This window comes from Capra hircus, chromosome 12 (genome assembly GCF_001704415.2).
Source record: "Capra hircus breed San Clemente chromosome 12, ASM170441v1, whole genome shotgun sequence".
In the NCBI taxonomy this organism is placed as follows: Eukaryota; Metazoa; Chordata; class Mammalia; order Artiodactyla; family Bovidae; genus Capra; species Capra hircus.
This window is the reverse complement of record NC_030819.1, coordinates 20,372,098-20,444,186: the sequence shown is the minus strand read 5'-3', so window position 1 is coordinate 20,444,186 and position 72,089 is coordinate 20,372,098. Positions and strand designations below refer to the sequence as shown.

The window sequence follows — 72,089 nt, the reverse complement described above, 5'->3', positions numbered from 1 at the left end:
AATGGTGCTTACAATATATCAAACACTGTTCCAATGTATTCAGTTCAGTTCAGTTCAGTTCAGTTGCTCAGTTGTGTCTGATTCTTTGTGACCCCATGAATCGCAGCACACCAGGCCTCCCTGTCCATCACCAACTCAAGGACTTTACTCAAACTCACGTCCATTGAGTCGGTGATGCCATCCAACCATCTCATCCTCTGTCATCCCCTTCTCCTCCCACCTCCAATATTTCCCAGCATCAAGGTCTTTTCAAATGAGTTAGCTCTTCGCATCGGGTGGCCAAAGTATTGGAGTTTCGGCTTCAACATCAGTACTTCCAATGAATATTCAGGACTGATTTCCTTTAGGATTGACTGGTTGGATCTCCTTTCAATCCAAGGGACTCTCAAAAGTCTTCTCCGAAATCATAGTTCAAAAGCATCAATTCTTCGGCAGTCAGCTTTCTTTACAGTCCAACTCTCACATCCATACATGACTACTGGAAAAACCATAGCCTTGACTAGACGGAACTTTGTTGACAAAGTAACATCTCTGCTTTTTAATATGCTGTCTAGGTTCGTCATAACTTTTTTCCCAAGGAATAAGCGTCTTTTAATTTCATTGTGTACCTTTACTCAAATTTCATAGTTATCCATGGTAAATATTTATTTCAGTATTAAAAATATGTGTACTTTTATCACATATGGACATAGATTCAGAAAGTTTTTGTTTTTTACTGTAATAAGTCCACTTGACTAATTAAATAACCCTGGGAAAAATAGGAAATAATATCATCAAAATGAATTTATTAGAGTTCCCATATGATACACTATTCCCTGCTTATAGAAATTTTCCAGAGGGAAATTGAGTTTTCTATCGTGATTTCCTAGGTATTCGGAGAAATATCTGCTTTGCAATCTAGTGAATAAAATATTTCTATTTAGAATTCTTTGTACTAATATCCTATTAAAGAACACTATTTTTAATATCACCCCCAATATACATTTTAGCATTAAAATTACAAGCTAATTATAAGCCAAAAATGAGAGACAGAGGCATGAAATAGCATAGTGTTTCTAATTTTATAGGACATGAATCTGTGGGGAAAAGAAAGAGCATCAGCTTTTTTAGCCTTCTCTGCCTTCTCATCATTGTGCTGTGCCATGTATTTTCCTACATCAGATTGTAAATGTTCCTTAGAACATTCATTCACTCGTCCATTCTTTTATTTAACACCTTCTATGCATCATGCAATATTTCAGACACTTTGGGGACTCAGTTACAAAAATCCTGTGTCCCAACAGAAGAACACCCCAGTGCAATCATAAAGACAATAACACATACAAATATGGACTTCAATGCCAAGTTTTCATAAAGTACACTAAGAAAAAGAAATCAACATAATTATTTCTCTCATAATCTTAATGTAAAACTGAATTGCAACAGGAAGGACAGTGGTAAGGCTATACCATTACTCTGCTGTCAAGAGGAGGTAAGATGTGATTATATACTCCTGAGTCCTTCTCTGTAGTATAATTTTCTAAATTTCATTTGCTGAGAGAAAGGAAACACTTTGTATGGTTTATGGTTCTATTTAAATTACAGACTTGTGAAATCACTTTTGCGAAAACTCTTGTTGATCAAGTTTTCTGTAAGGAGAAGGATTAACCCATTCAGCCTCTATATCCTATAAATGCCTGGCTTCCTGGGATACTCCCTCTGTACTCAGAAACAGCTTACCAGGAGAACTTAACTGTATGTCAATGAATATAAATATATACCTTTTTCTTAAGTGAGTTAAGGTAAGCAGCAGCTATAGTTTCACTGTCATAAACTATTTATTTCAGAGAGGTAAAATGCTACTGTCAGATAGGCCTTGTTCTGCTACTTTTAGGTGTTGCTAACAGATGTTGTTGTTCAGTCACTAAGTCATGTCCAACTCTTTGCAACCCCATAGACTGCATCATGCCAGGCTCCTCTGTCCTTCACTGTCTCCCAGTTTTGCTCAAATTCATGTCCATTGAGTCAGTGATGCTATCTAACCATCTCATTCTCTGCAGCCCCCTTCTCCTGCTGCCTTTAATCTTTCCCAGAATCAGGATCTTTTTCAATGAGTTGGCTCTTGGCATCAGGTAGTCAAAGTATTAGAGCTTCAGCTCCAGCATCAGTCCTTCCAATGAATATTCAGGAGTGATTTCCTTTAGGATTGACTAGTTTGATCTCCTTGCTGTACAAGGGACTCTCAAGAATCTTCTCCAGCCCTATAATTCAAAAGCATAAACTCTTCCATGCTCGCTCGGCCTTCTTTATGGTCCAGCTCTCACATTTGCACATGACTAATGGAAAAACCATAGCTTTGACTATACAGACCTTTGTCAGCAAAGTGATGTCTCTGGTTTTTAATACGCCATCTAGGTTTGTCTTAACTTTACTTCCAAGGAGTAAGCGTCTTTTACTTTCATGATGGCAGTCACCATGCACAATGATTCTGGAGCCTAGGAAAATAAAATTTGACACTGTTTCCAATTTTCCCCCTTACAGAAATTTTGTTAACTGCAGGACTGCCCCTCAAATTTTTCTGAGACTTCACTCTATTATTTTATTTATTTTTTAAAGATTTTGTGATTCAGACCACTTTTAAAGCCTTTATTGAATTTGTTATATTGCTTCTGTTTTCTGTTTGGCTTTTTGGCCACAAGGCATGGGAGATCTTAGCTCCCTGACCAGGAATGGAACCTGCACCCCTTGCATTGAAAGTTCAGTTCAGTCACTCAGTCGTATCTGACTCTTTACGATCCCATGGACTGCGGCACGCCAGGCTTCCCTGTCCATCACCAACTCCCAGAGTTTGTTCAAACTCATGTCCATCAAGTCAGTGATGTCATCTAAACATCTCATCCTCTGTCATCCTCTTCTCCTCCTGCCTTCAATTTTCTCAGCATCAGGGTCTTTTCCAAAGAGTCAGTTCTTCACATCAGATGGCCAAAGTATTGGAGTTTCATCATCAGTCGTTCCAATGAATATTCAGGACTGATCTCCTTTAGGATGGACTGGTTGGATCTCCTTGCAGTCCAAGGGACTCTCAAGAGTCTTCTCCAACACCACAGTTCAAAAGCAAAGCATCAATTCTTTGGCACTCAGCTTTCTTTAAGGTCCAACTCTTATATCCATACATAACTACTAGAAAAATCACAGCTTTGACTACATGGACCTTTGTCGGCAAAGTCTTAACTACTGGACCACCAGGAAAGTCTGCATACCCAAGTATTTTAGATTTGTTCTCACAATTAGTCTATTTGCCAATACATTCTCTTGACTGTTATGAATAATCTTATCGTATGCTTAATCCCAGACATGAGATTTATTGGATTTCCAGTGCCCTGAAAATCGGCCAAATCCCTCAGCTTAGGCCCTCACACAGGAAGAATACTCAGGACAGTCCTAAAGTTGGATAGTTTGAGTTTCCATGAAGAAGGATCTTTTGTTCTCCTCCCAGGAACTAAATAAAACATGTCACTAGGCCAGCTCCTGGAGCCAAATGTAGGAGTCAAGTTGAGGCCACTTAAATGAGAAATAGGCAAGTTTTTAAAACAGAAAAAAAGAGAACAACTGTCTCTATTATTCTTGAATCATGATCATTTTAATGCTACTTGTGTTTTCTATGATAATTTCATCTTTTCTCATTTTGTAGAAAGGTGGTGAAGGCATCCTACTTCAAATATAGTAATTATTCAACCCACATATCTCCTGACTTATTTGTGTCTTGTCCCATAGTTGAATTCATTGGATGTCTGCTTCTACATTACACCCCAGCTCAAGATTCTGAGGATCTAGTAGATACCTGTGACAGTGGATATTAATTCAGTCCCAGTCATACTTTCTGAGACTCGTGACTGTGGGTACTAGTCTAGTGCCAACACGAGACCAACATGAGTGCCAACAAGGACCTGCCTTGCCTCTGTTTCTGAGTTTTTGTTCTACTAAATACTCAATGTCCCCTAGAACTAAAACCCTTCCAAGCTCCTACTAAATACTCAATGTCCCCTAAACTAAAACCCTTCCAAGCTCCTACCAATTCCTGTCCCAGCATCTGGAAATTTCTCCCTAAATTTCTTACCAGTGTCTGGATCATTGCTGCCCATAGAATAGTTAGTACATTTCAGTAGGCATTCAGAGGACTCAGACAAATGGAGAATTGTATGATTATAATGTTGTACTTCTAAAACTAGTCTCATCACCAATGTCTGCTTTCTGGAAATTTTGTACATTTGAATTAAGAGAGTATATTTTAAAATCAAAACATCTCATGAATTTTTTACTCTAGGAGTCAAACACCTCATAAAGTATTTTTTGTTTAAAGTTGAAGTACTTGTTCTTTAAAAGATGTAATCAGAAAGGAAGATTGTAATAACATTCTTAAAAGGATACAAAGTTTTGACTTTGTTTATATTTATTGGAGTAATACTTTGACTGGTTCAAGTTAAAATCAATGGAGAAGTATTTCTACTCAAAATAGAAGAAGGGAACCAAACAATTTGAAATCTCAGCATCTTACAGAAAGTGAGATAGAAACATTGCCCTGTAAAGGATGTTAAGAAATAGTCAGTCAGGCATCTCTAAAAAATATTCCTACTTCTAGGAAATACTGCAATGAATAAAAGTGAAAGTATGTTCTATTGCTTGAAACTATGAAGAGCCAAGATTTTTTATAACTGAAAATATGAAGACATTTCATCAAGTCAAGAAACTAGTACATTATCTAGTACTTCATTGAAGGTTCTTATTATCAACATCAGACAGAAAAGTCTCACAAGTAGATGAGAAAAAGAATAAATGAAGAATGAACATTACTGAATAGTACTATAAAAGCAGGCAAATTTATAGGCGTATTCACGTTAATACAATGATATTAAAATATCTGACTTTAATTAAAGTGTCAAAGCTTAAGAATTAGGTATGCATCTTAAAAATATATATCCTAAAAAATACTCATAAATTATGAGTTGTTGTTCAGATAATAGTAACGCTTGACAATTCTTGATACTGAGACACAGAGAAATTTTTTCTATGGATATTTGTTAACAGGATACAATATAAAATTCTTAAATACAACAATAACAAATATAATATTTCTTTTAACATTTTTAACATCCCTCAAAGTAAAGCAATGTTTATTCAATAAAAACAAAAAATGTTCCATAAAAGAGACACTGTGGAGATTAGTGGGTTTAAAACAATATAGCTGAGGTATACATTTCTGTTAGTCTTGTTTAATCTATGGACACATATTAAAGCAAGTTTTCTAGATTTTTTTGAAAATCAGATTGATGAGAATGGGGAGAGGGGAGGGAGTGAACAGAACATCTCCAAAGAGAGATACGCACAAGCACAGTCACTTACACACAGGTACAGTATGTAGGTACAGTATTTCAATACAGTAATTCCATGATACACAGCCACAGACTACACAGACTATAGCTTTTCAAATGACAGATCTCCACCCATCAGAAGCTTACTAATTAACTTAATGGGCTGGAAATTGCGATTTAAAAAAAGGAGCGGGGGCGGGGGGCAGATTTGGCAAAATTTTGGCAGTGGTGGTACAGTTTTGGAATAGTGGATGAATCTCCCTTAATTCATCCATAATTCAGACAGGAAAATAAGGAGAGCAAACTTAAAAACCTCCAGACAGATACAAAAAAACCTCACAGACCTCACCATGTGGGCACACATGGACAGCCACAAAGACCTGCACGATCCAGAGAGAATTAGCATCAGAGTGACAGAAGTGGAGGGGAAAGGAATGGGCTCTGTTGACCTGAGACAGACAGACTGCCAGATATGTCTCCTGCAAAGACGGATTTACTGGAGATCAACAAAGAATCGCAGTTTAAGGTCAGCAACCATGGCCAGTCACTGCCAAGTCTTCCCCACACCAAGGGAAGGAACATTTTTATTGAGAGGAAAAGGAAATTGGGAGGCTTGCAGTAAACAGAGTCCACGACTTTTCATCGGTTGAGTCCTTGCCAGCAAAGAAAAAGAGTCTTTATTCTTCCTGTTGGGCTCTACTATTGTCCCAGGGTGTGAGAGCTCCCCCTTCTGGTCTCTCAACTCTATTTAACTGAAAGAAAGAAAGAAGAAAGTGAAGTCGCTCAGTCGTGTCTCTTTGAGACCCCATAGACCCCATGGACTGCAGCCCACCAGGCTCCTCCATCCATGGGATTCTCCAGGCAAGAATACTGGAGTAGGTTGCCATTTCCTTCTCCAGGGGATCTTCCTGACCCAGAGATCAAACTCAGGTCTCCCACATTGCAGGCAGACTCTTTAACCTCTGAGCCACCAGTTCAGTTCAGCTTAGTTCACTCACTCAGTCGTGTCCGACTCTTTGCGACCCCATGAATCGCAGCACGCCAGGCCTCCCTGTCCATCACCATCTCACGTCCATCGAGTCGGTGATGCCATCTACCCATCTCATCCTCTGTCATCCCCTTCTCCTCCTGACCCCAATCCCTCTCAGCATCAGCCTTTTCCAATGAGTCAACCCTTCGCATGAGGTGGTCAAAGTACTAGAGTTTCAGCTTTAGCATCACTCCTTCCAAAGAACACCCAGGGCTGATCTCCTTTAGAATGGATTGGTTGGATCTCCTTGCAGTCCAAGGGACTCTTCAAGAGTCTTCTCCAAGACCACAGTTCAAAAGAATCAATTCTTCGGTGCTCAGCTTTCTTCACAGTCCAGCTCTCACATCCATACATGACCACTCGAAAAACCATAGCCTTGACTAGACGGACCTTTGTTGGCAAAGTAATGTCTCTGCTTTTAAATATGCTATCTAGGTTAGTCATAACTTTCCTTCCAAGGAGTAAGCGTCTTTTAATTTCATGGCTGCAGTCACCATCTGCAGTGATTTTAGAGCCCAAAAAAATAAAGTCTGACACTGTTTCCCCATCTATTTCCCATGAAGTGATCAGGGAAACCCCCTATTTAACTGAAGTTTCTATTTATTACTTTTATACAGATTGATGGGCCTAAGAATAAACAAAATGCTGGAAACTGTGGCAGGCCAATATGAGTGTAGAAGCTGAAATCAGCCAAGGTTTTCTCAAGACCCAACTTACAAATAAGGGCAGAGTGTTCAAATGTGATCTGATGGTACCTAACCAGCCTGAACCTGTAGGTTATTAAATAAACATACCAAACCACCTCCCAATTTTAGAAGTGCAATGTTATAATCATACAAAGAAAACAGCTTTTCATCTAACTTAAAATTTTGACAATTATGGCAGGGCAGCCATACTGAGACTATTCAGGACTAATTAAGAATTAACTAGAATTCTATCACATTTCATCAATTTTAAAGAGGTATATATTTTTCCATATTTTAAAATCTCTAAATCATCATGTCTTTCACATTTTACAGTCTTACAATTAATTCCAGAACTTTTCCTTTGTTCATACATTAAATGAATAATTAAACTATGTGTCTTACAACCAGTGGCATCTTAGATATGAAGGCAGATAGCATTTTCTTATCAGCATGATTCATCATATGCTTTACCAATTAAGAGTCATATTATCTATTCAAAGTAAAGATGTTTGACCAGTACAGCAGAATTCAATGCTACTTTGACCAATAGACAGTAAAAATAATAGACACTTACTGTTCGGGATAAAGAAAATCTCCTAGTTATGGAAAATATTTGATCACTTGAATTGTACTTTTTATCTGTTTCCAAATATTTTAAGAATGCAATAGCTGAGATAGAAAACATCTATGATTATGATTTATAGATTGCTCTATAAATTTTGGTCTTAGAGAAATGTAGGGGAAAGTAGAAATTTGAATAAAATTGAAAACAAGATTCACAGTGCTAATATTATTTACATGACTGGTGCCTGCTGCCATTATATGAATTTTTTTCTTTGATGCTAATAAACAATTGAAAGCAAGATAACTCATTTAAGTTAATACACTCAGTTCAGTTCAGTCGCTCAGTCGTGTCCAACTCTTTGCGACCCCATGAACCACAGCACGCCAGGCCTCCCTGTCCATCACCAACTCCCAGAGTTCACTCAAACTCATGTCCATCGAATCGGTGATGTCATCCAGCCATCCCATTCTCCGCCGTTCCCTTCTCCTCCTGCCCCCAATCCCTCCCAGCATCAGGGTCTTTTCTAATAAGTCAACTCTTCGCATGCGGTGGCCAAAGTATTGGAGTTTCAGCTTCAGCATCAGTCCTTCCAGTGAACACCCAGGACTGATCTCCTTTAGGATGGACTGGTTGGATCTCCTTGCAGTCCAAGGGACTCTCAAGAGTCTTCTCCGACACCACAGTTAATACATTAACTACAAATAATATAGAAATTGTAACTTAGGGTAGTGTTATGACTGTCATGATTTTTTATATAATTATGTGATATTTTATCAGCCAATGTATTAGTCTAGAACTAACCAGTCCATTCTAAAGGAGATCAGTCCTGGGTGCTCTTTGGAAGGAATGATGCTAAAGCTGAAACTCCAGTACTTTGGCCACCTCATGCAAAGAGTTGACTCATTGGAAAAGTCTCTGATGCTGGGAGGGATTGGGGGCAGGAGGAGAAGGGGACGAGAGAGGATGAGATGGCTGGATGACATCATCGACTCGATGGACGTGAGTTTGAGTGAACTCTGGGCATTGGTGATGGACAGGGAGGCCTGGCGTGCTGCAATTCATGAGGTCGCAAAGAGTTGGACATGACTGAGCGACTGAACTGAACTGAATGAAGAAACAAAAGTCACACAGTAATATACATCTGTTGTTGTTGTTTAGTCATTAAGCCATGTCTGACTCTTTTTGGACCCCATGGACCTCAGGCTTCTCTATCCATGGGATTTCCCAGGCTAGAACACTGAAGTGGGTTGCCATCTCTTTCTCTGTGGGATCTTCCCAACCCAGGCATTGAACCTGAGTTTCCTGCATTAACAAGCGGGTTCTTTACCACTGACCCATCAGGGAAGCCCACAAATATTGTTGTTTAGTCACTAAGTTGTAATTTAAATACGAAATGTTTAATATAAAGAATTACCAAGGTATGACGTACTAAAAAGTATGCTGAGACTGAGGGGATGTACTTAAGGAAGGACAAACTTGGAAGACTGGCCCCCTTCTGAGGCTGAGGTTCAGACCTAATTCAAAAAGGTGTGATGGGAGCCCAGCGGAGGGCAGAGAGACTAGCTGCAGGGCTGCCCTACAGGTGGTCCACTGTTGCCAGAAATGCAAGATAGAACCCTTCAGTGGGCAGGACAGCCACAGCTATGGGAGAATGTTCAAAGGGAGTTAAGGACGCTGTCGCAGGAGAGAAACCCGGAGTGCCGATGTTAACATGGGGAGGAGTGCAGAAAGATGCTCACCTTGCCCAGGCTGGGGACACAAGGTTCTTCAGGAACTTGCTTCAGGGTGCAGGGTGGGACGAGTGGCATTGCATGACCTCACAAACCCACAACACTTGAGTGCCCCTGCAGCCCGAGCAAGGGAAGGAAAACCACCCACACAGGAACCAGAGAGTTATTCCTTCCTCTGCAATGTCCCTCCCACTCCCTCTACAGGCGAAATTGACATCATGTTTACTGCAAACAAAAAAATGCTTACAGAGCTCAGTATGGGCTCTCAGAACAGGTAGTGAAGGGTGCTGAAAGGCGATACATTGATAACTGGTAGCCCTTGAAGTGTCTGCTCTAGGAAAGGTGTTGTAAGCCCTGAGTTAGATACTGGGGAAAACACTATCATTAGGAAGCTGTATGGTGTACCAGAAAAAGGAGAATAAAAAGGAGAGAAACAGATAGAAATTATGCACAGGGAGAATAGTTCTAGAAATCCAGGGCCCCAGGTAATTAAGAGTACAAATACCCTTCATTTGTTTAATATTTTAAAAATTTTATAAAATGCTACATATTATTTCATTTTGATCCTCACAATCATCCGCTGAGATTAGTTGTGTTAGTACTGTTGTTGTTGATATTTAGTCCCTAAATCATGCCCGACTCTTTTTGTGACCCCATGGACTGTATGTAGCCCACCAGGCTCCTATGCCCATGGGATTTCTCAGGCAAGAATACTGGGGTGGGTGGCCATTTCCTTCTCCAGGGGATCTTCTCAACTCAGGAATCAAAACCAAGTCTCTTGCAGTGGCAGGAGGGTTCTTTACCACTGCGCCACCAGGGAAGCCCGTACTATTATTACCAATTTTTAAATGAGAAAACTGTGCCCCAGAGTCATTAACAGACTCACCAAAGTACCAAAGCTAGTGAATAGCAGAGGATTTGATCTTAAATTCTGAAAAATGCATGTATAGCATTGTGGGCTTTAATAGCGAAATTAGACTAGACTGCCCCAGGGTCCTACTACCCAGAAACGTGCTGCAAATTACAAAGGAGTCTAGCAGCAAACAATTAAGAGTGTACTCTACTAATCTAGCCATCTTTACAAGAGAGCATCTACTTCTCTCTTCTGCAATTGTTCTGGATAATCCTCATCTTCTTTCAGCACCCCGACTACACACATACACACAGACACACACACCGACACACAGACACACACACAAACACACAAATACACACAAATACAGCCCACACACTCCGTGGGCACAATGATAATGCCTGTCCTGGAAACTTTCAAAGATCTAGCATTAAACCTTATCAAAATAATCCCCGACTGCCTTTATTTTTGGTTTTTCAAAAAAAAAAAAAAAATTTAATGTGCATCCATTCTGGGAAGAAGTAACAGATTGCACAAAGGTAAAAGTCAACTCACAAATGTTCATTAGATCTGCTAGGTATTAATATGCCAGCTATTTTCCTAGACTCAGTGAGTTCTTTCCTTATTTACATACTTTTAATGTCATGTAATTCACCCCAGTTTCAATCCGTATAGCCTTCAACTTTACTCACATCTCTATTTCTATTACTACACCCTGCTCTAAGTATTTAAATTATATCTGAGGGTTGAACATACGAGTGTTGAGGGCAAAAAAGCCCCAAATCTGTCTCTTGTCTAAAATATCCAGATACTAAAAAGGAAAACTCTATTCTGTTTGAATAACATAGATAACTTCCTGTACCTTCCAAATCCATTTATATATTTTCTAAATGAATACCATCAACTGTAAGGTTGTTCTTTTTTTCCCCCTTTCTTCAGGTATTTACGGTACAATTAAATTGTACCTCTTATGGCACTCACTGCCCACTGGTGTTTTCCGGAGCTTTCTTGTTCTTTGGTTTCCTCCATAGGCATTTCATTATTACTAAATACCACTACCAGAGAGTCTGGCAGGATGAAGGTAAGTCAGTGAAACTAAAAACTGTCTGTGGTAAAAATTTCTAAAAAAAGGTGAAGTCATCAACTAATTTATAATTAGAGTTCTGATTATCTAGTGATCAACAGCAGAAATAATTTAAAATGTGTAGTCTTCAGAATCTTTAAGTGAGTGAACACAGTTATGACAGTGAAGAGAAAGGAGCAAAGAGCATCTATTTGTGTTGCTCCCCTTTCTTCTGCATAACTTTTTCACACCTGCATAAATCTCATACTTAAAGCAATTTACAAAATGGCAAAATTCAATACAAAACCTAAGTATTCTAAATTATTTGAAATAAAATAGTCCTTTTTTTTTTTAATTGGGGAATTTTAACATGGGGCTCTGGAGACAGGATTTTTTTTTTTTAATAGGTGTTATGTTCTTTTTTTAAAAGCTGCTTTAACATTAGAAGGAGAATTTCCTGATGTGTCTGTAAAGCTGCAAAAGCTATACTGGTAACAGCAAGGAGAGCCAAACTGTGTTCTACGGAATGAATGGTACAGGTTAGAAATGATAGAATGAAAAAAGCTCTGTCAGGGAATATTAAATATATTTTTAGAAAACATATTTAATACAACAGGTCATTATTACTCAGTGGAAGAAAATAACTACACATATTCAGTCTTAAAACAAAAGATATTTGAAAATATAAAGTTTACAAGAGTAATCTAATCCCAGGACACAGATGGATCTCTACAAAGAAAGCTTTTCAATCATCATCTATTCTGTTTTTTTCAGATGCTTCTCCACCCAACCTGACAACCAGGGGAATTTGCCCCACTCTGCTCTGAAGAGCAACATACATTTTCAGGTTAAAAAAAAAGCGTTGACATATTTATTATTGCTGGATGATATCTTCCTTTTTTTAACTATTTTAAAAATTTTCCAAATATTTGACATTGAAAAATATGATTTCGTTGAAACAATATTTTCTCATCTTAAATTATGAAATCTATAGGATTTTACTTAACTTTTTTTTCTGGTTTCAGGTAAACTCCCAATATTTGCAACTGACCCAAAATAACAACAAATAACACAGTCCCTCAGCTATTTGTATAGCAGTTTTCTAAGGTATCTAGAATTTTTAAATGGGTGTATTTAGTGCCATGTGCTATATCTAATGTGAACCACACCTTGAAGCTAAAAATTTTTTTTAAACTTTTTAGTTACCTAGACTTCAGAATTAATACTTAATTCTGAATAAATCAGTTCTGACTATTCTGGGCAAACAAACTTTTCAACTATATGTTTTCATTAGCATTACTTAGGAAACGGCAGAATTTTTTCATGAAAAATCGTTAGGATTATAATTCCTATGCATAGGGATAGAATGATTCTGTTAAAAGCTAGCATTCTTTCCCGGTGAGTAAGGTAATTGTTACCTTCGTTTCTATGCGCCTACTGCTAAATATTTTAAAGTGTGTAAATTTAAAATAATTCCTTCAAAGTATGTATATTGTGAGTCATTGTGAGAGATGAATTAGGACACACATGGAGATTCAGATATGAATAGCTAAGATCATGGAGAAAATGCAATTTTAAAGGCTTTTGCTGTGCAACTCGATTCAGAAAAAAACATTTAGGTACAGTTTATATGCACAACATGCTTCTCCCTCTCCTTGACTATTAAAACCGCTAATTAGCAGCTGTTCAATTACTTAAAATAGTCAAACTGTGCATGCTGTAGCTAAGGGCAGAATGCAAAAGTAAAAGAAAATTAGTAGTAAATCCATTGTTCCCTTGTGAAGGACAGTCGTTAAATAGGATCTTATGTCTTGATTCATTGTCACAATGTGAGCCTGAATCTTACTAAGAAACTGTAAATTTAAAACACTTGTTAAACACAAACATGTTTTCTTTTTACCATCAAAAATGGTATAGAGAACAAAACTTAATTACTAAAATAACATTTATTGACAGATTATGTACAAATTAATAAATATGAGTATTCTCTTTCGTTATTAGCATCACTGTTGACAAAATTCAGCAACAAACACAAATTCATGTTTAATTTTAGATTTACATATGTAGATGAAATATTTGGAGGGAACAGCTGAATTGCTTAAATCATCTTTTCATAGCTAGTAATTAATACTTATTCCCAAATTAAGTATGATTTGCTAAATACTTTTTCAAGGGCTACTTCTAGAAAAAGCATCATTTAATTATGTATGGCAGAAACAATGAGGATATGTTTCTAAGATAATACATTTTGTTAACTTCAACTTTGCCACATAAAATATTTTGTCATTTTGTTGTAGTTTCTGAATTTCTTGAAAAATAATCCATGTTTGCTAGTTTGGAAACTAGGATGAAAATGGTATACACTTAAAATATATTGGAAATGTGAAATTAGAAGCATTTGAGAGGGCAATTAAATACAGACTATTTTGAACAAAGTTTCTTTTTCGCTATTGACAAATAAGTCACTTTGTCTCAAACCCTTTCAAAAATATTTCATTAACGTAATTTGGAATAATCAGGAAATAAAAACTGTTCAGTGTTTAAAAATGTAAAATACATATTTTTTCATTTCTTAAAGCACAAAACATTAAAAGCAATTCCTTATGATAGAGGGCATATTATTTCAACATACTTTTAAATTAGAAAATGTTTGATGGTCTTATAGCATCAAAGAAAAATACTAATTAAATTAACAAAAAGATTTCCCCCAAAACCTGTAGTCAACTGTCACTTCTGCACTACTACAGTTCTTACAAAATCAAGACAAAATGACTTTGGGATGTGTTTTCCTACATCTGGTGTACAATATATGCTGAAGTACCTTCACACTAAGCAATTAAGTTCAAAGATTTAATTAAGAGGAAGAAGAAAATGTTCTCCTTTCTTTTTCAGGTCTACTACTTAATTTTTCCTTATTTAACCAACATATCTTAGATTAGCATAAACAGAATCATATGTATTCCTTGTCTCTTCTCTTCCTCCAGAGGATGTAAGATTTAAAGGAAATGAACACCAAGCTGCTTCTTTCTTCCAACTGTAGCTATTCCACAGCAATTCAGGATATAGATAAATCCATACATGTCTATCTTGTTTTGAAAAGTTGAATTTAAACATCCATACACAGCTGGTGCAAGTATAAACTACTAAAACAAGGAAAAATCATTTTACTTTGCTTGGTAAAGTTTAATATATGCATACCATATGACCATTCCTATGTACAATACCATATAGACTAGAAAAACTTCTCCTCCTCCTCCTTGGGAGGCATATCCAAGTTCATAGCTCTATTTTTCACAACAGCAGAAAAACTGTACAAAATTCAAAAGATCAACAACAGGGGATATGCTAAACCACTCGTGGGGTACTTATATATCGGAACATTTTATTAGACAGAAAAATCAATGAACTACAGTAATTGGCATCAACAAAGAAGATTTTTAAAAAACAAATAATAAGTGAAAAATATGATTCTTCCCACTGATTTCAATTTCAAAAACAGGTAAACTAAACATACATTGTTTAGGAATACTGCCAAATGTAGTAAAATTATAAAGAAAACCAAAGCAATTATTAGCCCCAAACTCGGGGGAAAAACTGTTTTAAATGAAGGAAGAGGGTACAAGATAGCATAATGTGAAATTCAAAGGTGCCTGAAATGTTTTATTTCTCAAGTTGGATAATGGGCACACACGTGCTCAAGTTTTTGGTGGGTTTTGTTTTTGTGTTTTACAGCAGCTCTCACTTTTTGAAATTTATATCTCACAATAAAACAAAGAAAACAGAGGGAAAGGAAACTGAATTTAACCATATAACTGATTAGCAAATTGCTAGTAACAATTCTGATTGGTCTCAGAGTAGCCGATGGACTGTTTGTCTTCCCCTAACCAATAAACTAGCAGACAAATGTGCAAAAGAGAGTGTGTGTTACAGTGCAGAGTAAACCAGGAGCAGCATTTCTAATGTGCGTGGTACTAACACTAAATTTGTCAGAGCTATGTTACAATACAGACAAGAGTTTCAGCAGTGGTTCTCAACAAAAGTGCGGTGGATTTTAGCCAAGAAAAGGAAGGACGATGCAGCAGGTGGACAATACACTCAGAGAATAAGTGTCAGAATGGTGGTGTGGAGAGTATGAAAAAGCTTCCCGCCCCCGCTCCTGACCCCTGCCAGTTGTGTGAGTTCCTTAAAAGAGCAAGACTGTCTTCTTCCATCTCGCCTTCTCCTCCACCAATCCCCCACTCTCACTCCCTAGGACAATACAAGGCCACCTTAAATATATACACGTTTACAGTTTTTTGAAGAGTCCAGTCATCATAATTCACTCACACCTTGAACAACTGATTTTTTGAGCACCTACAATGTGGCAGGCACTAACTTTCCAATAGAGAAGTGCACAAAACAAAAATCCGAAGTTCAAAAAATTCAAAAATATCTACATAAAACAGAAGCCACTTACCTGATAGGATTCAATACGATGGTTAGTCTGCTCCTGGGAAAACAAATTTATTTGTTTTAAATTAAAATGCTTGAAGTTTGTGCATATACATACACATCCAGGTTTCATTCACCAACCATTTCATAAAGAGTTTGGTCTATTTCTTAACCTAAGGGCCCACTGATTGAAATTCTACATCATCTTCCTTCTTTACACATAATGAATTGTGTACCATTTCCAGGTTTAGTTTCTTTCAAGTAGAACAAAATTCAGGACAGGCTAAAAGTTATAGTTAAAGACACTTCAGCTGAGAGTAAACTTTTGGGGATTTTGTCATTTTTTTTCTCCCATCCTCAATTTCCCACAATTTAATGGTAGCTTTTATTTTGTTTTTTAGACTTTTTTGGTGTGGACCTTTTTAAAAGTCTTTGTTGAATTTGTTACAATACTGTTTCTGTTTTATGTTTGTTTGTTTGTTTTTTGACCACTAGGCATGTGAGACCTTAATTCACCCACCGGGGATCAAACCTGCACCCCCTGCATAGGAAGCTGAAGTCTAAACCACTAGACCACCAAGGAAGTCCCTTAACAGTTGTATCATTTGTCTTTGGTGAAGCATTCTAAAACATTCAATTTAGCTTCTCTAGAAATAATTTATTTGCAAACTTATCTGATATCTCTTTATGAAATTTTTAATTGTTACATCATTAAAATAATAACTGCAACTGACATAAGTTTCAGAACTGACACCTTTTGGGTTTTAACTCTCAGATTGCTGATAAGCACATAACTCAGGATTATGACAACAAAGAGTCGGACACGAATTAGCGACTAAACCACCACTACATAACTCAGCTGCTGGAAGCAAAGATGAGCTGACTTACTTATCAGAGAGGAACCCACTAGCCTTAAACACTGTTGTCTTTGGCATCAGTCACGAAGAAAATGGAGAAGTTCTGTTCACCTAGTGTCAGTTAGTGGGAGGCTGGTTGAGAGAATTTATAGAATCAAATCCACAACAACAAGGGGTGATGAGCAAGGGAACTTGCTACCTGGAAAATACTGTAGAAAGAAGGCTCCTAAGGGGAAGATTTTACCCTATAAGATCAAATTGATACGCAGTTTGAGGGGGACTTAAATTCTGCCCTAAAACGCATGGGGGTTTTAGTCTGTGAATCAGGTAACAGGTGCAAAATAAATACCCAGGACCTTCTTATCCTCCCACTACCACTTATTACAGTGTAAAAATATATAGAGAGAAATGATAATAATACAAAAAGCACTGATTACAATTAGCCAGAAGAATGCTGTGTTTCTGATGATGAGTTCCCAAAGAAGAGCAGACAACTCAGATTTGTGACTGACTGAAACCTATTGGCATCACTCTATCAAAGCCTGTTCATAAGAGTGAAAACCTACATGGCCCTAGATCTTACTCTGCAAACTGAATGAAATAAACAACTGACAGGTCTCCGAGTCTTCCAATATCCCTCCAGAGAGGAAAATGCAAGACTGTAGCATAAAGGGGCCCCAGCGACCCAGCAGAAGCCCGAGGGGAAGGGCTCTGGGCTCCCCACTTTGGGGAAACCACCCTCTCGTAGTAATAGGATAAGCAGGGCCAGAAGCCTTGCAGGCGAGCTGCAAGCCAAAGCTGGAGGCTGTGTATGGACCTGTGCCCATCAGGGCCGTGATGTCTCTGTAAAGAAGTCACTTCAAAAGGAGTGAAAAAACAAAAACATAAACATGCAAGAACAAAATAACAGAAACGAATACATTGGAATTAAATTTAAAAATACACCTATGAAATTTGAAAAATAAAGCAAGCCTGATACGTGCATCCCATCCACCCCCTTCAGTGGCTTCCCTGTATCATCCCCACCTTTTGGTGGTCTGGAGCCTAGAGGCCAAGGTCGAGGAGGCGCAGGACTGAGCCCACCTTAAGGTTTAGTCTTTCCCTCTAAGGAAACTTGGCCCAGAAGTGAAGGCTTCAAGCCTGTCCTCCCTCTCATTCCTGCGGAAGAAAAGGGACACTGCTGGTGTCAGGGCGGCGCCGGACACTCACCGTGTTCAGGCCACCCGACTTCCAGCAAGGTGGGAGCAGGCGGCCTCTCCAACCCCGCTCCACTCCTCCTTCCCTGCTGAACCTTCTCTCACGGACCTACTTTAGGTTGTTGGAATATTATTCCAGTAGCTCCTGAACCCAGATTTTTTTTTTTTTTTTTAAGCGTGTAGCTTCCTCTCACTATTCCTCTCCTTCTAGTCCATTCCAGCCACCTCGTGTCGCACATGCTGGTATACACACACCTCCCCTTGCAGGGTGACTCCCTCGGGGGCTTGTATACCTCTACCAAAGCAAACCTTCGTTTTCCTTCCCCGCACCGCACGCCCCGCCACCACCAGCCCCCCTCCGCCGCAGGAGTTTGCGATACACTGGTCTTCACCAGCGATGGAAGAAGAGGCAGAACTCTGGGCAGTACGACCTGCCTTCCTGCGCATGCCCACTCCGACAGGACAGCGAGTTTCTCTCGCCCCCCCCCCCCCCCCCCCGCCCCATGACAGCAGTGCGCAGGCTCGGGTTTGAAATGGAAACTCGCCCATCACACACCTGCCATGAGAAATGTGCGACAGGACACCTTTGTCAGGCTGATCCAGTGATTTCCTCCCCTGAACTTTTAAATAGGTTGATTGGCATAGAGTTCGGTTTTCGTCTGAAATAAACTTTAATAATAATTGAGTTTTGAGAATGTCACAGCATTCAATGGGATAACTAGAGAAATATTTGTGTTGAGGTAAAAATCAAGGTTTGGAGGAAAGAAAACAAACAAGATTTAGAATCACTGTTCTCCACAGTCAAGACATGTGGATTTCATAGTCTTGTCTTTTAGTTGTGTTTTTAATTTGTATTTTAATTCTATTTATTTAATAGAAATAAAGGCCACTCCCTGAACACTACCATTACTATCCTTTCAAAAAGGGCGTTTCAATCCCACCGAAATGAGAAGGCTATAAAAAACACTGAATTGCTTGAATTTAAACCTTACCAAAAACTTACTGTGGTTGTGCTCTCTGAAGCTGTTCAGAGTGCCCTTGATGTTTCTATTTTTGTAGACTGTAGAACAACGGTTAATCAAGTTTTGCTTATGGGCCTATATCCATATTTTTTTATAAAACCAGTGTAAATAAATAAAACAGGTTATGTGCAATTCCAAGCAAGCTGTAGTTTCTCTACCTCTTGCTTCTAACACTAACTACCCCTCACAGATAAAAGGAAGACTCCAACTTAGGATATGCAGAGTATCCAAAATTTTATTTTGTCCATTAAGGACATTAACCCTAAATTCCCATTATCTTAATTTCTTTAAAAAAATAAAATTGTAACATAGAACTATAAAGTAGAACATTAAAGAGTAAATAGCATTCCTTATCATGAGAAACACTGGGCTGGAAGAAGCACAACCTGGAAATCAAGATTGCCAGAAGAAATATCAATAACCTCAGATGTGCAGATGACACCACCTTTATGGCAGAAAGAGGAGAGTGAAAAAGTTGGCTTAAAGCTCAACATTCAGAAAACAAAGATCATGGCATCTGGTCCCATCTCTTCATGGGAAATAGATGGGGAAACAGTGGAAACAGTGTCAGACTTGATTTTGCTGCTGCTGCTGCTAAGTCACTTCAGTCCTGTCCGACACTGTGTGCCCCCATAGACAGCAGCCCACCAGGCTCCGCCATCCCTGGGATTCTCCAGGCAAGAACATTGGAGTGGGTTGCCATTTTGCAGATGGTGACTGCAGCCATGAAATTAAAAGACGCTTACTCCTTGGAAGAAAAGTTACGACCAACCAAGATAGCGTATTGAAAAGCAGAGACATTACTTTGCCAACAAAGGTCCGTCTAGTCAAGGCTATGGTTTTTCGAGTGGTCATGTATGGATGTGAGAGTTGGACTGTGAAGAAAGCTGAGTGCCGAAGAATTGATGCTTTTGAACTGTGGTATTGGAGAAGACTCTTGAGAGTCCCTTGGACTGCAAGGAGATCCAACCAGTCCATTCTGAGGGAGATCAGCCCTGGGATTTCTTTGGAAGGGATGATGCTAAAGCTGAAACTCCAGTACTTTGGCCACCTCATGCAAAGAGTTGACTCATTGGAAAAGTCTCTGATGCTGGGAGGGATTGGGGTCAGGAGGACAAGGGGACGACAGAGGATGAGATGGGTGGATGGCATCACTGACTTGTGAGTCTGAGTGAACTCCGGGAGATGGTGATGGACAGGGAGGCCTGGCGTGCTGCAATTCATGGGGTCGCAAAGAGTCAGACATGACTGAGCGACTGAACTGAACTGAACTGAATATAGAATGAGTTTAGGATTATAAAAACAACTACATTGTCCTTATTTTCCTTTTTTCATCATAGGTTAGCAAATGTTGTATCATCTGTTGAGAGACCACTGAGAGAGATACTGCTGTGGATCACATTATATGTAATACAGTTGTCTTAGTCTGTTCAGGCGGTTTTAACAAAAATATCATAGACTGAGAGGCTTAAACAGCATTCACTTCTTACAGTTCTGGAGGCTGAGAAGTCCAAGATCAAGGTGCCAGCAGGTTGGATATGTGGTGAGAGCCCACTTCCTGATTCTTAGCCATTTTCTTGCTGGATCCTCACATGGAAGAAGGGATGAGAGAGCTCTGTGAGGTCTCTTTTCTAAGGGCACCAATCCTACTCATGGGGGCTTCACTCTCATGATCTAACCATCTCCCCAAACCCTATCTCCTGAGATCGTCACATTAGGGTTAGGATTTTAACACACGAATTTTGTGAGGACACAAACATTCAGTCCATAACAATAGTTTCGGCACACAAAACTCCATACTTTCTGAGCAGTCTGTCTTCATCCCATCAAACTGAGGTATGTACTAGGTCTTATAAATAGACCTTGATTTTACAAAATGTATAGGGAATGGGCTTCCCTGGTGGCTCAGCAGTAAAGAATCCACCTGCCATTGCAGGAGCCATGAGTTCGATACCTGGGTTGGGAAGATCCTCTGGAGAAGGAAGTGGCAACTCACTCCAGTATTCTTGGAAAATTCCAGGGACAGAGGAGCCTGGCAGGCTGCAGTCCATGGTATCACAGAGAGTTGGACACGACTCAGCCACTAAACAACAACAAAATAAAAGGAGTTACTCTATATGGTTTTATAAACCTAAGTCAATCTAGCTCCCTCTAAAACACCACATATCAAAACCAAAGCTGCTAAATGCTACAGTAATCAGTGTTTTACACTGCATGTTTAGAATTAGGCTTCATAAAAATTGTGACATGTAAATTAGCAACTTGACACAAATAGTTACATTAATATACAAGCGAATGGAAAATAGTTAACTGGCATTTTAATTGTGTTAACATTACATACTATAAACAAATTAACATAGCATCTAAGTGTACCTTTTATTCTGAAATCTCCTCCATGTAGAGCCCAGGTCTTTTCTCTTAAGTACAATTTCCCCAGTTAGAATTTTATTGATTAGATCGTGTCCTTCATATATAATCTATATTTCTGTACATCTGAGATTTCTAATATTGGTTTAATAAAACAGAAAAAAATCACAAAACATCAGCAGAATAATATGAGACTCTTTTAGGATTTTGGCTTATTTTCTTCATAACCTTTTACAGTTTTTCATGCATAGGAAAGCTAATAGTATTTTTTTTTAATCATATTGTCTATAAGGAGTCTTTCTAAAGTATTCAACTAGCTTTTCTTAGAAACAATTTTCCCATCCAACTCCTATTTCATTAATTTGTGTAACATTTAATGCAATTACATAATTATAATAACAACCAGCATAAATCAGTTTAGAAACAAACACAACTGATTTTTGGCAAACCCCCAGCTGTGACTAGTGGAAGCAGAAACCTGTAACTTACTGAAAGGAATCCTGCTATCTCCAAAGAATGCTAGTGGCCTTGGGTCGGGATGTTTTGCAGAAGAAAGAGAGAGTTTTGATTAATGTATTAAATATAAAAAACAAAACATATGTTTGAGTTAACTATTTTCTCATTTCATTTCCATTGACTACTAGAAAAGCTAGTAAGTAGTTAATCATGAATAGAATACTAACATTTTAGCATTGCCACATTATTCAATGAAATAGGGAAAGTTATAATAATGATATTCTTTACAATTTTTTAAAAGCAAAACTGTATCTGGATTATCTTGGCTTTGAATAAAAGAGACTATGGCCTGGGGCAGCAATATTAGATCTACCCTGTTTCCTACTTAAATTTTCAAGCTGACCATAGACAAACCAGAATACAGACAACACTGTTTCATCTGTATGTCCTTTTTCAAACATTCTTTATCTGTCTCACTCTTTTCACTTACTGCTTCTTCCAATCCCATTTTACGTATTTTTAGCTGGTCAAATACCCTTCATTTTTGAAATCCATAATCCTCTTCCTTCAAAATTCTTCCACATCTTAGCTCTTCCCTATGGCAGTCCATCAGTTTCTGTTTTTGCTAGGTTAATGGGTTAACAATAAGTTAAACCAACATGAATATATTAATGGGGTTTAATAACATGAATATCTAACATGTCCATGAGTTAGTGTGTCACCCTACTGAGATGGCTTATGGGTTTTATTAGAAATCTTATGGAGATAATCTCTCACTCTAAAAGATGTAGTTAAGGGTAAGATTTTAATAGGTGTTATGGAAGACTTAGGAATTGGGAGAGAATTTTCAGTGACTGTACTTCTTAGCCCTCTTTAAAAATTAATACTATGGAAACCACCTTATTATACTAATCACTAGGGCTAACTCTTAATTCCTTGCTCCAAAGACAAACAACTATCTTTACCAAAGAAGGGCAAATTCAGAAGTTGCATCTAAACTAAAAAATACCTTTATTTTGTTTTGATCCAGAAAGTCAGTCTTTGGGTGCCAATCTTTGTGTGTGTGTGTGTGTGTGTGTGTGTGTGTGTGTGTGTGTGTGTGTCTGTGTGTATTTTGGGCATTCTTGTTAAAGTGTAAATTTCCAATGGAAATTTTCTTCCAAAAAGAACATGCTATATATAATTCCTAGATGAATACTGACATCACTTTAGAGGAGTTACTCATAATATAGCTAGAGCCACATCCTTATTAACAGACATCTAGTCAACTGTAAAGCACAAGCCATTGGTGCCAAGTTTTCTCCAAAACTTAGAGGCAAAAATTAAAGCAAACAACCCCTCCCCTCAAATGTAAAGCTCTCCACTCTTGCACAGCTTGATAGAATCTCTTCCCGCAGGCTCTTTCTTTCCCCCCAAACTCCATAAATTGGGAGTAACAAATCTTGTCTCAGGCCATGCCAGTTTAGAGCAAGCACAGTTAAATCTTTATTATTTTGGAGATAAAGTGTAGGTTAGTGGACTGTGGTACACATCTCATCCCATTTTCCAAGAATTCACAACTGTTTCTGAAGTTTTCTGTCTTCAGATCTGAGTGAGATCTGAAGATCTGAGTGAAACAATGGTACTTCTTATACAAATTTATCACTACCTCCTTAAAGTGGAGTTATTTTTAAAAAATTCTCTTCAGTTGTTCAGTGTTTTTCATAACATAATTTAGTACAACTTCTTGCATTATCAAACCTGGTTTATTTTTAAAATATGTGTTGTTTGTCCTTACTCATCTAAGAGTTGTAATGTAACAAGCATGCCCGAAATACACACATGTATATATATACATGCTTTTTAAGATCAAAATAAAATAAAGGTTTTCCCTAGTTTGAAATGTAATTCCTGAATTTACCCTGCTTTTTGGTGGGATAGTTTTGTGGTCTGTCTTCCATGCAAGCAATTAGGAGTCAGCACTAATGATTAGATGTCTACCAAAGTATGCTTCTGAACTATCTTCGTTTCTATGGTTTTGAAGCCTTAAAGAAAGATTACATGTTTCCTTCAGGGTAAACCACTAAAGGAAATTATAAAACTGGTGTTTTTCTAAAGCCTCTTTGAAAATATATTGACACTGAGGTTGATAGCCTGCATTATTAATAGTTTGTAAGCAAGGTTTGCAAAGAGAATTGACTGTATACACAGTTCATTTTAGAAGAAGACTATTTAAAGGCTTTGGGTTGGTAAAAGTGGTTTATTTCTAAAAATATTTAATTAGAGAATCTATCAATACAAAAAGGTAAGTTAAAGAGTTTCACTGATCTAGATTCCTGCATCCTATCAGGATTGGCCTATCTCTCATTGTTTGATTGCATAAATAGATGAATCCTTGGAAAACTAGAGAATCTCAGCCAATGGCATAACATGGTATGTAATTATGCCAATTAACTGAGATGTTGCCATTTTTCTGTAACCAGTATGAGTAATAATAAATTAGCATCTCTCAGATTGAGGCTGGAATCTTAGAAATAGTAAAGTCTTTTTTGTGCACACACATACTCCATTAAAATAATTGCATTTAAGTGTTAACAAATAACATTTAGAATTTTGGTTCTCTGTTATTGTTCTCTCATGTCCTTTTTTCTGTTCCCAATCTGGCAGAGGGACTTTCCTTGTGGCTCAGCTGGTAAAGAATCCGCCTGCAATGCAGGAGACCTGGGTTCAATCCCTGGGTTGGGAAGATCCCCAGGAGAAGGGAAAGGCTACCCACTCCACATTCTGGCCTGGAGAATTCCATGGACTGTATAGTCGGCTAAGTCACTTCAGTCATGTGCGACTCTGTGCGACCCCACAGATGGCAGCCCACCAGGCTCCCCCATCCCTGGGATTCTCCAGGCAAGAACACTGGAGTGGGTTGCCATTTCCTTCTCCAATGCATGAAAGTGAAAAGTGAAAGTGAAGTCGCTCAGTCGTGTCCAACTCTTTGCTACCCTATGGACCACAGCCTACCAGGCTCCTCCGTCCATGGGATTTTCTAGGCAAGAGTCCTGGAGTGGGGTGCCATTGCCTTCTCCGCTGTATAATCTATGGGGTCCCAAAGAGTCAGACCCGACTGACTATTTTCACTTTCACTTTAATCTGGCAGAGGGAGGAACAGGTGTAAAGGGTGTTGGGAGGACTGGATGGAAATGATTTTGAGTAGAACAGAATAACAATTAAGAAAAAGATAGATAAACAAAATCTCTGGGTTGTGAAGAAACTGAAAAAAAAAAGATGTCCTCATAGACCTTTTATTTGAGCAGAGAGAGGCAGAAAGTAAACAATAGATGTAATAAGAAAATAAATAGAATATTTTCTTTAAGATGGGAGGTGCTGAAAAAAGTAGAGCAAGGAAAATGTTGGGGAGACTTGCAATTTTAAATGCATTCAACAAAGAAAAGGGGAAAATACTTGGCTCTAATTCTTGGGGTGAGGTGGGGGGTTAGAAGATAACTCTGGCAGAAAGGCCTTAGAGATTTTTGGATGAGCTCTTGCTTTAAAATAAATAAGGAGAGAAATCACCAATCCCTGCCTTCTACCTGCCTTCTCTTCATCCATTCAGCAAATGCTGGCAAGATTCTTAATCTTACTTCTCCAAACAAACAATACTGAAATGGTACAGGCGTTTCAGTGAAGATCCACTTTTTGTATACTTATTTTTAAAATGTATAGACACATACAAAGAAACTCTGTGTCCAGCATCTTCTCACTGCGAGGCATTGTGCTGGCTGTTTCCCCCATACAATACTTATACACATGTCCATCCTACAGATATTTCTCCTTGAAAACAAGCTCTCTGTGTTACACACTTCTATATCTTACTCAAGGATTATTTGTTGACTGAATAAATGAATTCATTCATTCATTCATTCATTACTGAACACTGGATTTGACCAAAACAGGGGTTGGGGGTTGGGGGGTGGGAAAGGTTAGTTTTACCATGTACTAAAGGAGGCAACTGTTATGTTACATTTCGAGCAAATCTATCAATTTAGAGGTGCTTTAAAAGTTATTTTTCATTCCCATTAATCTTAAACTATGGACAGCAGACTTTGGAAGAAAATGTTTTTCCTCCCCTTTGTACTAAATGCATGAGTAGGTTCAAATGTATTATTTATCTTACTTCATGAACACACAACCAACCTATCCAATTCTGCATGTCCTGCATATGTGAATACGTGTGTGAGTGTATAGAAGAGTCTATGTAGAGTTATTTTTGGATATTATGATAGTAAAATGGACATTTTCTTGGTGAAAAATTACTACAGCATCTTCAATTATAATTTAATCCTTTAGAATAGAATGCTTTGAGAAACTGGCTCAATATGTAGAATATTATAATTTAGTATCTTTTAAATAATAAAAAGAACCTAAATAGATGTTGGCAAATAGTCTTATATTTTAACTTTAGATTATTCTTAATAATAGTTAATATTTATTATCTTTGTATACTATTTATGACCTTCAACCATTTATATAGATTATTTCGATAGATTCTTAACAGCAATGAAGTAGATACTATCAATATTCTTATTTTAAAGATGAGGAAATTGAGAGGTAGAAAGTTGTCCATGATTAAATGCTAGTGAATGAAACAGTTGGAACCCCCACATAAATCCTTATTGCTCTAAATTCCATTCTTTAAATATTAGCGTATGTCATGCCTACTTTAATAAACAGCCATGGAAATGCCAGATGCTTTATGAACCACCTGAGAGGGTTCTGAGATGCCCTTTAGACTTAGGAGAAGTTGAAAGGTATTACATTAATCTATATCACTTAATCTCAATTTTCTATTAGCTAGAACTAACCATACAATAACACTTCTTGACTTTTGTTTCTTCTAGCCTTCAGAACAATGGCAGCTTTGCTCTTCACTGAATGTCTGTGGGAACTAAAGAAAGTGAGTTTTGTTTTTTTTTTTAAGAGTCACTTTTCTTATTTCCTTTAAAGATTTCCTGAAGAAGGATTTGATGCCTTGGAAACGTTCAGATTTGAATTCTTTAATTTTCTTCAAAACATTCATGCTAATTCCTAATGATTAATAATGCTATATGGGCTTCCCAGATGAGTCTGCCTGCAAGGCGGGATACGTGCAGGAGATAAGAGCTCAATCCCTGGGTCGGGAAGATTCCCTGAAGAATCTCACAGACAGAGGAGTCTGGCAGGCTACAGTCCATGGTTCGCAGAGTCTGACACGACTTGGCAACTAAACAACAAGTAATGCCATATAAAATCAGTAATACTGTTCTATTTAGGTAGTTTTAGGAAAGAAAGCCCAGAGAAGGCACTGGCACCCTACTCCAGTACTCTTGCCTGGAAAATCCCATGGGCGGAGGAGCCTGGTAGGCTGCAGTCCATGGGGTCACGAAGAATCGGACACGACTGCACGACTTCACTTTCACTTTTCACTTTCATGCATTGGAGAAGGAAATGGCAACCCACTCCAGTGTTCTTGCCTGGAGAATCCCAGAGATGGGGGAGCCTGGTGGGCTGCCGTCTATGGGGTCGCATAGAGTCGGACACAACTGAAGTGACTTAGCAGCAGCAGCAGCAGGGAAGAAAAACAAACACTATTCTTTAGGATTCAAAACAAAAATGAAAAATACATGGAGTATTTTAATCTAGTTTAGTTGATACTGTTTGAGTGTACTCTAAAATATATCAAATGTTATAGCATAGCTATGAAAAACCGCAAAACTGCAGCAGTTAATCTTGTCTAAGGGCTTCCCTGGTGGCTCAGACAGTAAAGAATCCACCCACAATATAAGAGACTTGGGTTCAATCCCTGGGTTGGGAAGAACCCCTGGAGGAGGGCATGGCAACAAACTCCAGTATTCTTGCCTGGAGAATCCCCATGGACAGAGGAGCCTGGCAGGCTACAGTCCATGGGGTCTCAAAGAATCAGACGCAACTGAGTGACTAAGTACAATCTTACCTAAGACTATAAGAAGCCAGAGAGGGTCCTGCCTTCAGGATCAGGGGCAGGGGCAGCACACAGAGGAAAGAACTATAGATAGTGGCCCTTGGTAACCTGTCTTAGCATCAACCTACAGTTAGTTTCTTGTTACTTTGGCAGTCTAACCTTTATTTACCTGTCCTCTCCTCTTGATTCAGGACTGCCAGTGGTTAGTATACTTTCTGAAAAGGAAGTATTAAAAAATAATAATAATTAAAAAAATAAAATAGAATGCCCAGTTGGGACAGAGTTTTGTTGCCATTTCAGATTTACCAGGTAGTGTGACTATTGCTGTTGCTTTACATTGGCTCTCTTGCTATAGTTCTCATCTGCTTTGCACAGTTCCATAGGCAACTGCAGACTCTGGAAGAAGAGTAGGAAGCCCTTCTAATTCTAATACAGTCATCCCCCAGAAATGTTGCAGGTTCGGTTCCAAAGCACTGCAGTAAAGAGAATAATGCAAAAAAGCAAGTCACACACATTTTTTGGTTTCCCTGTGCATATATGAAAGTTACGTCTACACTATACTGAAGTCTATTAAGTGTGCAATAGTATTATGTCTTAAAAAATGTATATACCTAATTAAGGTATACGTTACACGTAAAAAATACGTTATTGCTAAAAATCCTGATCATCATCTGAGCTTACATTGAGTCACAATTTTTTTCAATAGTAACGTCAAATATCACTGATCACCATGATATATTTAACATTAATGAAAATTTTTGAAATGTTACAAGAATGACCACAATGTGACACAGAGACATGAACTCAGCAAATGTTGGAAAAAAGGCTTCCGTTAAACTTGCTCATTGAGGGTTGCCAGTAACTTCCGTTTGTAAATAATACAACATTTGTGAAGGGCAACAAAGAGAAGCATGATAAAACGGAGTCTGCCTGTATTTTCTTTGCATTTCCCATGTCCCCAGCTGGGTGAGCTAGAGATCATATTCATGGATAATGGTTACTGATCATTTGACTGTTCTTATGATGCTTTTGAACTGTGGTGTTGGAGAAGACTCTTGAGAGTCCCGTGGACTGCAAGGAGATCCAACCAGTCCATTCTGAGGGAGATCATCCCTGGGGTTTCTTTAGAAGGAATGATGCTAAAGCTGAAACTCCAGTACTTTGGCCACCTCATGCGAAGAGTTGACTCATTGGAGAAGACCCTGATGCTGGGGGCAATTGGGGGCAGAAGGAGAAGGGGATGACAGAGGATGAGATGGCTGGACGGCATCACTGACTCGATGGACGTGAATCTGAGTGAACTCCGGGAGTTGGTGATGGATAGGAAGGCCTGGCGTGCTGTGATTCATGGGGTCGCAGAGAGTTGGACACGACTGAGTGACTGAACTGAACTGAATTGAACTGATGTAGGAAAATCCATGTGTCAATTTGTTATCACTGTCAAACTAATTGTATCAGTTTTCCCAAATAGAGAATTCAATCACTTTGCTTCACATACACACACCAATGAATGAGTGGCTATACCAATATTATATTCAGTTGATTAATAGAATACAATCTGCAATAATCTATTACAATTCTTTCAGAGTTCCAGTCAAAACTTGTTCTGTTAGGAACACTCATTTCTGTCCCATGTCTACTTTGGTTTTATGCCAGGGATATGTGATACAGTATGTAGTTCCCATGAAACTGGACATATCTAGGCTTAATTCATAGCTCAGTCAGTAAAGAATCTTCCTGCAGTGCAGGAGACCTGAGTTTGACTCCTGAGTTGGGAAGATCCCCTGGAGAATGAAATAGCAACCCACTCTAGTATTCTTGCCTGGAGAATCCCATGGACAGAGGAGCCTGGCAGGCTACAGTGTATGAGGTTGCAAGAGTTGGATATGACTTAGCAACTAAATCACCACCAACCTATATCTAGCTCACTGCTGAACTTCCCCACGAGTTCCCTTACCAAGAATTAATTTTGACATTAGAGAATGATATCAAACAATATCTAGTGACTCCTGAACAGTGGAAGAAGGCAGTGCCCAGTGTGATTTAAGACAGAGAACTTTCATCTGGGGGCCACGGACACTCTGGGAATCACTGAGCCATCTCAGACAAAAGATGTCTTCCCAAGATCCATTCATAATACCAGCCGCTGATTCAGTGCCTCTCCTGTTTCTGCTTCTCTGAGTCAGCTGTTTAACCATGATCAGCTTTCATCTTCTTATCAGTCTGCCTCCCTGCCATTTAGATTACATCCCAACTCCATAGTGATTATCAGAATTTTATCCTTTAGTTCCAACTTGCTTCTGATTTCATAGTTCAAAAGTTTAATAATCTTGTCAGATTCTAGTATCAGTATCTCCCCTCTTTCTTAATTCTGGCCTCTTCCATTCTCTAGCCTCCCACAGTTCCTACAGACTCCAGCTGTCTCTTTGTATAATACTATATGCATGCATGCTTGCTCAGTTGCTTCCGTCCTGTCTAACTCTGCTACTGTATGGACTGTAACCCACCAAGCTCCTCTGTCTGTAGGATTTTCCAGGCAAGAATACTGGAGTGGGTTGCTGCCCTACTCCAGGGGATCGAACTCACATCTCCTGCATTGCAAGCGAATTCTTTACTGCCGAGCCTTGGGGTAAGCTCTATAGTACTACTGCTGCTGCTGCTGCTGCTAAGTTGCTTCAGTCGTGTCACACTCTGTGTGACCCCATAGACGGCAGCCAACCATGCTCCTCCGTCCCTGGGATTCTGCAGGCAATAATACTGGAGTGGTTGCCATTTCCTTCTTCAATGCATGCATACATGCTAAGTCGCTTCAGTCATGTCAGACTCTGTGCAACCCCGTGGACAGCAGCCCATCAGGCTTCTCTGTCCACGGGATTCTCTGGGCAAGAATACTGGAGTGTGTTGCCATTTCCATATAACACTATGTACATAAAAATAAAACCAAAAAATGTCAGTCTCTCTTTTCAGATAGAATTACAAGATTTACCCATTAAATATGTCTCTAAAATACTTTCATAAAAGAATTACATTCATGATTCTGTAGATAGGACTTTCAAGTTCACTGATTAACAACAAAAAAATTTTTGAGCACATACTCTGTGGCAATGATTTTAGATGAACATACATTAAACTTCAAAATACCTCATTTGTTTGCCAAAATGAATGTATGTGTTCAGTCGCTCAGTCATATCCAACTCTTTGGGACCCCATCGACTGTAGCCTGCCAGGCTCCTCTGTCCTTGGAAGTTTTCAGGCAAGAGTACTGGAGTGGGTTGCTGTTTCCTATTCCAGGTAAGCAGTAACCTTGAACACTGGAATAACCAGTTTCTATAGCTAATGTGAGATGTGAATATAACAGTGCCTACTGGAACAGCAAGTCCACTTAGACAATGTAAAATATTAGTCATCTCCTAAACATTTCATATTGAAAAACAGAATTCTCTTGGCTAATGTTAGTCTTTTCTGGATTATCTGATATCATCTGGCTACTGTTAGGTAATAGTAGTTTCTTAAACATTACCTGTGACTGATTTATCTGTCCTCGCCATAACTCTTTCCTTGCAACTAGCTCATCCATATATGATCATTTAGAGAACACACAACAGCCAGCAACAGACAATATGCAGGTATTTAACTACACCATGCTTCTACATATGTCATTAATCCATACTTTAGTTTGTCTTGAGTTTTTATACCGATTCCTTCCTCTTTGTTTTTGTTCTTGCTCTCTGTATTGTTCTTTCGAAATTGAAAGATAATATGCAGAGAACAAAGAACATAAAATACACTAATTGTAAGTGTGTAACGATGACTATTTTTACACTCATGTAACCACCCTTAGATCAAAAACATAGAACATTTCCTAGGCTATTTTCCGCACCCTGTTCCCCATCCTCTAAGCTCTGCTTTATCCTTATTTTGCTATCCTTGGTGGACTTTTATGGCTCATAAACATCAGCTTCCTACATCCCTTCCTATCTTGTCTTGACTTTAAACATTCTCTCGGAATAATTTTACTTGCAGCTCCCTGTAAACTTACAGCTACCATGACTTCCCAGCCAGAGGAGGAAAGCAATTTGATCTAAACATTTTGCAAGCAAGTTTAACACTGGGCATATCTAAGTATGTATGGCTAAATCTAATATCATTCGCTTTTAAATGTATTCCTACATAATTTGGGGAAATCCCTAAAAGCAGGTATGTCAGACACAGCCGTTCTCTGACTACCACAATGCCATCATGCACGTATTCCCAGAAAACAAAGAAAGTCATTCAGATTCCCAAGACAATTCTTGAGGATCGATTGGGTTCTGACTTTTCTTTGAATGATAGTAGTGTAGAGCTTCGAGCCCTGCTCCGCAATGTTTTTACCTGGCCCTCACACTTTCATAATTTTGGATCTAGAAATGTCAGCTTTTGTTCCAATTCAGTTTAGGTTTGACTTAGTCCAAACTTTGTCATATACCTCTTGAATACTGGTATGTGAAAAATAAGCTACTATACTGAAGCTTATCACCTGGGTTTGGAAAATACTTAAGGGAGCAAGGGTACATTGGCTTGTAGGATTTTTCAAAAATGTGCCCACTTTAATGGAAGTTTCATGTAAAGTTTCTGTGTTTTTATACTTGTATAAGTTTAATTATTTGGTGGGCGCTTATAGAACTACAGTAATTGAACCATCACAAATCTTCAATCTGAATACACTGTCATCCAAACTTTAAAGTCGTTTCAGAAAAAAAAATTATTTGCAGTTATAATTCACATTACCAAATACAATTTACAGCAAATAAAAACAATTTTTATCACCTTGCATACATAGAATGTATTAGGCCTGAATGTTAAGGTCAATATATAAGTATTCAAGTATAGTTTTGTGAACTAATGTAACAATTATGAAATCTGTGTTATTTTAACTAATCTTATTGAAGTAATTAGGTAAACAACACCTTGTTTCTGGAACTACTAACTAGCAAAATAGACCTAGATGACAGGCTGAATCAACGAGTTTCCTCTAACATAAATTGAAGTTAAAGCCTATATTTAGAAAGCAAAACCAGAAAGGAAACCTAAGAGGCTTTTAGGAAATTCAATAAAATTGATGAAAAGCATCAGAATTTGGTAATTACTCCTACTTGGGACCTGTCTTCTTGCTGTGTGTCTTTCAGGATTTTAAAAATTGTAGAGATGACCAAGATGGTCATGTGTACCCCTTTCTCACAGATAAGTGATTGAGAAAAAACAAATTCAGGTTAAACCTACGTGTCTGCTACATTGAATTGTTTCAAATACAACACAATCCATGTATGGAATAATTTTCTATCGTTAAACAGATTGTTAGTTGCATGAAACTGCAAACCCTAGATAGTGAAAATACAACAGTATACTGTAGTTCTGAAGTGTCTGATAAACAGAGGTTGCTACAGTTAATGTACACACATTTTTCAAAATTATTTCTGAAAGTTTTGTCTTTTGTGTGGGGGTGGTACTTTGATGCCCATAAACCTTTGGTGAAGGATGTGAAATATCCTGGGTCAGTTTCTGATGGTTTCTCTGTGTGAATAAATAATACACATATGCAGTGCCGATGGATACTGGCAAAGCACTTATCAAGATTAAGCAGCTAAAATCAGTGTCCTACCAAGTACTTCATGCAAGAACTAAGTACCTGAGCTGGTCAATATGGACTTAACATAAGCTAAGGTTTTTTTTTAAAAACGAGATTCCGGTTCCTCTTCTAAATAACTAAATAAGAATATCTGCAAAATAAGGGCCAGACGTTTGCATGTTTTAAAGGCTCCTTGGATGATTATAAAGTACAGCCAAATTGAGAACCTGGCTTAAGTTAAGAACAAGAAATTTAAAATAAGCTCCTTCTAACTTTGATGTTACATTCTTCCGGTAAAAGCAAATGAAACACTTCACTGTCATGTACTATCGTGATACATGTCCTTAAATGTTTAATTAAAAATGTACTAAATTTATTTTATAAAAGCTGTACTATTTCACATACATTGGTAAACATCAATGTATACTGAATTTCTTTGAGGATGGAGATTATCATTCTTGTGACAAATAGTACCTAATATGTCTAACTTTCTTAATTAAATAATTGTCAGTGACCCTCATCTGGTTCTACAGAGTACCACAGGGACAGTTTCAAAGATAGAAAAAAAGAACGGAAAGAACTTTCTTCAAATTGCTTCTTTATTCAAAACCACAGACACATATCCCTTTATAATTTATATTTTCTTAATCTCAAAACCACAGATGGGATTATTAGGTTAAATGAGCATGGCATTTGTGTTCCCTATAAATTTATTGTCATTAATATCACCTTGGAATGCATTTGTAGCAAATAATCCATACATTCATGTTATGCATGGTTATCAAATAACACATATGAAATGTAACTGTTCGAAATTCTTAACCAAGAAAATAAAATAATTTGACATTGGGGGGATTATTTTATTAGATATTAGAAGGAATAAATAAAATAAAAACTTGAGGAAGGACCTGAAGTGTTTGATTTATTCATGAAACATTCACAAAAATCCATAATATTCTGTAACTCTTAAACTTTTCAAAAGCACAGGCTCTGTTATATTCTCGTTTTAACTTCCACCAGTGCCAGAAGAATAACAGGCGCTGATTGTTAATTTGATTGAAAGCACAAATCATATGGTAAGACTAGGTTATGTATTTTCAGACATTTACAAATATATTTTATAGAAAATTCAATATATCATCATTGAATATGTCTCATTGATCCCTGTTTGCTACATTACCAAAAAGAGTTCAAAATGTTCTGGATTTATAACCAGTTAGCTTTCCAAAGTCAAAGTGGTGTTTAAATTTATTTTTCTTTCCTATAAAATTCAAATAAGTGTGAGAAAATGATAAATTACTATAGAAATCCATGTTAACAATGCCAAATTGTCAAAATATGAAATATACTTAATACTAACAGCCAACTTGTAGGTTATCTCCAAGTTAGTATTCAAATTATACATAGATACAGTTTTAAAATTACACTGATGGTTGTATTCTCTTATATTCTTTCACTGTCCTTAAGCTTTCCAATCTACAGCGTGGACGTGATTATCGCTTCACTAGCTTGTTAAAATCTATAACGATACTACAAAACAAGAATACTTTAAGCGAATATACCTTTCAAAATTTCAGTACAATTAAGTCAATGGATACTGACATATCAATTAAGTCAACTGATACAGTCAAACAGCACAATCTAGGGAATAAAATTCTAAATTTTATTAACAAGGGCAGAAATTTTTACACTCTCAATTCATAACATCTGTGTCTATTGGACTGAAACATTTGGGTGAAAAGTGAAAAATAGAGTTCTCTAGTTCTTGTTAAATGTAATGTAAACAGTCACTTATATGCAACTGTTCTGATTTGAACTGAGCTTTTCATTTTATCTGAAATGTTCTGGATTGTGTAAAACAGTACTGTGTGTTTTAGCTAACTTGAGAAGGCTGTGTGTCTACTTTGGCATTTCAGATAGCTTTATTTTCACATTCCTTGGTTGCAGAAAGCATTTGTTAGCAGTTTAGATATTTTCCTGATCTTCCAAATCATAACCATGAAATCTTTACTTTACTTTTAAGGTATATTTAGCTGTGATTGAGGAGATGAGTTTCTAGTTAGTTAGTAGTGACTTCAAAAAATATATAAGTTGGCTAATCTTTAAACTCATTGGGATGGGAAAGTTTTCAATTATTCTAATTATACTTACAACAATTTGTTTATTAATTCTGAAAAGGAAGTGTGAGTGAACCCTTAAATATAAAATGTAATCTACTAATTATGAAACTTTCTGGGATTTCCAAGTAAGTAGGTTTAAGTGAATTTACATATTCCAAAATCTTGATTACAGTAAAAAAAAATGTATACAGTAACAAATCTCAAACTGTAGTCATAGAAAACAGTTGATTACATGTTAGGTTTCTGCAGAAATACTGTTAGGTGTCAAAAAACACCTTTTCCAAACTAGGAGTACTGCAGTGTTGACTTTCACTGGAAATAAGCTAGGAGATAAGTAACTCTCCTGCTAAGAAACCTGTATATAGGTGGGATTTCCCATGATTCAGAGTGTGTGATGAACACTTACTCATTGCACCCCTCCTCCTAGCCTTTCTACTTTACAGCAGAAGATAAAGTTTTAATGAAAGGAATTTGACCTATCAATGCTGGCCAAAAGTAATGTAAACTAGACTTCTAATAAAATTATCAGTTTTCCCCTTTGAAAGACTCATAAATGACCGTTTTAACAAGATTAAATATTGTAAAATTTCAGATTTGGCCATCTATTTTGATTTGTAAAGCAGAAATATCTAGAAAATAGATCCTTGATATAAAGGTAGCAAAAACAACTTTTTATTTCATCACTAATTTGGCAATTGAACTTAACCAAAGCATGATAAAAAGGAGTCAGAAAGATAGTAAATAGCAGTATCATCAAGATGTGAAGGTCGAAAATTTTCACATTTGGACATTATAGGCGTCTTTTGGTAATATGAGTTTTTTTTTTTTTCCTCTTGTGTTGACTTGTAAAATCACGAACTAGTGACATGTGCTTTCCAATAAATACTTACCGTATTATTTAAAACCAATTTAAAATTACTGTATTTGTAGTCAGTGCTATGAATCCTCACTTCTTTTAACAATTATGTTTCTGAGAATTCTGGAATTTCCTAAACCACAGCATGTAGAAGGAGGTGCACTCCTGAGTGGGCTCTTTTTCTCTGCTTTGCTTTGTGGTTGTTTATGAGGTTCTTTTCGAGACCTACTGTTTCTACAGGAGAGCTAAGTGTTCTTATTAAATGCAGCGGGGTATGGGAGAAAGACCAGGTACTGCAGCTGTGAAACCTCTGCTCAGGCATGCTTTTTGGTTTACACACGGCCGGGTTAAGGAGACACATTGCAGCAATCTGTGCATTCACAAGTCTCGGGTGTTAGGCATTTACCTCTGTGTCTAAAACGATCTTTGCACTGAGGAAGCCCGTTTCGACGTGAGTGTGTAAGTCACTGGCTTTTACTTATCTTTGGTTCACGGTGTTATGAAGCAGGCCCCTAATTATCACCGAGACCCGACTCGGGCAGGAAAAGTAAGAAACACTAACCACATAGCGTATACGTCGAACGCCCGCGGGAGCAGAGCCCCCAGGAAGCCGAGTCCCCAGGAAGCCGCAGGAAGCGTGCGCTTCCAGGAGGGTGTGCGCCGCGCGGGGGTCTGCACGCGCGCGGAGCTAGTTAACGGAGGGCGTGCCGGAGGCGTGGCGCGAGGTGTCCGGGCGAGGCGCTCGGCGAGGCGGGCGGCAGTGGGCGGGCGGCGGGGAAGCGCGGCCGGGGGAAAGCAGCGCGGCGCCGCGAGCGGCTCTCGGCTCCCGCTTTCCCGGCCGCCGAGCCCGAGCCGCCGTGGGCGGGGCCTGCGGTGATTGGCGGGCGGGCGGGGAGGTCGGAAGTACTTTGTTTTTTATGCTAATGAGGGAGTGGGGCTTGTCCGTATTTACGTTGAGGCGGGAGCCGCCGCCCTTCATTCACCCACATGGTCCTTCGAGGTGCTGCCGCCGCTGCCCGACCTGCGCCTTCGCGCCACTTCGCGCCCTCGGGCGAGGCCGAGGGGGTGGGGACGACCCCCGCCGCGCCGCCGTGGCTTGCGCCCCCTCGCGAAGCCCCCTCCGCGGGGCGGACCGGCCGGCTGGCCGCACCCCCGGCCTGGGGCCTCCGGTCGTAGTAAAGCGGAGGCGGGTGGGGAGGCGGGAGCGAGAGCCCGCGGCGGGCGAGGCGAAGATGGTGGCGGCTACTCCTCCTGGTGAGTCTGCCCGCCCCTCCGCCGAGTGAGTGAAACCTGTTGTGTGCGGCCCGGGTCCGGCGGGCGGCGGGCGGCGGGCGGGCCCCGGGGCAGCGTGGCGGCCGCGGCGTGGCCGGGGACCGGGGCGGGTCTCGGGCCGTTGGCCGCCCCGGCGTGTGGCAGCAGCCACTGGCTGCTGCCTCGCTCGCACGCGGGCTGGCGGAGGGGCAGGGCAGGGCCGCGGACGGGAGGGCGGGAGGGGGCGGCGTGCGCGCGGCGGCCGCGCCCGGGACCCGCGCGGACCCTGCCTGGGCCGGCCGGCGGGGCAGGCGGACGGGCGCGCGGCGCACACAATGGCCCCTCGGGGAAGGGACGCGCGAGGCCTGCACCCCCCCGCTTCCAGGGCTCCGGGCGCACGCGGGCCGCGGGGTCCCCGGGCAAGGAAAGTTTCTCTCGGGGGCGAGAGTTAAAGCGCCGCCAGAACAAAGCGGCGGCGGCAGCGGCACATGGGGCAGGCCGCGGACCGGGAGGGGGCGCGCCCACGAGGTACCTGCGCGCCGGCGGGCGGCGTGGCCCGGCCGGGAGCCCGCGGGCCCCCAAACTTTGTGCGCGCGAGGGTGGGCGGAGGGCGCGGGTGCTCGGGGCGGCGCGGCCTGGACGCCACCCCCACTCCGTGTGGGCTTTGTTAACCCGCGTGGGCAGCCCCCGGGCGGGGCTCTCAACTTCCCGCGTCGTGGCCGGCGGAGCAGGCCCGGGCCGGCCTTGGTGGCGGCGTGGAACCCTCTTCGGTCGCCCGCTGGCGGGGGAACGCGGCGCGGGAGGCCAGCCCGGCTCGGCGGGAGCGGCGGCCGCGCCGCCATGTTCCTGCGGGGCGGGCTGCGCGGGGGTGAGGGCGGGGGACATGGCGGCGACTGCGCGCCGCCGCCGATTGTTCCTGGCTTAGGCCTCGGGCCGCGTGCGACGGGCACCGCAGTCGCGGAGCCCCCGCCCCTCTGGGCCGGGCTCGGGGGGGAGGGCTGGGGGACACAAAGGAGGGGCGGCGCGCCCGCGTCCCCGCCGCGCTCGGGCCTCGGCGCCGCCGGTCGCCGCGCGGCTGCCGCCGGGAAACGGGTGGGGGGGTTGCCGTGTCCGGCAGGCCCCGACTCTGACCCGCCGCCCCCTGGCGGCCGCGCTGGGAATCGCAGGGCCGCGCTCCCCCTTGTGCGACATGTGCTGCCGGCCCGGGCTCCATGAGCGTGGCGGGCAGTTTGCAGTCCCGGGTGCTCCTGCCTCCTTTTTTATTCCTAAGCTGGACTAAAGGGGACGGGAACTGGGGTAAAGCAGGCTTATTTTTGCAATATCACCGAGAGGAAAAATTAGTGTAGTGCTATCTACACCACATCAGTTGGGGAAACAACTCTTTATCCCGGCTTGCAGCCACGAGGTCTTGATTGGGGGAGGGGTGGTGAAGAATAGTCTCTTCACTGCCTTTCCCTCTCACTGGAGCCGTGCAGTAGTTAACGATTGCTGTTGATCATCCTCTGGTATTTCGGTAAAACGTGAATCTAACGCATGTGAGTTTTCAACTTTTACACCTTTTCACCCATATATCGTTGGTCTTTTGAACCCTGGCAGTATTGCCTGACTACCCTGTCCTTAGTTTTACAAATGGATGTGGTTGATAAAAGGGGGAGTGGGAAAGAACAAGTTTAAAATATGGATTTGGAGGGTGGTAGTAATTTTGAGCAAATGTTTGTCTTTTTTTCCCTACCTCCCCCCCCTCCCCACCCACCCACCCTTTCCAGTCATACACGTGGACCTAACTGCACCAAAAGCTTTTCTAAGGATATTTGCTGAGAAGGAAGTTTTCCCCAGTGGGTAAGTGTATATTTGAATTTTACTTGTTAACTTTTTAAAAACCGATTTCTCTTGACTTTACTCTTTCATTTAAAGAAATAATATGGGATTGGGTTTTCAAATAGTGAAGTAGGTATTTTGTTCTCTGTTCATTGTTTTCTGTTTTGTTTTTCGAAAACTTAGTTTGGGTTATAGCTAATGTGTAAGTTAGTAAAAAATATAACGCAAATACCATTGTAAGTCTTTGCAAACTGATACAAAAAATTTAGAACTGCTTTAAATTGACGAAGTAGATGTACACTGGAGTAAGTTTTCAAGCTTAAAATAAGTTATCTGAGACATTTAACTTCTAAAACCAGCTGATATACTTGAAATGTAGTCTGAACGGTAATTTTATCAATCAGTTTACCAAGTAATTGCTAATTGGAAGCCAGAAGAAAAGAAAAATGTTTTGCCACGTGGATGTGAAGATTTCCTCTGAAAGGTATATGACTCAAATTACCTTGGTGATACGCAGTATGATTTTGGTTTTTCTTAAGTATGCCTTTGGGAATGGCAAAGGAAAAGAAGAGCTACCACGTTCTTATAAAAATGGTGATTAATTATAAGTGTCTTGATAAACCTTTTCTAGTTTTGAGGTCTAAATTTGCTTTTAAATGCAGCTGGAAGGTTTGAGATGATTTAACTCATTTTCTCTTCCCTATTAGGGTTTATGCTCAATGTTTTGTGCTTTACATAAATGTTAGAGTTTGAGGTGTTATTTCATCTGTTTATTTATTTCGAATTTAGCAGGAATAAAGAACATCACCTTGTAAACTGAAGATTGAGACGAGTCAGAATAATGTCAAAGTGCTTACAGTGCAGGTAGTGATTTGTGCATCTACTGCAGTGAAGGCACTTGTAGCATTATGGTGACAGCTGCCTCGGGGGCCACGGTGGGCTGGGGCGCAGGGCCTGCTGGTGTCGAGCGCTTTTTGTTCTAAGGTGCATCTAGTGCAGATAGTGAAGTAGATTAGCATCTACTGCCCTAAGTGCTCCTTCTGGCATAAGAAGTTATGCTTCCGTCCAGTGAGCCAGCCAAGCAAGCATAGAGGTGTGCTAATACTGTGTGTGTGCAGTCCTCTGTTAGTTTTGCATAGTTGCACTACAAGAAGAATGTAGTTGTGCAAATCTATGCAAAACTGATGGTGGCCTGCTATTTCCTTCAAGTGATCCTTAACTAATTTTGTGTACTTTTATTGTGTCGATGTAGAATCTGCCTGGTGTGTGACGTGACAGCTTCTGTAGCACTAAAGTGCTTATAGTGCAGGTAGTGTTTAGTTATCTACTGCATTATGAGCACTTAAAGTACTGCTAGCTGTAGAACTCCAGCTTCGGCCTGTCGCCCAGTCAAACTGTCCAGTTTACTGAACACTGTTCTATGGTTAGTTTTGCAGGTTTGCATCCAGCTGTGTGATATTCTGCTGTGCAAATCCATGCAAAACTGACTGTGGTAGTGAAAAGTCTGTAGAAAAGTAAGGGAAAATCAAACCCCTTTCTACACAGGTTGGGATCAGTTGCAATGCTGTGTTTCTGTATGGTATTGCACTTGTCCCGGCCTGTTGAGTTTGGTGGGGATTGTGACCAGAAGATTTTGAAAATTAAATATTGCTGAAGATTCAACTTCCACTTTTAACCGTTCCAGAAATAGAGAAAGTATCGAAAAAGAAGATGTGTAATCATTCTGTGTAAAAGTTCACATACATATCTGTGTGTAAAATATAAACCACATACAGCTTTTCCTTGAAGTTGTTTTGTCATATTTTTGTACTAAAACATTCTTCTAAGATTGCATGTGGTATATGATATTTTTTTGGTCAAATTTGACTTACTTAGTTAACAAATTAACAATTTGTAAGGGAAATTTATTTTGATAATCTGTAAAGTGAGGATAGATGCCTTTTGCTTACTTTGGACCTGGAATTCAGGACATTTTACTTAACCTTTAAAAGGCAATAACTTTTGTTGCTTAACATTCAAATATTTAAATTTGGTGAAAATGCCATTCTGTTTAAAGCATTGTGTAAAGAAAGTTGTTCTGTTATTTTTTAAGCATGAAATTTAAATTTGGGAGGGGTGGGTTGTCTTGTTGCTAGTAAACAAATACTATTTTGTCAGTACTGGTGTTCTTCATGTGTAACTGTTAACTGGTTATTTGCAAGTTTTTTGGTAATTGTTAATGATGTATAAATTGTCAGTGATCCTTAGATTGTTCTTCGCTTTCTGGAACATAAAACAGTAGTTGAAAAGAAAACAAGATATGCTAATGCTGAATGGAGTTTACAAGTATGTGTGTCTGTAGGTCTTAATGCCAAGAGTGTGAGTGGGAATCTGAAATTAGTTTTTGTTTAAAGTCTGTAGTTAACCTTTCTGTTCCCTACTACCTTCGTAAAGCAGACTTTGGCAACAAGTGGAACCTAAGTAGAGGCAGGCAGAGCAACATCTCTGCCTCTTTTCCTGTGTGTTTTGTCTCTAATTTGGATTTCATATGTGGTAGAAAAATGTGGGTTTTAAATGATCAGTTGTTAAAATTGGACCCAAGTTAAATTTTGTAAGAAGGATGCTGTCTTAGTAATATGGAATAAATTAACATGTAACCTCAATGTGTCACCCAATACATTTTGAGAACATCCTTTTAAAATGCGTTGTGTGAAGTTGAACAAAAGTTTAACTCCTTGCATGTCCCTTCTTTAAGAAATATAAAGAGCTTAATTAAGGATCCCTTAATAGAAAAGGTAAGAATTTCACAGTTCTGGAGTTCATTAAAAGGTAAATAATTTCCAGAATGAGAGAAAACTACTAAGAATGATGTAGTGCTTACAAAATGGAAATCTTAACTGTCCATTAGTTTGAGTTCTTAAACCTTTTGAATTGGAAGGAAACCTAAAAATTGTTTTCGTGTTTAATGACAAACACTGCTTTAAACTGTGCTTTAAAAGTCCCATAATGTTAGCATGGCTTACAGTACTCTACGAAATGGTGTGCTATAGGTTAAAAGGGGAAAGAGGATGTTTACATGTACCGGATCATATAATTTTATTTTTAAAGCTTTGGGGAAAATACTCTAGGGTTATTGTTCAAAGTGAAACAATGATAAGCCTGTCAGATGATTCTTAAATGTGCTAAACCATAAGTCAAGTAACTAAACAAAAGAATTGTTAGGTTAAAAGATAAGTCTTCCTAGCTGCTGAATTTGTGTAGTACTTACATTCAGAACTTAGTTGAACTGTTAATCAGGGGGAACGTTTTATGTGGGCATTGGCAGTGGGGCTGTGGTTGTTTAGGGTTTAGTAAGTAGGAATTGCATCTGATTCTGGGTGAAATACCTGGCAAATTTTGTATGCTTGTGTCTAAAGATTTTTTAGGTGTGTACAACATACTTTTCAAATAACACTAAAGAAAAGACATACAAATAACAAAGGTTAACATTCAGCCATTTTGAGATATCAGTTAGGGCACAAGTTGATTATAGCTAATGATTGCCTCATGTATAATTGACCTGGGGAAAACTGCTCTGGCCATCTTTTCTCAGTGTTGAGAAAACCTTGAAATTCCTTAAAGTTTCAAATTTGATAGCCTTAAGACTATTTTCAGAAAAAATAAATCTAATAATACTCTTTTGCATGTTATTCATATCTGATTCTCCAGTTTGCGTGTTTAAAAAGGAAAGTAACAGTTTTACAAGTTATTCTTTGTCAAAGCTGCTTGCAAAGTAGTGGTGATTTTACTAAAAACTTCTGAGATCTTCATTTTACAGGCAAACCTATCTAAGCAGACCAAACCAGACTTGAGGGTTTTCCCTGTATTTTGAAGAGCCCTACAGAATGATTCGTGATAAAAAGCAACCTACAACTACCTGGAGGAAAATTTGGTGTCACATTAAAGTTTGCTGTGTATTTAATGAAGTACTGTTCTGAATTGATAACCTTGGGGTGGTTTGTCTAGCATCAGAATTAGGAGCCTCTGAGCTGAGCAGTAAAGGTAAGGAGGGCTCAGTGTACAAGGTCAGTTTTTGTTGTCCAACTGGAAGTCCTACCATGCCTACTTGAAGACAGCACATTCCTCTTTGCCTTGGAGGTTGTTGAGCTTTCATTGTACTTAAAGACTAAATACAGTTTTCTGTTTTGTTAAGGTAAATTCAGGATGTAATAGTCTTAGAGTTTTAAAGGGTAACAAAGTTGGGCATACCCTGTAAATTTTAAGGCCATAGGAAAATTAGTGAAGGCTTAGTTTTCTAGTTTAGCGTATATAGCATTCAGAGATACTGATGTATTTGCAACTAAGTCGTGCTGTTGGAATTGTTTTGGTGCTTTCAATGTAAATAAATGTATGCATTTTAAAACTACTTGTTAAATTTCCCAGAATGAGAATTTTGAAATAAAAATTTAAAGGTTATGCTTGCTTGTAATTTTTCTGGCGTTTTTTGTTACTATAAAACATCCAAACACCTTTCCTTATTAATTGAGGTAACTGGGGGAGAGGGAACAGGTGTACCTTAACTTTGGTATCAGTGGCATCTGTGTTTGTATCCTGATTTTACAGATAAGGGAATGTGATGAGCAAAGTTTATTTGCAAGGATATGAAGCTGGTAAATAGGCTCTGAATTTAAACCCATGTTGATAAACTATGAAAAAGACAGTAAAGTTGCAATTCCAGTCACATGTGGTTTTGAATACTTACTAATAAATATGTAATTGCCAGCGGATTTCCTCCTTAACAAGGTTAAGTAACATGGTATGGAGGTAAAGAACAAAAACCCAAAGTTGGCAGCTTAATGACATCAAATTACATGGTCAGTGTAGTATCCCCATTCTTAATAACTGATTAACATATTTTATGTTTGCTTGTAAGAAGTGTATGTACTATGAGGATTGTTTAAAATAATGCTGACTTTAACTTATGTAGACTAAGACATTAAAAGCTCTTCTGAAATTTCATTGATTAAACTTAAAAGGAATCCTAATTCAGATGTAAGTAGTTGTGTAGGATTACTACTGTTCAGCAGATTTGGGGGAGCTGGGACTTCAGAACCTTGCGAGGATAGATGAAAATGATCTACTTGATCAAGTATGTGAAGCCCTTAAGCCACTAGGTGACCTTAGGCTAGACTGAGGCCACCTCAAGATCACTGCTGGAATTACAGTCCAGATGCATCAGAATCTGGGGAGAGTTAAGTAGAGTTGGTTGCTAGGAGGACAAACGAGAAGTCTGTTGATCTTATGTTTAAGAATTAACCATTTCCCTGAATTGTCTGAAATGATGAGCCAGAAGAATGCAGAACATCAAAGCAGCACCTCTGTATGAAGGTAAGGGACTACTTTTAAGACTAGGAGATCACCATTTTATGTTTTGTGTACCTAGTTTTATAGCTGACTGCTTGGCATGACGCCTTTCAGCTAGCACCAGCCTTAAATCTGCTTCTGAATCCACAAGCTTTTCGTCTCCCAACTTGAAGTAATAGTGTCTCTTCAGTGATACTTGTTTTTTGGTAATAGCATGCACCACGTGTATAATAGCAGCTTTTGTGCTGGACTGGATTTCCTTAAGGTTTGACTCTTCACCCTGTTTTCCAGGGTCATTGTAAAGGCAAGTGATTTTCTAGCCCTCTTCCTCAAGAAAATTGTCAGACTTGTACCTTCTCATACTTTTGATTTCTAAAATTCTAGTTTCTGCTATGTTCTGAACATTTCTGATAACCTGATTTCTGCTCTTGACTGTGTACTGTTAGTCATAATGTTGCTTGAGCCTCCAGCTCACCCACTGTCTTTATACATTGACCTTTTATTCTGCGTCTCCTCATCACTGCCATTTACTCTCCAGGCTTTTTCTCCACGGACTTTGCACTTGGTTTTCCCTGAGATTGGAAAAAATTTTCTCCGATAACTGATTTAATCCTCTTTGCTTCTAGTCTTTGCACAAATGTCAAACCTTCTCTCCTATTTGTACCCTCTCCCTGGGTGGTTTTTTCTTGGTAGACTACTAATGGTGTCATTAGGGATCTTGTTAGAAATGCAGGATCTGAGGCCTTTTCCCAGGCCAGAATTGGGGTCTTCATGTAAAATACCCTTCTTCACTCCCTTCTAGGATTCTCCATGAGGTCAGGGGTTTGAAGATGTTCAGTGATGCATATTCAACAAGTAAAATGGTACCCAGCATGTAGAGGGTACCTGGTAGTTTGTGCATAAGTGAGTGCAGGTTCTCAGGGGTGAATGTGGCTGTCAGAGTCCATGGAAGTTCATGCCAAACATGAAAAGACCAATCTAGTTCATTTGGAACTTGAAAAGTTTAATTGTAAAATGTGTTACTGGTCTTAGCAGGTGCTTGGTTGGATTAGTGTTGGGACAATTGGTGAGTGAAGATTTATGGTACCTAGTAATCCCCTGGGGAAAAAAGGAAAACCTAAGCAAAGGGTAAAGCAAGTAAAGACCTTGCCTTCTGTGTTCCAGTTGTGTGGCCCTGTGATGGAGAATGTAGATGTTGAGCTTCATTCTTGAATCACAAAAACAAGCAGCTGATCTTTAGACATCCAGGTTGAAGGAGAGCCCTTGCCAAACCACTGAGGAAGAAGAGGGGTCAGTGTGCGGGATGTGGCCGTGGCTACCTGGATGAAGTTGGCCTAATCACAGTTGTGGCTTGTCCTCTAGAGTGTTTTGGTTATCAAACCACTTGGCGTTCTTAGAACGGTGTTGGCGTACTATATGGCCCTCTCACTTTTGACTTTACTCCTAGCAGGTTTCAGGGATAATACTACATCAGTGTGGGGTCAATCAGTTGCTCAGTCGTGTCCAGCTCTTTGCAACCCCATGGATGGCAGCATGCCAGGCTCCCCTGTCCTTCGCCAACTCCCAGAGCTTGCTCAGACTCATGTCCATCGAGTCAGTGATGCCATCCAACCGTCTCATTCTCTGTCGTTCCTGTCTCTTCCTGCCTTCAATCTTGCCCAGCATCAGGGTCATTTCCAAGGAGTCAGTTCTTCACATCAGGTGGCCAATGGAGTTTCAGCATCAGTGCTTCCAGTGAATATTCAGAACTGATTTCTTTTAGGATGGACTGGTTGGATCTCCTTGCAGTCCAAGGGACTCCAGAGTCTTCTCCAACACCACAGTTCCAAAGCATCAGTTCTTAAGTGCTCAGCTTTCTTTATAGTCCAACTCTCATATCCGTACATGACTACTGGAAAAACCATACCCTTGACTAGATGGACCTTTGTTGGCAAAATAATGTCTTGCTTTTTAATATGCTGTCTAGGTTGGTCATAACTTTTCTTCCAAGGAGCAAGTGTCTTTTGATGTATGGAGTGCCTTGATTAAATTTTGAGTAGTCTCCAGCACCTTGAGACAAAGCAGTATGAGTACTCTGATACAAGGAAGGGAAATTGAAAACTAGGTATCAGATTAATTTGGGGAAACAACATACAGAAATTTGTATGGCAATTTCCTCAAAACTACACATGCCTTCATATCAGTTCATATGAATATGTAAGTTCCAGTTGGATGACTGCTGTTTTAAGTCACCATGTGATAACTTGGCTACTTGATTGAGAAGTTTAAAGAACTACTAGAGTTTTCTTGTGTAACGTTTTAAGAGGGAAAGAGTTTCAGCTTCACTCAGGTTGGGCATATGTTAACTCTCAACCCAGCTGAAGTAACCTGAGGATTCAGAGTCTGTTCAGGCCTGAGTCTGTACACAATCTCTTGCCAGTGGCTGAGTAGGCTACCCCTTGCAGAAGCACTGAATGCCTTCACAGGGCAAAGGGTTGGAGAATACATCTTGGCTGGCACCAAACAATTTGATTTCAGTAAGGAGAGGGGTGGCCAGGCAGATGGATTTTCAGGTACTACTACTCAACTCAGGTCTTCATCTCTGCTGTTTGTTTCATGCACAGGACAGACGTGTTATGTTGTAGTTCTGTAGGTTCTTGTCTCCCTTTTCCACTTTTAAGGATCCTCCGATATGCAGATGACACCACCCTTATGGCAGAAAGTGAAGAGGAACTAAAAAGCCTCTTGATGAAAGTGAAAGAGGAGAGTGAAAAAGTTGGCTTAAAGCTCAACATTCAGAAAACGAAGATCATGGCATCCCGTCCCATCACTCCATGGGAAATAGATGGGAAAACAGTGGAAACAGTGTCAGACTTTATTTGGGGGGGCTCCAAAATCACTGTAGATGGTGACTGCAGCCATGAAATTAAAAGACACTCCTTGGAAGGAAAGTTATGACAAACCTAGATAGTATATTCAAAAGCAGAGACATTAGTTTGCTGACTAAGGTCCGTCTAGTCAAGGCTGTGGTTTTTTCCTGTGGTCAAGTATGGATGTGAGAGTTGGACTGTGAAGAAAGCTGAGGGCCAAAGAATTGATGCTTTTGAACTGTGGTGTTGGAGAAGACTTGAGAGTCCCTTGGACTGCCAGGAGATCCAACCAGTCCATTCTGAAGATTAGCCCTGGGATTTCTTTGGAAGGAATGATGCTAAAGCTGAAACTCCATTTCTTTGGCCACCTCATGCGAAGAGTTGACTCATTGGAAAAGACTTTGATGCTGGGAGGGATTGGGGGCAGGAGGAGAAGGGGACGACAGAGGATGAGATGGCTGGATGGCATCACTGATTCGATGGACGTGAATCTGAGTGAACTCCGGGAGTTGGTGAAGGACAGGGAGGCCTGGCGTGCTGCGATTCATGGGGTTGCAAAGAGTCGGACACGACTGAGCGACTGAACTGAACTGTGATGACACTGAGCTCACCCAGATATTTCCAAATAATCTTACTTTTAAGGTCAGTTTGATTCCCTCTGCCACCTAACTCCCCTTTACTGTGTAAACTGTTGGGGGTTCCAAGGATTAGGATGCAGATACTCCGGGGATGGGGAGCATTATTCTGTCTCCCATGTCTCCCCTCTTCTCACAGAACTATGTCAGGCTCAGACATTGTGAGAGATCCAGGCAGGCCTTGGTAAACTTGACTTTTTCAGAAAATAATTAAGGGAAATAATGTTTTATAACCATTTAGTTAGAAAAAAATGAACTCAAGACTATCTTTAAGATTCTTCTCTACACTATTTAGATGCCAGCTTACAGAGGTTGAAAAAGAAAATGGTTACTCACTGATTCAGTAAAGACCCAGTTGTCATTCTTGTCTGAGTAAGACAGCAAGGGCTGGTAGTACACTTTAACTCATTTTGGAAGAAGTACAGAACCACATCTGTAAGTTAAAGACCTCCAGAATGGGGAAGCCATTGAATAAATATTTGCCGTGTTAGCTAATAAAACATGAACATTAAGGAACTGCATTAAGAAGTGAAGATAGAGACTGAGCATCTAAAACCTCAAAAACTGGAAAGTTAGCCTTTGGTGATGCATAGAAAATAAATGGGCTTCCTAGGTGGTGATCTTGATAACCCACTTGACAATGCGAAGACTTCAGATTTGGGTTTGATTCCTGGTTTAGGAGATTTTCCTGGAGGAGAGCATGGAAACCCACACCAATATTCTTGCCTGGAGGATCCCATGGACTGTGGAGCCCGACAGGCTGTGGTCCATAGGGGTGCAAAGAGTCAGACATGGCTGAAGTGACTTAGCATGCAACAACCAGAAGGTAAATATACAGTCTGACTTGAGAGATGGTTTAAAATGTTATTTTTATTTCAAAGCAACCACTAGCAGAATAAAACATTCCCTGGTGGCTCAGATGGTAAAGCGTCTGCCTGCAGTGCAGGAGACTGGGTTCGATGCCTAGGTTGGGAAGATCCCCTGGAGAAGGAAATGGCAACCCACTCCAGTACGCTTGCCTAGAAAATTCCATGGATGGAGGAGCCTGGTGGGCTACAGTCCATGCGGTTGCAAAGATTCGGATGCAACTGAGCGACTTCACTTTACTAGAAAGAGCTGAGAAAACACAAAGCAAAAGGCAAAGAAACAAAAGTAAGAATTATGGAAGTTTAGCACAAAATAATTTTAAGTATTTTGTGTTTTAATTCTTAACAGTTTTATAATCTGCAAGCCTTGGTTATTTTTTGTAGCCATGGTCAATATAGGCCAGTGATAGTTTGGCCAGGCTCAAACTTAAGTCTTAATGCCTACTTTGGTGCTATGGCCCAGCAATGAAACATATGATTGCCCTAGGTCCTTGAAAACAACAAACAGATCTTAGTTTATTGTATTCTTTCAAATGACTGCAAAATAAGCATTCAGTAAATGTCTGTTGAGTGAGTTGAAGATCACTCACATCCCAAATACAGTTTTACAATTAGTGTATTCTCTGGTGTATTGCAACATATTTCCACACCATTCTTAAAGTTTCGTATCTGATGCCAAATTTTGTCCAGAGATCAAGGCTGATGGTTAGGCTTTCTCTGATGGAAAGGATAGGAAAAGATCATGAATGGTGAGGGGTTGAGGGCACAGGATGTAAACTTCATCTGTGCACATCTGTTTGTGATTTGCAGAGATGACAGTGTTGACGATGGTGTGGATTACTGATCCTGGTGGATTCTGGTAGCATTATTAGTTTGTTAGTGTGATAGAAAGGATTCAGAACAGATCTTCCAGAAGTAACTCAACCAGTTTTCCTTCAGTGTAATAGGAAGTGGGAGCTGAGTGGATGACCTCAGGACCACTGTTACTTTGTTTTTTACTTTTTGGCCATTGCTCTTCTCTGATCTTGCAACAAAATCACTGTTGTACTGGGATGTAGGCTGCTTAATAAACTGGCCAATATTTGTGAAAATATATATGTATAATGTTATACAAAAGGCTGTGTGTGCTTAAAATGATTGTAGGTGGTTTGGTGATCAATCTCATGTTCATGAATCAGGATTAGTAAAAGAAGTGGTAACTAACAATAAAAGGCCAGAAAGTAAGTGCTTCTGGGCTTCAGAGGGGAAATGACTAACACAATGTGTGCGTTTGGCACACATTATAACATACAGGTAATTACAACGGCAGATTTTAACTTGTCTAATTTAACATGCATGAAGACAGTAGTCAAATTTCTTTTTTGAAATGATTTAGTTGTTATATGTTGATCCTTATTTAATATGGAGAATCCAGTATTTCACAAACTTTTTTCCAGTCAAAAGTGGAATGTGCAGTTTAACACCAAGTGAAACCATTCGATTATGGTTGATTGATGCTGCTGCTGCTAAGTTGATGCTACTTGTCAGAAAATAAATTCCTGCTTTTCCTGCTTACACTGAACATGAAACATCTCACCGCTATAGAAGTGCTTTACCTACTTAAAAGTGCCCATGGAATATTAAAATATCAAAGACCCTAAACACTTTTTTTCATTGTAAAGACAACCCTGCTGATGTTTAAAGCCCGCTGTAATATTTTAATCATAGGTTTGTCCAAAAGGATGCCACCCAAAAGTAATTTTCATTTTTTGAATAAGGTTATTACTTTGTATTTATTTGATATATTAGAAAGAAATGAAGGGACAGTAAAACATTTATACAGTTCTGTAATTCAACTTTAAATTAGAGGTTTCTTACACACATCTGGTTCTGGATAATGATAGGATCTAGAATAAGGAAGCCCTCATGAGCTTTTAAAAAAAAGTGTACCAGGAAAACAGTAGTCATAGTTTGATAATTCAATGATGTTACAGTGTAGACATTAAATAAACATGTTATGTAATGCCATTATTTTAAATAGCTGAGAATGAATTAACTATCATCTTTGCCCACTTTTTAAAAATACAGTGCTAGCTAAACACAGAGCCCATGCTACTAAGAGGCTGAAGAGAATTTAGAGATTAATATTGATTTTTACATTTTAACCATGTTTTAATAGTCTTAAGTAATGCTGATACTGTTTTGTCTTAAACTCATCAAATAATTGAGTCCAGTTTGAGGAAATCAGTCTCTACTAAATAGTTAACCATAAGGTATATTTGTATTCAAAAGCAAAATGCTTTCAAAATATTCCACTTTTGAAATTGTTTGAGTCTTTTATGTTGACCCAGTAACTTTGTTTGCAGAGGTAAACTGAAGTGGAGTTAAGCAATTGCCTAGCAAATTTGATCGCTGCGATGACCATACAGGATGAAGTGAATAAAATGATTTTTAGAAAATGTACTTAATGACAGCAGAATTTTACTCTCGCTAAATCTTGAGAGGACTGTTTGTATGTTGCAGGAGTTATTGAAGTTACAGCCCTGCATTCTTTCCTTTCTTTCTCCACCACTGTTTTCTAATCTTTTCCCTCACCTGTCCTGCCTTCCCTTCTTTTTTCCCCTCCCTCCCTCTCTATCTGTTTACCCACTTATCAGTCATCAATGATAGGCACATGGTTAAGGATTTTGCCTAGTAATCATTAACCTATCCTTAGAAAATTTTAAGTATTTGGGGGCCTATCACGGCAAACAGAACACATTTTTAGTTTCAGTTGGATCTTTTCATTCACATGGAAAACTCAGAGGCAAGACTGTTACTTAAAACAACGGTATATTTTGAAACAGATGATGAAGACCAAAATTATTTTCTGTTGGATTCTTAACTATCACCTGAATGAACTGCCTATGTATTGGACCATAGTCATAACAATATTTCATATTTCCCAGTCATCTCAGCTTGAACGTGCCCAGAATTTTACAGCGTCCAGTCTGTCTTGATGTCCTTTTAATCTGAGAGTTAGATAAAGGTCTCCCGAAGACTTTTCAATCTCATGAGCGCATACCCACAAAACAGTGAGTTTAAAAGATTGTGTAATGAAGTCAAAGAAAAGCTGCTTATCTTTCAAGACCATAAAAGGTTCCCTGGAATGTGGACTGCTGGGGTCTGCGGGGAGCAAGAAACTTCGTGGTTCTTCCCTGTCTTGTGGGGGTTGGGCGCAGCCAGAAGGTGACAGAAATCCCAGTGACACTGAGAGTTTGACAGCTGGCCTCGACACTTTGCCCGGGTGACAGGCCTGAGAAAAACTCACCAGATTTCTTGCCACTCACTATGGCTCGGGAGAGAGGGAAAAGGGTTCTGGTACATTTCAGGAGGTGTGGGCAAATGCCAAGAGGATCCTTGTACACCTGGAAGAGAGTTGTGCTTGAAAAGGCCTTCAGTCATGAGCAGGAGAGAATCCAGCAGTGACAAACATGCCCCAACATGTGACAGACATCTAAAGACCACGTGGAAAAAGCCTCTCCCCACCCAGATTTGTGGCTGAGATTTATTCTAGGTGTGAACACTGGAGGATATCAAGAAAACATTTTTAGAAGAATTTCAATTGTAGATGAGGAGGCATAGTCTCAGGAGAAATGAGATGTGATTCAGAGACAGTCTTGGTGACCAACGTGAATGCTAACTTCTGAGCCCACAATAAAGTAAGAGGAGACCATGGCTGAGCCCCACTGGTAGGTAAGAGTAGATTCTGCTAACAACAAAATGAGCTATTCTGCCTCCTTGTACTCTGAACCTTGACCCCCAAGCACAGGCAGAGAGCCCTTAGCATCTCTCCCCACTGCCTAATTGTTTAGTTTGTTAGCAGGCGCAGTGCAGTAAGAGACTCATCGCTCTGCCCTGCTGCAGAGCTGCATAGGGCAGCAAATGGCAGTCTCATCACATCAAAGCTTGAAGGATTATTATATTTGTAACCTTAATATTGAGTGTCTTGAGAGTCATTTTGTTACAGGCAATTTATTCAATCCTTCATCCAGGATTTGTGACTGTCATTATGTTAACGTTAAGGAAATGGCAACCCACTCCAGTACTCTTGCCTCTAAAATCCCATGGGGTCACAGAGACACGACTGAGCGACTTCACTTTCACTTTATCTTAACATTACTTAATAGTAGTTAACAATTATTGACTCAGTGTCAGGCCCTGGGTATTCATTTAATCCTAACTGCAACACTATGAAGTAACTGCTGTAATCACTGTTCCCATTTTACAGATGAGGAAACTGAGATATACAGCTTAGCCAGTTTACTGATACCAGCCGGGGCTGATAAGTGGCAAGACCAGAATTTAAATCTGAGCAGTCTGGTTTTAGAACCAGTTTTCCTTTTCCTTGGAGAAGGAAATGGCAACCCACTCCAGTACGCTTGCCTAGAAAATTCCGTGGATGGAGGAGCCTGATGGGCTACAGTCCATAGGGTCGCAAAGAGGCGGACACAACTAAGCGACTTCACTTTCACTTTCTTAACTGCTATACTGCCTTTTAGAACATCTTACAGATTATGAAAATTAGGCTTTCAAAATTTAAACAGCAAAATATTAGCATTACTTATTGTTGAACAGAAAGATTTGAGGGGATTTAGTATCTGAGTTTATACCTTTCCCAAGCTTTGTGGAATTAACCACATTTCTGTTATAGTCAGAAAAAATACTTAAAAGTGAGTATTCTTTTATGAAAACCATGGAAAAAATTACAAATACATAAAGGACTCTCACCACAAAGACTCAGAGAAATATACACAAAAATGTCCATTGCAATATTATCTGAACAGTGAGATTTTTCAGTGATTCTTTTTTCTGTTTCTGTACTTTCATGTGTTTTAGTATTTGGTTTTAAACTCTCATTTTTAAATATAAGGTAAAAAAGTATACGTAGATTCTATGCTAAAAATAATCTTGATGTGATCACTGATTTTCTGGAGAAAACACATTACCAAAAGTGATGTAGAAATTGATCAATAACCAAGACATACTTTAAAATATAACTGAATAATCACTCTCATCACAGCTTTTGAGGCTGGAGAATTTGGGGATATTGAGTCATTTTGAGTTATTTTAAGTATCTGAGGATGAGACAATTCTAATGCTGCTATAAACTCTTAAAGACTAGAAGAAAAAGGAAGAGGCTTCCTAATGTGTTTCTTCAGGTTAGCAATGATACCTGCAAAAACATAACAAAAATGGAGGATAATCTCACTGATGACAGATGGAAAAGAACTACCTAAATACAATGCAAATAGCATCATAACAAACTTAATTGTGTATTACAGCAGCTGCTGTCACAACTATGACTTACTTAGCTCTGCTTTGGTAGTGTTAATAAACTCACTGAAACAGAACACAGAGATGATTGACATAACTTGGAAAAGTGGAGGCAAAATGATCACTACTAGCATTCAAGCTGATTGCCTTCCTTGGAAACCCAAAGAAAATTAATAGAAAAATTAAGACTCATATGAGACTTCATTGAAGTTGTTTAACATAAAATTAAGATATGAAAAACAATAGTTTTCCTAGATTCTAGCACACAAAAATTACAAAATAAATACTTCAAAATAGTAACAGTATAAAATACCTAGGAGTAACTTCCCTGATGGTGCAGTGGCTAAGACCCAATTATCCCTATGCTGGAGGCCCAGGTTTGATCTCTGGTTTAGGAACAGGCTCAGAAAAGTTTCTGCCCAGCTAGAGAGTCCTGGATCCTTTGCAATAAGAGTGGCTATGGACTAAGTTCTTGCTAATAAGTAAAGAGTAGGGACCTGTGCAGCTTCCAGATCGTTTTCATTAGAGCCACGTGCTTATCTTCCACTATCTCTGTGCATCTTTGTGATAAAATATGGGCTTGGTGCTGGTGAGGCTGCTTTGACTATGTAGAGAAGCAGAGAAACTCTAGGGTTGAAACAGCAACAGATTGAACCTGGATTCCTAGGTAACCTTTGGGTGCAGAGTTTTCTACCTTAACTGGGATTACCCTAATAGTAGAGTCTCGGACAAAGACAGGCTTGCAAGTCGTTTATTTTAAAATGCTACCAAGGGCAGGAACAAGGAAGAGGGGAATGAAACACGAAAGGAGTTATCAAGTGGGTCACTATTAAGAATACCTGGTTTTTCATTCCTTGAAACCCTCTGGAGACCCTTATGAAATGCATTCCAAAACTGTCTGTCTGAGATAAAGGGGGGGGGGGTCATTTTTCTTATTGGTTCTCAATTCCTACTGATTAAAACAGCTCCAATGGTTAACCATCCCATTCTCTGGAAAGGACATAGACACTGATAGCTATTAGATTTTTCTGGGCAGAAATTAAGAGATACATAGCACAGGTATGAGGTGAAGTATTGTCTGTGTGCTTTGTAAAGTTGATTAGTTTCTGTAGAACTCCCTGCCTCAGAAGTAGCTGCAGTAAGAGGTAAGTTTTGGAGATAAAAATGGTTCACAAAAGATGGCCAACACAACACACTCCTTGCACCACTCAGATCCACTTATGTCCTGCATTAATCCCAGTTAATCACAGAGTTCCTTTAAAGTTATGGCTGGCCACAATTTCAGCAAGCACTTTATATAAGAGGGTTATAGAAAAAGTTACGGTCTTGTTACTGCAGCTAGTCCTTTGTTATTGTTATTTACCATATCCTTCCTCTACCATGTTTTCTAATTTTTTTTTTTTTTGAGGTATAATTAACCTACAACATTATGTTGATTCTAGTTACAAACATACTGACTTAATATTTCTCTGTATTACAAAATAATCACCATGGTAAGCCCACTTACTGTCTGGTGCTTTTACAGAGTTTTTGCAGTTGACCTTTGAACTTGGGGGCTAGGGACATTGATCCTCCTGCACTCAGAAATCCATGTGTAACTTATAGGCAGGCTTCTATATACATGGTTCCTCCATTTTCCAGTTCCTCTGTATTTTCAGTTCCACATCTGCATATTGAAGCAACTACAGATCATATATCACTGTATAGTATTTACCAATGAAACAAATCCATGTGTAAGTGGACCTGGGCAGTTCAAACTTGTGTGGTTCAAAGGTCAAATGTACAGTACTATTGACTCTATCCTGTTTGCTCTACATTTCATCCCTTGACTCATTTACTTTATAATGGGAAGTTTATACCTCTTTACCTCCCCCACCTATTTCATTTATCTCCTCACACCCTACCCCCTGGTAGCCACCTGTTTGTTCTCTGAATCTGTGACTCTGTTTCTGTTTGTTCATTTGTTTTTTTTTTTAGATTCTACAGATAAGTGAAGTCATACAGTATTTGTCTTTTTCTCTCTGACTTATTTCACTAAAGCATAATACTCTCTAGGCCCCTCCGTTTTGTCACAGATTGCCAGATTTCATTCTTTATGATGACAGAGTAATATTCTATTGTGTATATATTATATATACCACATCTTCTTTATCCATTCATGTGTCAACCTACACCTAGGTTGATTCCATATTTTGCAATTTTAAACAATGCTACAGTGAACATAGGGGTGCATATAATAAGTAAATAGATATGTATGTATATGTATGCATATAGGGGCTTCTCAGGTAGCTCAGTGGTAAAGAGTCTTCTTGCCAGTACAGGAGATGCAGGAGACATGGGTTTGATCCCTGGGTTGCACAGATCCCCTGGAGGAGGAAATGGCAACCCACTCCAGTATCTTGCCCGGAGAATCCCATGGATAGAGGAGCCTGGCAGGCTATAGTCCTTGGGGTTGCAAAAGAGTTGGACATGACTTAGCAACTAAGTAAGCATGCATATGTGTGTGTGTATATATATGTATATATATATAGATAGGTAGATATGTTTCTCTGGAAAATTCTAATACCTAATACATTGGCCATTGATTTATGGTACATACTTCATGCTTGGAGCACTCCAGCTTAGCAGTGATCATTCCTAATATGGGGCTTATCTATTCCTTTTGTTACTCTTTTTATCATTGTTAGGTTTCTGTGTGAGGAAAATAATACCATCATCAGTGTGTCAGTGGCCCCAATTCCTTTGTTTTGAAGCAGGTGTCTTTGTTATAATGATATGCTATCATACTGAATCAGGTATTCTGTAAGTCTTCAGATAATGATGCTGGCAAAAGAGGAACTGTGGACAGAGATACCAAACCAGTACCAAGAGATTTCTATTCTAGTGAGGACAAATTTTTGCTCCCAGAGTTTAAGTTTGAGGGTAATCAACTTGTCTCCCAAGAGTGATTGGTTAGTCTCATATAAATATATGAGAGATGACCAATACACCATTCTAAACAGTTGCCTACTTCTAGACTGTTAGGGGCTTCCCAGGTAGTTCAGCTGGTAAAGAATCCACCTGCAATGCAGGAGACACTGGTTCTATTTCCAGGTTGGGACGTTCCCCTGGAAAAGGGATAGGCTACCCACTCCAGTATTTGGGGGCTTCCCTGGTGGCTCTGACAGTAAAGAATCTGCCTGCAATGTGGGTGACTTGGGTTGAATCCCTGGGTTGGAAAGATTCCCCTGGAGGAGGGCATGGCAACCCACTCCAGTATTCTTTCCTGGGGAATCCCCACGGACAGAGGAGCCTGGCAGGCTACAGTCCATGGGGTCGCAAAGAGTCTGACATGACTGAGTGGCTAAGCATGGCACAGACTGTTACGTGAGAGAAATAAAGATTTTTCTGTTACGATATTTTAACCTGTACTCAATACAAACATTAATACTTAGAAATAGGGTGCTGCTTTAATAAATACTTTAAAAACGTTATGAGACTTCCCTAGTGGTCTAGTGGTTGGGAATCTACCTGCCGGCGCAGGGGACACAGGCTCGATCCTTGATCTGAGAAGATTCCACATGCTGAGGAGCAGATAGACCTGTGTGCCACAACTGCTGATCCCATGTGCCGTAGAGCTTGTGCTCTGCAATGAGAAGCCGCCACAGTGAAAAGCCTGTGCACCACAACTAGAGAATAGCCCCTGCTCGCCACAACTAGAGAAAACCCTTGTGCAGCAATGAAGACCCAGTGCAGCCATAAATAATCAACTGCTTTAAAGGTGTAGTTATGGCTTATTGATTGGGAAGTGAATAGTAAAGAAACAAATATGGCAGCCTGGAAAATGATTGTCAGGTAAGAATTAGCAGCTTTGTAAGCAGAAGTGAAAGGGAATATAGTTCTCAGTGAGACTTTCTCATCCTGTAGTATAAAATCTGAATTGATTGATTTGACAGTATTTGGCAAAGTTTGACAGGTTTGGCAACGTTAACATCCTCGGTACTCTAAACCACAGGAGACAACATTGTCCTTCAGATCACTTCTCAAGAGCCTCCACGTATATTAGCCAGAAAGTGGAAGTCAGCCTTGCAATATGAATTAAGAGCATTGCATTCCAACCTAAGTATATTTTGAGGTGGCTCCAGGTAACAGTAAACAACTCAGCAAAAGCTGGATAGACTGAACACAACAACTGGAAAGCAAACTAGAATATGAAAGCTTAAGAACTATAACCAGTTATGATCTTTGACCAGTACTCTTTTATATGGACACAACTGAAACCAGTTAGACTAGGAATCTACTATATTTTGAGGAAAACAGTTTGTCCAAAAAAAACCAAAAAACCCACAAACCCCGTGTCTGTCTCCAGAAATCCCCAACTGGAACCTGTACCTGTAAAAATCTGCAGAAGTTACACAGTCATCAAGAAGGGAATACACTCATCTTCACAACTCTGAAGTTTTGTCAATAGAAGGCTCTGGAGGCAGATTGTAGGAGGAAGGGGTTTTCCTTCCTGGTGCTGGTGTGCTTACTGGTAGGCTCTTCTCCATGACCCACACCTCCTTCAGTGTGTTAATGGTCAGCAGTGTTTCCTCAGGGATTGCCACCACTGAGCACCAATGGCTAGACACTGCACCCTGAGTAGCTGTCCTAAGCACCCTAGAGGTTAGTTTACTGGTCAGTTCCCCTGACGTAAGCCCACAGTGACTTCTCTTCTCTGCCATTCAGTGAGCCATTCTGACCCTCCAACAAGTTTAAGATCTCAGTCCTTAGGGAATTTCTTCCTTCATATTCTATCTTGGTCCAGAGGTAGTGGTTTTTCCTTATATTTGCTAATCCTACTTTTAAAAAAAGGGTTTTCATTACTTTTTAGAAGCCAGTTCCTCATTTTTCTAAAGTGAAAGTGAAAGTCACTCAGTTATGTCTGACTTTTTGTGATCCCCTGGACTGTAGCCTGCCAGGCCTCTCTTCCATGGAATTCTCCAGGCAAAAATACTGGAGTGGGTACCCATTCCCTTCTCCAGGACATCTTCCCCACCCAGGGATCGAACCTTCGTCTCCTGCATTGCAGGCAGTTTCCATACCATCTGAGCCACCAGAGAAGCCTCAAAAGCTTGTTTAGTTATTAATCATATTAAACTTTTCCCTGCTCAAGTTGCCACATGGTTTCTCTCTCTTGATTGGACTCAGACTGATACAGGATAACACCACTGATATCTTTTCCAAATAATGGAAAAGAATGAATCTCCTGGTGGGTGGGGGGTGGGAAAGACCAGTGCCCACGAGTGCAGTGGACAAACAGATTCTTTCTAGAAATTCCAGAGATCAGAATCAGAGCCTGACCAAAGGATTTACTCTCTTGCCTGGGAAGGAAGCCTTCTCAATTCCTGCCAAACAGGTTATCATAGTGATTGCTATGTCCCACTCTTCATTTTTAGAATGGTAGTTTTTATTGCAGCTCTTTAACCTAAATCAAGATCCTCTATCCTGTATGGAAGTGCAACTCATCTATTAGATAATGGATTGATTGTCCTTGAAGATCCATCTTTAGGTCAGCTAGAAAGAAACAAATATTACTAGGAAAGTCTAGATTTTGAACTGAGAATGATAACTTGATGAACTTGAAGTTGCATTCCCTGGGCAGACCCTATGTTTTCTTCATGAAAAAATTGGTGTGCATGGATTTTTGGAGGCTAGAGCCCAAGGGAAGAAACTTCTGTTTTTCAGGATTCTTTATCCATTTTCCTTTGAGTATAAAATTCCTCAAGTTTTTAGTGAATACTCCAGCCAGAGATTCAGTTTTCCCATAAGACAGGGTTCTTAACAACAGAGTGTGTGAAGTTATACATGTAACATAACCAGGCTTGCTCTCTACACAAGTAAGTGTCTGCTCCTCTCTTTTTCTCCCTTGGTCCTAAATAAAGACAGTGCTGTAGCAATTTTCTGGTGGAGTCTTTAGGACTTTCTATGTAGAGGATCATGTCATCTGCAAACAATGAGAGTTTTACTTCTTTTCCAATCTGGATTCCTTTTATTTCTTTTTCTTCTTTGATTGCTGTGGCTAAAACTTCCAAAACTGTGTTGAATAGTAGTGGTGAGAGTGGGCACCCTTGTGTTGTTCCTGACTCTAGGGGAAATGCTTTCAATTTTTCACCATTGAGGATAATGTTTGCTGTGGGTTTATCATATATGGCTTTTATTATGTTGAGGTATGTTCCTTCTATGCCTGCTTTCTGGAGGGTTTTTATCATAAATGGATGTTGAATTTTGTCAAAGGCTTTTTCTGCATCTATTGAGATAATCATATGGTTTATATCTTTCAATTTGTTAATGTGGTATATCACATTGATTGATTTGTGAATATTGAAGAATCGTAGCATCCCTGGGATAAAGCCCACTTGGTCATGGTGCATGATCTTTTTAATATGTTGTTGGATTCTGTTTGCTAGAATTTTGTTAAGGATTTTTGCATCTATGTTCATCAGTGATATTGGCCTATAGTTTTCTTTTTTTGTGGCATCTTTGTCTGGTTTTGGTATTAGGGTGATAGTGACCTCATAGAATGAATTTGGAAGTTTACCTTCCTCTGCAATTTTGTGGAAGAGTTTGAGTGGGATAGGTGTTAGCTCTTCTCTAAAGTTTTGGTAGAATTCAGCTGTGAAGCCATCTGGTCCTGGGCTTTTGTTTGTTGGAAGATTTCTGATTACAGTTTAGATTTCCATGCTTGTGATGGGTCTGTTAAGATTTTCTATTTCTTCCTGGTTCAGTTTTGGAAAGTTATACTTTTCTAGAAATTTGTCTATCTCTTCCAAGTTGTCCATTTTATTGGCATATAGTTGCTGATAGTCTCTTATGATCGTTTATATTTTTGTGTTGTCTGTTGTGATTTCTCCATTTTCATTTCTAATTTGTTGGTTTGATTCTTCTCCCTTTTTTTCTTGAGTCTGGCTAATGGTTTGTCTATTTTATTTATCTTCTCAAAGAGCCAGCTTTTAGCTTTGTTGATTTTTGCTATGGTTACCTTTGTTTCTTTTTCATTTATTTATGCCCTAATTTTTATGATTTCTTTCCTTCTACTAACCCTGGGGTTCTTCATTTCTTCTTTTTCCAGTTGCTTCAGGTGAATATAGTAAAGTTGCAGGATATAAAGTCAATACACAGAAATCCCTTGCATTCCTATACACTAGCAATGAGAGAACAGAAAGAGAAATTAAGGAAACAATTCTATTCACCATTGCACTGAAAAGAATAAAATATGTAGGAATAAATCTACCTAAAGAAACAAAAGACCTATATATAGAAAACTATAAAACACTGATGAAAGAAATCAAAGATGACACAAATAGATGGAGAAATATACTATGTTCATGAATCAAAAGAATCAATATAGTGAAAATTACTATACTATCCTAAGCAATCTGTAGATTCAGTGCAATCCCTATCAAGCTACCAACAGTATTTTTCAGATAACTGCAACAAATAATTTCACAATTTGTATGGAAATACAAAAAAACCTCAAATAGCCAAAGCAATCTTGAGAAAGAAGAATGGAACTGCAGGAATCAACGTGCCTGACTTCAGATTATACTACAAAGCTGCAGTCATCAAGACAGTGCAGTACTGGCACAAAGACAGAAATATAGATCAATGGAACAAAATAGAAAGCCCAGAGATAAATACATGCACCTATGGACACCTTATCTTGGACAAAGGAGGCAAGAATATACAATGGAGAAAAGACAATCTCTTTAACAAGTGTTGCTGGGAAAACTGGTCAACCACTTGTGAAAGAATGAAACTAGAACACTTTCTAACACCATACACAAAAATAAACTAAAAATGGATTAAAGATCTAAATGTAAGACCAGAAGCTATAAAACTCCTAAAGGAAAACATAGGCAAAACACTCTCTGACATAAATCACAGCAGGATCCTCTATGACCCGCCTCCCAGAGTAATGGAAATAAAAACAAAAATAAACAAGCAGGACCTAATTAAAAGCTTTTGCACAATGAAGGAAACTATAAGCAAGGTGAACAGAGAGCCCCTAGAATGGGAGAAAATAATAGCAAATGAAGCAACTGACAAAGAATTAATCTCAAAAATATACAAGTAGCTCCTGCAGTTCAATTCCAGAAAAATAAACAACCCAATCAAAAAATTGGCCAAAGAACTAAACAGACGTTTCTCCAAAGAAGACATATAGATGGCTAACAAACACATGAAAAGATGCTCAACATCACTCATTATCAGAGAAATGCAAATCAAAACCACAATGAGGTACCATCTCACACCAGTCAAAATTGCTGCTATCAAAAAGTCTACAAGCAATAAATGCTGGAGAGGGTGTGGAGAAAAGGGAACCCTCTTACACTGTTGGTGGGAATGCAAACTAGAACAGCCACTATGGAGAACAGTGTGGAGATTCCTTAAAAAACTGGAAATAGAACTGCCATACAAGCCAGCAATCCCACTGCTGGGCATACACACCAAAGAAACCAGAAGTGAAAGAGACACGTGTACCCCAATGTTCATTGGAGCACTGTTTAAAATAGCCAGGACTTGGAAGCAACCTAGATGTCTGTTGGCAGATGAATGCATAAGAAAGCTGTGGTACATATGCACAATGGAATATTACTCAGCTATTAAAAAGAATGCATTTGAATCAGTTCTAATGAGGTGTGGATGAAACTGGAACCTATTATACAGAGTGATGTAAGTCAGAAAGAAAAACACCAATACAGTATATGAAGACATATATATGGAATTTAGAAAGATGGTAACGATGACCCTATATGTAAGACAGCAAAAGAGACACAGATGTAAAGAACAGACTGTTGGACTCTGTGGGAGAAGGCGAGGGTGGGATGATTTGAGAGAATAGCGTTGAATCGTGTATTATCATATATGAAATAGATCGCCAGTCCAGGTTCGATGCATGAGACAGGGTGCTCAGGGTTGGTGCACTAGGATGACCCTGAGGGATAGGATGGGGAGGGTGGTGGGAAGGGGGTTCAGGATGGGGAACACATGTACAACCATGGCTGATTCATGTCAATATATGGCAAAACCCACTACAATATTGTAAAGTAATTAGCCTCCAATTAAAATAAATTTTTAAAAAGGTAAGTAAAGATATTAATCTCACAAAATTATAACAGTAAAATTTCAATATTGAAATTTAAAATTTTTTAATTAAAATGATGATAATGGTGATGACAAAAAAAAGACACAGTGCCGGTAAGCCAGTTCTGAAGATGTAATCAAGGGGAAATGCTGAAGGGTTTCAAAAAGCCCCACATAGGAAACCTAAGTTCCTGAATGTCCTTATGAAGCAGAGTTTCACACATACTTACCTCTGGACTGATATGTGAGAGAAAAGTTAAACAAAAAAAATATTGTTTTGTGAGCTGTGGCATTCTTGCTGTCTGTTTGCATCAGCTTAGCCTGCTCCTTAACTAACACAGTCCCTTCATATTCCTTTCAAATTAAGTGTATTATTTTCCTTCCATCTGACGTGGAACTTTTGCAGTCTTTTTTCCCTTGAGTACACCCCTCCCAGTTTTTTTTGCAAATAAGTGTCTGCAGCAATCTTTGGCTTCATCTCATTGCTCTTTACTGTCACTGCCTGCAGGCAGAGCCCACAATGTAAATGCAAAATTGTGTTCAGCATAAGTTCCCTTGAGTATGTAATTATAACACATTCCAGGGTGCACCTAAATAAGAAGAATCTGTTTCTCCAACCTTAGATGGCTTTTAGTGTCAATCACACAGTGAGATAGAGACAGAGACAATAGCCGTAGTAACATTAAATGAGGCAGACCACAATATAAAACATTATCCATTTTCACTGCTGATGATCTGGGGAAGATTCAGATAATTTGGAGGCCCTAGGGATGGAATCAGGGAATTCTAATTTATTTTGGAGGTGTGCAGGATATTTCACAACAAAGTAGTATCTTTTGTTCATCTTCAAAAGCACTAAGTGACTTGGTTGCTTTATCCTGAACACAAGGTGATGATTAACAAAACATTATTAGTGGTTTCTGTTATCAAATAACAAATACTGATCAGTGTAGATCAGTATTATACCAGTGTACTGGTATAATTTATAAGAACTAAATATGTATGTATAAGTGCAAACATATATATATATATAAATTATTTAATGTATATATGCACTAAAATATTTTAAAAGTATGTATTACATATATATGAAAACTTTAAAGCACACACACAAGAGCAGTCATTGTAAAAATGATTACTATTGATGACCAACTCTTTCATTGACTAAATTCAAATATACTTAGCTCAAAACACAAACTCTCATATGAAGCAAAGTTTCATAAATAAATAAATAAGTTCATAAATAAGTCCATTATTTTGATTGGATTTTGAACACATATCACAAGGTTCAGAGAAGTTTGAATCTAGGACCTTTGTGTAAGAGAAAGTATTTTGTGAATTATTTAGTAAAAATACTCAAAAATAAATGCCTTTACTTTCTAAAATAAATGAATGTTAATTGCTAAGACTAACTTGATACTTTTGAAAATATATTGCAAAAAAGGAAAGGGATAAAGCTAATTTCAGAACTGGGAATCAAATAGAAGTAAAAGGTTTAGAAATGATGTAGTATTTCCCAAATTTTATTCATTAAGCTACTTTCACAATTCTTGACATAGTCACATAGCACTTAAAAATAATGTTTGCCTTATCATTTAATCATATTTCTTTCATTTTTACTTGGGCTTCCCTGGTGGCTTAGACAGTAAAGAATTTGCCAGCAATGTGGGAGACCTGGGTTCAATCCCCGTGTCAGGAAGATCCCTTGGAGGAGGAACTGGCAGCCCACTCCAGTGTTCTTGCCGGGAGAAGCCCCATGGACAGAGGAGCCTGGCAGGCCATGGGGTCGCAATGAGTTGGACATGACTGTGCGTGTTTTACTTAACATGTATTTAATTTTACTTAAATATATTTAAGTACATATATTTAATTTTACATAAATATATTTAATTTAAAAAATCAGCATCAGAGTTTTACTTGTCATAAATATTATGCTCAGCACTTATTGGGTTGGCCAAAAGTTTGTTCAGGTGTCTTAAAACCTGAATAAACTTTTTGGCCAACCCAATATTATATAACTACTTACTTAAGTAAAATTGTTTTTAGATGTGCTGTCTAAAGTCATCTCACATGACCCACATATCATGCTTTCGTTGATGTATATAAAATTCTTCTAGGATTCAGGGCATAACTACAATACAAAAATCTGCTAGGTTTAAAATGTCATTGTGGTAAAAGTGTATCCCTGCTCTAATCAGCCAGCAATAGTGGTAAAAATGGATAATAATAATTCCATCACTTGAAGATACTAAAACTGTTGAACAAACCAATGAAACTTAGAACACATTTTATAGAGAAGTGTGACATAGAACAACTGGTGTTATTATTAATAAGGGTAACTTCACTCCCTAATTGAGCTGCTCTGACTTCACATTCACCATTGTTAAAGGGATAAGGACTGCCCATGAATTATATCTCTAAAATTATATATGTTCCAGTAGCAATTGTGTTATTAAAAGAAACTTGTTTATGTCCCATTTTTCAGAAATATTTCATTTGTTCAAAACATTTGAATGATATGCTTTATAATTATCTTTGAGGTAAGAAAATAATTGTCCGTATAACAGTGAACAACATTTTAGCTTTTTCTGTGGTTGTAATTGTGAATATCTGTAAAATGCCAGTGTGCAGGTAAGACCTTTCAAAAATTCAAATTATGTTTATTGGGTGAGAAATAAAGCAGTAAGAAAGTCAGAGTATTCTAATTCAGTGCACCATTTTCATCGACTCTGACACATCTTTCTGAAGGGCAGAGCAGTTGCATTGGAGACTCTGTATATATAATAGATGTTTTCTGTCACCCAATGTCTTGTATTATTCAGTTTACAAATGTGGTTGTGGACTAAAACGCTGGATGGAGTCAAGCTTCAACTCTGCTTAATTCTTGGAATTGTGCCCAGATCAAATGTGCTTGGTAAGCTGGGACACCATACATGCTTTTGATGGACTACAGCTGAGTAAGGAAACTTCAGTACTCCATAAACCCACTCCAGTTGTTCAGAGTACAGTGGGGAGCCCTAGCATGGCCATGTAGAGCAAGGCTGTGCAAAATCATCCCTCTGTGTTCCATCAACCCCATGCTTTCCGGGTGTGCTGAACCTGATCTGTCAGGCCACCTTCTTTTCTGTTGCTGGGGAGCAGAGCCCTACAAATTGAGCAGTTTGTAACAACACCCACTGATTAGCTCACAGTTGTATGGGTCAGAATACTTGCACACTGTGGCCATGTTCTGCTCAGGCTAAAATCCAGATGTCTGTCAGCCACGTTCTCATATGGAGCTAGGTTTTGCCTAGTTAATTTTTCTCATTGGCAGAATACGTTTCTTTGCTGTCCTAAAACGGAAGTTTCTGTTTCCTTGCTGGTGTAGCTCTAAACATTTAGAAGCTGGTCTCAATTCTTACCACGAGGTCCCCACCATCTCAGCAATGGAGAAAGATCTGTTAAATTTCTCTAACTTCCTCTTCTGTGAGCAGCCAGAGAAACTTCTCTGCTTTAAAGGGCTTGGATGATTAAATCAAGCCCTCCAAGGTGGTCTCCCCATCTCAAGGTTAATGACCTTATATAGCATAACCTAATCCCAGGAGTAAAACTTTCAATTCCCAGTCCTGGGGCCTGGGCAGGATGTGTTCACCAGGACAAGAAATATAGGGGGACATCTTAGAAAACTGCCTGCCTTTGAGGCTTTCCTCACTTTCACACTCATGTTTACAGATTTCTTTGACTTCTGTCTACACTCAGGTCTGTTTTTAAAATTTTTTTTTCCCAAAAGAAACTCATAAAAACTCAGATTGTCACTAGACTAGTGTACATGTAATAAAATATACATAAAAGAAGTGTGTTCCTGTGCTTGCAAACATGTTTCAAGGTGACACCAAATAAGCTTAGATGCTATTCATCACTCTCATTACAGACGTAGCTTCAAGTAAACCATCACTTATGGCGAAGCACTTTTGTGACAGTGTAGTAACTGACAATACAGTTATAATAATGACGTATTAACTCAGTATGATTTCTTTCTAACATGTCAATCCTACTGTATATGAAAAATAATATTTATTTAAATACCAATACTGATTTATTTATCTTTTCCTACAAAAATGCATTTTTTAGGATCTAGGAGATCAATAAAAATTATTTATTGGTGATTTCGTCATGTCCACCTATCCTGAAATGCCTTATCTCCCACTCCATGTCTGATTATTAATTGGATTCTTATAGTAACTAACTCTCAACCAAAACCTTTGATTTATCAAGTATTGATGAAAAGGTACTTACTAAGAATGCGAATGTCTGATTTAGAGGAGCTCACTAAAACACTCAGTCATATCCACTGTGCCACCCGTGACGCCCCTAAAATACTAAACTGTATTATTAAGTATCAAGTGGCTAGTCTCAAGCCAGGGTAAAGACCAATGATAGAAAATGAAGTATGCAATGGTTTAGCAGAGTGTTAAGAATAATGAAGAGTCAGATGCTGGAAAAGATACTTGATTAACTTAATCTTGAGTCTCAGAGTTTTCATTATAAAAGCAAGGTGATCTTCCAACTTTATTGAATTGTGAGAATTGAATGAGGTATCAAATATATAGCCTTTAATAAACGTTGAATAAATACTTTCCTTCTCTGAAAGGAATAATAAACTTTAAAGTGAGAGAAGTCACCATTGAAACAGAGAACACTCCACAGACATAATTCTATTTGCAAAAATTGGATTCAACTGCTGAAACAGAGTAACGGTGGCTTGTGTGTGTGCTCAGGGGCTCAGCCATGTCCAATTCTTTGTGACCCATGGACTGTAGACTCCTCTGTCCATGGAATTTTTCAGGCAAGAATACTGTATGCTAATGTTAAGTCACTTCAGTCATGTCCGACTCTGTCCAACCCCATAGACAGCAGCCCACCAGGCTCCTCCATCCACAGGACTCCCCAGGCAAGAATACTGGAGTGGGTTGCCGTTTGTCAGGTGCTATTTCCTCCTCCAGGGGATCTTCCCAACCCAGGTGTCAAACCGTTGTCTCCTGAGTCTCCTGCATTGACAGGTGGATTCTTTACCACTGAGCCACCTGGAAAGCCCAACAGTGGCTTAAATAATACTAAAGTGCTTTTAAGTATTTGAAACAAAGGACATTTAATAGTGGAACTAGCTTGATGATGGAATGGTTTAGAGAAGTCAAGTGGGTGATGCATCAGCCCATGGATGCACAGCAGTAGGGGTACTATCTCCTTATAGAACAATGGAGGATGCATTGCTCCTGAAACTCAGGGCTGGTGGTACAAAAGAAATCAGCCAGAGGTGCCACCAAGGCAGAGGGAGAAATACCCTGGTTTCTTCCTTCTAACAAAGGCAGGTCACAGGAGAGCCTGAGAAATAGATAGCCCATGGGGTTTGAGAGGTGCAAAAAGGCAATGAGTGCATCTGAGATCATCAAACTCTGGACCAGCATTTTAATTGGTGGAACTAAGGGAAATATAATTGACTAGCAAGTCAGATTTAAGGTAATTCAAGACAAGCCTGAATCCTGAAAATATTGTGATGATCAATTATCTTAATTGTATTTTCTCTGAGCTTCAGAACCATCACTAACAAAAAGAGAGCTGTCAAAGATGGAGACTTATTCCCTAAACCCCTCTCAGGTAAGGCTGTGGGGGCCTGAGGAACTATGATTAGGACTGTGGACCTTACCCTTCCCAGTCACAGGAGACGGTATAAGGGCTCACTTCTTGTTGTCTTACTTTTGCTTTTTTTCCCCCAAATGTGGCAATTCTACACATCTTCATCATTATATTTGGTATTTTGAGATGGAGAGGAGCATGTCTTTTAAAGGTGATCCTAATAATATGTATCCTATTAGGTGTGTAGAAGGTCTGTGTTTTCTCTCTTTGTGTTCTCTCTGTCTGAGAGAGTCTGGGACCATGGGGAAAAAAAAAAAAGATACTGTGACCTTTTTCACCTTTTAGAATTTTTATATTTGATTGATCATCCCTATCTGGTTCTTTCATAAAATATCAAATTGAAAATAAAAATAAACCTGTTGTGAGATTGTCTGTTTTGTTATCTCTTATCTTTTTTTAAACTTTAATTTATATTGAAGTATAGCCAGTTTACAATGTTGTGATAGTTTCAGGTGGACAGCAGGGGGACTCAGTCATATATATATATATATATATATATATAGACATGTATCCTTTCTCCTCTAAACTCCAGTCCCACCCAAGCTACCACATAACATTGAGCAGAGTTCCCTGTGCTATACAGTAGGACTTTGTTGGTTATCAATTTTAAATAGAGCCGGCACTATGACTTTTGAGGGTGCTTTCTCAAAAGTCAGAGAGAGGTACAGCTTCTGCCTAGTGTTCTTGAGAGGCTCACCTTTGGGTCCAAACCACCATACTTTGAGAAAACTAATTACCCATGGGAAGAATCTATGTGTGGGTATCCTGGCCAATTCAGCTGAAAGTCAGTATCAACCAAGTATGAGTAACTGAGTCTTCAGATGATTCCAGCCACCAGCCTTTACGCCATTTCCACTAACTCCAAGAGGAGCAGAGATGACATGCCCCACCAAGCTCTTGCTAAACTTCAGAGACAAATAAATGTCATTGTTTTAAGCCACTGAGTTTCAGAGTGGTTTATGACTCAATAGTAGATGACCAGAACACAAGTTGATTAAACATACAAAACTTACAAGTTAGTCAAATATTGCCAGACATAATACATCACGTTCGACTAGGAAAAAATGTGCTTCTCAAGCAATGCTGGGTGTACCATTTTACTTAGTAACTAGATTTGATTTTGTTTTCTGCTTCTTGGGAAGTGTAAATACATTTTCAGTTGTAAATGGGATAACTGTATTTACTAGATACAGAAAATGTGAGAATTATCTGTGCATATCTAAAGTTACATTGCAACCAGAACTTTCCTATCTCCCTTTTGATAAACTTACCAGTGATAGATATCAGATTAGCTGAATAAGAGGGGAACAGATCTCAACTTCATATGGATTTATTCAACGTGGAGTGCCCATAATGAGCCACTTGTTATTCTAAGTGCTGGAGATAGAGCAGTGAACAAAGCCGTTAAAATTGTCTGCCCACGTGAAGCATACATGCGCGGAATTAGAAAGGAAGTGACTCTAAAGATCTGTTCATTAAGGAATATAAAATGGGGTCAAGGTAAAGAGGAGTTTGGTTTAGAGACTTTATTGAAAAGCTGTTGGCATGTATATTGGTCAGGAGAGACCAAGTTATGTTATGGTAACAAATTTGCACAGATGAGTCAGATGTCAGACACATGTAAGATGTCATGGATCTTGTTGCATAAGGGCCAGAAAACCTCAGCAGGCAAAGGATGAAGATGAACACACATAGGTCTGTGCTGTGCTGGGCTAAGTGGCTTCAGTTGTGTCCAACTCTCTGCAACCCTATGGACCATACATAGCCTGCCGTGTCCACCTTCAGAGGATCTTCCCAACCTAGGGATGAAATTTCCTTCCTTACATCCCCTGTACTGGCAGGTGAGTTCTTTACAACTGGCGCCACCCGGGAAGAACCCCCTCAAAAGAAGTAAGCAATAGCAATCATACTGATGAGCAGCCTTAAATAGAGTCAGAATCTGAACCCAAGCAACCTGGCCTCAGAGCCTCTGTACTTTCTACCACATTAAATATATAACAAATAGGTTGAAATGGTCTAGATAGAAAATCAGCCCCCAAAGAAGAAGAGAAAGCAAAAGTGTTAACTTTTTTGCCAGAACACCAAAAAAAGAAATGCTATTTGTCCATTTGTTTATGTACCAAATATTCTTGAATATCCACCACGTACAAACTTCCATGCTAGACACCAGAAAAATACAAATGGAAAAGATAAACTTTCTGTCCTTAGGGAATTCACAGCCCAGTCAAGGAGAAAGACAAGTAAATAGGCAATGTTTCATTTTCTGAAAAGAAGAATACTGCCACTTCCTTCTTTCCCTGATGGCTCAGCCGTAAAGAATAAGCCTGAAATGCAGGAGACCTAGGTTTGATTCATGGGTCAGGAAGATCTGCTGGAGAAGGAAATAGCAATGCACTCCAGTATTCTTGTTTGGGAAATCCCATGGACAGAGGAACCTGGCAGGCTACAGTTCATGCGATCGCAAAAGAGTCAGACATGACTGAGCTACTAAACAACAATAACAACTTCCTTAAGAGCAAAGTCCTTTCCTACGTATCTTTCTTCCTTTCTTCCTCTCTCCCTTCCTTTCTTCCTTTTTGCCTTTTTCATTCCTTCTCTATTCTCAATACTTGTCTCAACTGGTATATCAAGTTGCAGGAAAGACAATGTATTAACAAAATGTTTAATACAACAAATGCAAAAGCAGTTTTTCAGGCAGTTATATTTTGTAGTGACCTAGTATATATTTGAGAATATGACAGTTAAGCCAAAATTAGAATGCTTCTGAAGAGATATTATTATTACTAAAGGATAAATATTATCCTCAGAAGTCATTATTTATTTCTTTATCACCCAAGTCTTTCATCTATGCAGACACTGTTAGAAGACCAATTTTCTTTAAGTATTATGCTTTAGTATATATAAGTAACATGAATAACACTAAGTTAATAAGAAAGAAGATATTTACTACAATTGAGTCAATACTAAAGATATGTACTATGTAATATTTATAAACTCAAAAGCATGGCTCATATTCAAGAGTAATATTTGTTCTGAAAGTCTGGCAACTTAATATTTAGCTAAGTAAAATGAGCAACTACTCCAAAATGATAAGAGTACATGTTTACCATTTTGGTATCTGGAAGGAGTTCTGCCTTGTA

At 39.2% G+C, this 72,089-nt stretch overlaps 6 non-coding genes across 6 annotated transcripts; all 6 read left to right on the top strand.

Moving 5' to 3' along the window:
- Positions 40,037 to 40,120, top strand: MIR17 (microRNA 17). The gene has a single exon (NR_129609.1). It is a non-coding gene; the product is annotated as a microRNA 17 (primary transcript).
- MIR18A (microRNA 18a) lies at positions 40,174 to 40,262 on the top strand. Its single transcript, NR_129621.1, has one exon. It is a non-coding gene; the product is annotated as a microRNA 18a (primary transcript).
- On the top strand, positions 40,319 to 40,400 carry MIR19A (microRNA 19a). The gene has a single exon (NR_129637.1). It is a non-coding gene; the product is annotated as a microRNA 19a (primary transcript).
- MIR20A (microRNA 20a) lies at positions 40,469 to 40,575 on the top strand. Its single transcript, NR_129646.1, has one exon. It is a non-coding gene; the product is annotated as a microRNA 20a (primary transcript).
- MIR19B (microRNA 19b) lies at positions 40,616 to 40,702 on the top strand. The gene has a single exon (NR_129638.1). It is a non-coding gene; the product is annotated as a microRNA 19b (primary transcript).
- On the top strand, positions 40,724 to 40,822 carry MIR92A (microRNA 92a). Its single transcript, NR_129799.1, has one exon. It is a non-coding gene; the product is annotated as a microRNA 92a (primary transcript).